We start from the raw sequence: 72089 nt of genomic DNA on the forward strand, positions 1-72089 counted from the left end.
CCTTTTATTTTTCTTCTTGGAATTACAAAATATGAATGTAGGCCGGGCGCGGTGGCTTATGCATATAATCCCAGCACTTTGGGAGGCTGAGGTGGGTGGATCACCTGAGGTCAGGAATTCGAGATCAGCCTGACCAACATAGAGAAACTCCATCTCTACTAAAAATACAAAATTAGCCAGGCGTAGTGGCTCATGCTTGTAATCCCAGCTATTTGGGGGGCTGAGGCAGGAGAATTGCTTGAACCTGGGAGGAGGAGGTTGCAGTGAACTGAGATTGTGCCATTGCACTCCAACCTGGGCAACAAGAGTGAAACTCTGCTCAAAAAAAAAAAAAAAAAAAAAAAAGAGTACAGAACAACTATTCTTCATTTGCATTTGTCTTTTATTTGTCTTTTTCAGAAAACAATGAAACAAATGATTTCTATGTGTGGAGATATTCATATCCAAAAAGAAAACAAATAAACAAGAAAAACTTTAATCAAAGGAATTAGTGGTGTAATTCACTTTCCTCATGAAAAAGAACAGAATGAACTTGGTTAAATTCAACAATCTTTTATTATTCATATCTCAGTTTATGATGAGCTGTAGTTAAATGGCATTGCTAGGACTTCTCAGAATCCTTTTGTGGATTTTTTGAGTGATCCCTACCAATCTCTTTTATTCTATACATCTTTAATACTCACCTCTTCTGATGAGATTTTAATGGTTCTAAATCAATATGTCTAACAAATATGTGTTTCACAGAGCATTATAGGGTCTATTTAACCCATTGCCACCTGCGCAACTTTCTAGACCCTGTGGCAGGTATTGATTCAGCATCCCTAGAGTCAAAGTCTATAATTCTATCTTTTTAATAGACTATCATCAGATTATTTGAGCAGCTAAATTTGAAGACCACTACCCCAATAGGAATATAATTAAAATACACATTTTAATGCTCAATTTAATGGTCATTTTATCTGAAATTTAATCACTCTTTAGAATTATTTTCTACATTTGAATTATCAAATATTGATATAACTATTTTGGTATTTTAAGAATTTTATTTCTAAGTGCATTTCTTTAAAAAGGTAGTAATGCATCTTTCAAAGTATTTCTATCAAATGATGTGTTATAAGTAATACAATTTAATCAAATTTTTAAAATTCCTTATAGATTTAACCAATTTCCTACTTCATCATTGCTACCTTTGTTCTTTGTAGTAAGAATCCCTTTATCTGGCCATTAATCAAATTAGTAAACGCCATAGCTTTTTTCTCCTCAATGAAAGATTGGTATTTTGACATTCAAAATAAAAGTGGAATTAATTGATCAGAATTTTACCTAAATCTACTGCATGTAGCTTCATAAACCATGTACGGATGAGGCAATATTGGATTTGAAATTATAAGATGATTCAAATCACACCATTATCAGCTGTTATAGGGAGAATATATAAACAACTGCAATCATTATCATTTAGGGTCCCACTCATAAATAATCTCCAGATTTTTCTCAGGATTTTGCTGTTTTTTTTTTTTTTTTTTTTTTTCTGCAGCAGAGGATGCTAATGCCCTCTCTGCTCCGTTCACACCCTGTTTTGTGTTTTCCCTTGGTCACTGTGACTGTCACAGAGTGCATCGCAATTGTACGCAACTGACCGCGTTAGGCCAAAGGCCTGGGCAACAGCATGGCCTTCCTTATAAAACTGTCATTTCTATAATATGACAAGCTGGCTAAAAAGTTTGTGAGTGTTCAAAGCAGATTAAGAAAAGAAAAAGACAACCACAACAATGCAAGACAATTCTGTGTATGTAAAAATAATTATTAAAATCATCATCATCATCATCATCATCATCATCATCATGATAAAAATAATGAGAAGGAGTAGGAAGCTTGGTTCCTCAACAAAATGGCTACAAAATGATAAAAAGAAACAAAATCAATACAATAATGATTAAATTATAAAGGAATCAGTGAAGAGGTAAAAGGATCCTCCAAAAAATTATGTAAGAGCCTAGATGGTACAGACAGAGAAAGCTATTAAACCAGACAATAATATCAACTTTGAACTCTTAACCTTGTTCACAATTTTGTGATGATTAAATGCCTTTCATTCATATAGTACATTGCAGTTTTACAAAGCATTTTAACTTTTTCTTTCATGTCACTTTCTCATTTATAAACTAAAAAAATATCTCTAGTGATTGTATTTTTGGCCTAGGTTTGCACAGCTAGTGACAGGGCTGGGCCCAGATCTCAGGATTTCTCTTAGCCCAATATCTGCTATAGTACACCTCATAATCATATAGCTAATTCTTTGCATCTGTCCCCACCCATGATGGGTAATCCTTCACTAGATTCATACTCTATAAAGGTAGCTGTTTGGAAAGAATCTGCATACTTGTAAAGCTATCTGGATGCACTCCCTCTCACTTATCCAGACGGTCATTTGTCTAGGAATTCTGATATTGAGCCATCAATGCTTGCTGGTCAGAATTGTTATAGAGTTTTTTATACTGAGTCAAAAAATCTATGCAAAATTAAGTATCTCAAATAATTTTTTGATTATTCATTTTTTTTTGCATCCAGTAGCTATTTTTCTATTTCTAACAGATTTTAGGTAAATATAAATTTATGTTGGAGTTCAGAAACAAACATATATTTATATATGTTAATTGTTTATCATTATAAAATGTGCCAATAAATTCAGCTAAACACAAAGCAAAATATTAAATCACTAAACTCTATAAAGATCTCCTTATGTATTCCTCACACATCTCTCTTTAATGAGTTAATGAAATTGTAAATGTCATTATAGCAATTTCTTATTCATCAAGGATAAAAATGAGCAGAACAATTTGTATACACCTGTCCCTGATTTTTATACTAAACTCATAAAACAATCTGGAAGTTAGCAAAACTTTTCCATTAATTATTTTTTATGGAATATTTTTATATTAAAATACTCATCTTTTTTCCTTAAAACATTTTAAACTAACTGTAGTTTCCAGTAAACCATATTTTTTTGCATGGAATTATGAACCTTATGCATCACTTAGGATCACCAAACTATAATTTGCTGACAGATGAATTCTGAAGGCAAAAAAATAGATTCAAATTAAGCATAGTATTGAGAGGGCTCTATAATTAGAGAAGGCAGAATACACTGATGGCAGACACCAAAGCTTTGTCCATAAGTATTGTAATGAAAGCATAGATAAAGTATAGGGACAAAAAGCTTATTAAGGAACAGATTATTGACACTTTATGAGTTTTAATAGATGTATGCATGTCTTGTAAACAAAATCATTTTATGAAAGAAATATCTTTAAAATTGACATTTCGTGTGTGATACTTTTCAACTATTTAATGTATACTGCATTAAGAGAATCAGGAAAGGCACAGTCGTATGTAATTTATCATTATAGAAGAGATAAATCAAAGTGGTTTTGTCTGGTAGCTTTATTACCTTTACAATCTCATATAAAGTGTTTACGAATGTCACAGGATTGGAGACTGCTGGTATGGAAGATAAAATATCATTATTAGACTTTAGAAGGAGTAACCTAATAGCGTATTAAAATGCTAATTTTTCAGAGTCTTAAAAAGATCTCTAAACTTTCAAAAGACATTTAAAAAATCATACCATAACTCATCCTTTGTATTTAAAAGACTAACTTTAAATAATATCTGTTATGACAGTAACTCTGAGATCTAGGTATGTGAGATACAAGAAGGCAAGCTCATCATGATATCTAAGATCTAATCCCATGAGATGTGTGTGAATTTTTTTTTAATGTCTTTATCAGCTGTCTATCTTGACTTCCAACTTTGAAAGACCCACTTCTCAGCAAAATACATCTCTAGTCATTCAATTGCTTATGGTTATATAAAAGTTTTTGCTTTAAGAAAGCTTTTTGACAGTAAATGAATATCTAGACATTTATGGATATGATCATTGTTTATGTATCCTGAATATCCAAGATAAATAACTAAAATTTTTAGATAAAAATAAAGTTTAGTAAAGGTAAGTGTGCAAAATAATTATGTGAAAAAAGAATAATCTTATATTACAAGGTACCAAACAGATAGAAAATGTAATGAAAAATTATACTAACAATGACCTAAGAAACAGCATACCTAAAAACAAACATTAAAATGTATGTAAAATTCTTCCATAAGAAATTACAAAATTTAACAAAAGACATATGAGAAAACTACATGAAATGTAAGTATGTAGAAATATATTTCTGGATGAAAAAAAAAAAACTCAACTGCTTAGATGTCAATTTGTAAGAATATAAAGAGCCTTTGAGGATGACAAGAAATTTCTTTCATTCAAACTAGTGTGTTTACGTTCCACTATGTATTTATTTACTTGCCAAGGTCACTGGGATGTATTTGTGAATATAGAATATCTTGCTTTGAAGGGTTTCAGAAAAGGGTTCTCCCCATTAGAGATTAATGTCTTTGGGGACTCATCTAAGGGGAAAGAGAACAAATTCCCTGGCCCAAACACCAAGACTCACTGCTACATGATAGTCTAACTATTGGTTAAATCACATCCGCTCAAAATTTTTTTGAGTATTCACAATTTCTTGTCATATAAATCTCCCCACTAGGAAGAAAATGGATAAATTTGCATATGATGACAATAAGCTCCAAAGGAGAAAATAGTTAAAGCCCTGGTACCTTCCCATTGGTGGTGCAATATAATTGAAACTCATCATGTTTAATAGGATAGCTCTAACTGAGTTCTATCGACAAAGAAAAGTCACCAAAGCCCTCTTATTATGAGATGACAGACTCTGATCTAGTGATCTAGACACAACAAGGTCTTGGGAATTTGTGGGAGGATGGGTTACCTCCAGTAATGTATCATATTGAAGGTGAAAATTGCCATGGGCCAAGCCACCTGACATGGTGTTGTGCTCTTGGGAAAGTGTATGGGCATTTATCTGTAAAGTAAAAGATCTAAAATGTTGGAAAATTGCTCAGAAGTTTATTACATTTGAAAGTCAATTTGGCACCAAACATTCTATCTTATTGGCATCCCCAGAACTACCTCTAATGAACTCTAACACGCCACCAATTGTATATTGAAATTTCTTTCTATGAAATAAATTAGTTGATATATTTATTTTAAGAATTTTTTCAGGCTATTATTTATGTAACTCAGTAGCTTTTCATCGTTTCCATGGTATCCCAGAATTGGTTCCAATAATAGCTCTACTTTTCCTAGACAATTAGTTAACTTTATCTTGTGGGGCCTTGCAGATTTCTTGAATGCCCTTTCTTCCACTTTGGCGCTTGGAAAACTTATTGCCAACTTTGTAGGCATCAAACCAGGTGTTTAGAATATTGTTATAGATATTCATACTTTTCACTTTTTCCTTTTCTTATCTTTAACATATGCTATTTGATAAAGTTGGCATGCCTTTTAAATTTGCCTTAAATTCCTTCTGTTCATCTGGTTAAATGTTAACCAGAGTCTGAGACCAGACACTGTCATGGATCTTCACTCCCTCCTAATATTCCATGAAAATGATGATAAAAGAAAATAAATGACAACCTGTCATCCTTGTAGGATTATTCTCTTCTACTGCCATCATTTTAATAAAATTTTAAAAGACAGAAAGATAAATGCATACACTCAGTTTGTCATGTTTATACAGAAATCAGCACAACCTTTTAAAATAATAAGCTATAATTTATTGATTGAGCCCTAATTATGATAAACAAATCGTCAGGTAGAATTGGAACTAGCAACTAAGCATAGTAATTTTAATAACTGTTTGATTGTTTCCTAGGTGCCAAGTATTCTGCTATGTATTTTAACATATATTGCATCCAATCCCCATAGCAATGCTGTATAGTGATAGTAATATTGTTTTACTTATTCATGTTTACTTATTACCAGATAAGTCATTTATGAAAGCATTGTCCATATGAAAACTTACATTGACATAAATATATAGAGCAATACTCAAAGGTCACCCTTCACCTTCTCCTATTCTGCTTTTCTCCCTGGAAATGCTGTCACAGTACAGAGTCATATTAAATAAATGACCTGATGTTAATTGCAATGGTCTATATATATATGTACTAAGAGTTTAGCTTCATACTATCCTGATAATCTCTACTTAAGTGCCCTTCACTGCAAAGAGTGTTCTTTTAAATTCAGGTTGGTTAGCTGAAACCAACGTTCTCCTAGTACACAGGAATAATCAATATAATTTAAATGGCCATACTGCCCAAAGCAATTTATAGATTCAATGCTATTCCTATCAAACTACCAATGACATTCTTCAACAGAACTAGAAAAAAATTACTTTAGAATTCATATGGAAACAAAAAAGGACACAAATAGCCAAGGAAATCCTAAGCAAAAATAGCAAAGCTGGAGGCATCATGGTACTTAATTTCAAACTATACCGTAGGGCTACGGTAACCAAAATAGCATGGCCCAGACACATAGACCAATGGAACAGAATAGAGAGCCCAGAAATAAAGCCAAACACCTACAATCACCTGACCTTTGACAAAGCTGACAAAGGCAAGCAATGGAGAAAGGACTCAATAACTGGTGCTAGGATAATTGGCTAGCCATACACAGAAGATTGAAACAGGAACCCTTCCTTACACCATATATAAAAATTAACTCAAGATAGATGAAAGACTTAAATGTGAAACTCAAAAATATGAAATCCATGGAATATAACCTAGGCAATACCATTCTGGACATAGGAATGGGCAAAAATTTCATGATGAAGACAGCAAAAATTAACAAATAAAATCTAATTAAAGAGCTTCTGCAAAGCAAAACAAACTATCAACTGAGTAAACAGACCACCCACAGAATGGCAGAAAATATTTGCAAAATTTCCGTCTGATAGAGTTCTAATATCCAGCATCTTCAAGGAACTTAAACAACTTTACAAGAAAAAAAAAAAAAAAAAAACAAACAACTCTATTAAAAAGTGGGCAAAGGACATGAAGAGATACTTTTCAAAAGAAGACATACATGCAACCAACGAAACATATAAAAGGAAGCTTGACATCTCTCATAATTAGAGAAATGAAAATCAAAACCACAATGAGATACCATCTTAAACCAGTCAAGATGGTTATTACTAAAAGTCAAAAAATAACAGGTACTTATGAACAGGTGCAGAGGAAAGGGAACATTGTTGGTGAGAGTGTAAATTTGTTCAACTATTGTGGAAAACAATACGGTGATGTCTCAAAGACCTAAAAACAGAACTACTGCTTGACCCAGCAGTCACATTACTTGGTATATACCCAAAGGAACATAAATTGTTCTATTATAAAAACACATATCTTTATTGCAGCACTGTTCACAATAGCAAAGACATGGAATCAACCTAAATGTTCATCAGTGATAGACTGGATAAAGAAAATATGGTACATTTATACCATAGAATACTATGCAGTCATAACAAAGAACGAGATCATGTCCTTTGCAGTAACATGGATAGAGCTGAAAGCCATTATCCACAGCAAACAAATGCAGGAACAGAAAACCAAATACTGAATGTTCTCACTTGCAAGCTGGAGCTAAAATATAAGAACACATGAATACACAGAGGGGAACAACAGACACTGAGGCCTACTGCAGAGTGGAGGCTGGGAGGAGGGAGAGAATTGCAAAAATAACTAATGGTTACTAGGCTTAATACCTGGTGACAAAATAATCTGTACAAAAATTCCTGTGACATGACTTTACCTATATAACACACCTGTTCATGTACCCCTGAACTTAAAATAAAAGTTAAAAAAAAAATGGTCAAGTAGAATGCTTTAACAAAATCTTAGGTGAAACCTTTACTATTAACTGCAGTTCCTTTGTTAGTTTTCAGCTTAAAATTTGCTGTTGCTATTTTCCTTTTTAACTGTACAAGAAAAACCCAGAAAATGCACATCACATTTCCTATAAACTAGACAAAGGACCATATTGAGAGAGAGAGAGAGAGAGACAGAAATTACCCCTATCAAATACTTACACATGATTAAGTATTGTATATTCAGATAGATGATTGCACATGAAAATTGGGGCTTGCCTGACCCGGAGGCTATTTTGGAGTGTAATTACCCATTTGGCACTCAGAGTCTTGTTTCTCACAACTCAGACGGTAAATGCATATTTTTCATCTCACAAACTTATTTAAAGGTCATGTTTTAGCACTTGCAGTTGAAATAATTTCTGCTGGTGTATGCTTTCATTGGGGATGACTTTTGTTTAATATTTAAAATTGCAAGGAATTATCTGAGTAATTTTTTTTTTATAAATCTGTACTAAAAATGCTAAAAAACCTCATTATTTCTCCACAACTATTGTGTCTTAAAATTTATGACTTGCATATTGGTAAATAAGAATGCACCTGACTTGTCTACATTCAATAAAAGCAGTATTTCAAAGGGGATGAAGCAGATTGCCCCACCTCCCTAATTTCATTCAGAATCTTTGCAGAAATTATATCTGCTCTGTCAGTATGCTCGGGTGCTCAGGAAAGCTATATGGATGGCTTTGCTATGATCACTCCATTTGAAATTGCATAGAAAATGTTCCACAGCAACAGTTAGAAAATAAAAACATATGTTAAGGGTTATGGATCAAACTGTGCCCACCCCAAATTCCTACGTTGAAATCCTAACCCCTACTACCTCAAAGTGTGACATTTGGAGTCAGAGTCTTTAACAGATAATTAAGGGAAAATAAAGTCATATGGATGGGCCCTAATACGACGTGACCGGTGTCTTTATAAGAAGAAGAGATTAATAGAAACAGAGGAAAACCACATGAAGACACAAGGTGAAGATGACAATCTAAAATCCTAGGAGAGAAACCTGCAGAAGAAACCAACCCTGGTTACAGTGTGGTCTTGGACTCTTAGCCTTCAGAACTATAAGAAAATCAATGTCTGTTGTTTCACCCGCCCGTCTTTAGCAGCTTGCTGTGGCAACTGTAGCAAACTAATATGCTTAAAGGCCTGTAAGGCCTTTAAAAAAGCATGAGTAATGAGTTTCCAGAGAGAAAGAAACTATACAAATAATGCAAAGGATGTTGGCCAATAACTAGATTTATGTTTATAAGTATATGAATTAATATATAGGAAATAAAAGGGTGACGAATTTCAGATACAGACTATGAAATTGACATGGATTTCTTCTATATATCTAAAATGTTAAACTGACAGAGATTTCGAGGTTACCAATTTATGAATGCACTTGTTTTGTTGAATTACTTGTAAGATGCACAACATAATCAGGGAGTTGTTGATAAGTAAACTCTTTTATATAATTATAGTGTTAGAGGAAACCTTGACTCAATTTGGAGCTTTTTCTTTTGATTGAAGCCAAGTGGAATATGCTTTCCCATCAATGCATATGGAAGTGACTGTCTTTGTGACTAGTCATGAGTGTGTCCGGCTGCCTTCAATGGTAAGCTTCCCCAATTTTCCTTCATTCTGCGATACCGATTTCTGTCAAACCTTGTCAAATTGGCAACTGTCATCTTCACACTGGCAACATCTATTAAGACTTACAGTTTTTTTCTTTGTTAAACATTCTAGTTAGTTCTCTGAGCTTGAAACCTAAAGTGGTGATAAAAGAAAATGAAAGGCAGTTCTCCCTCAAAAATAGATTCCTTTAAGAGTCAATATGTAGATACCAGATTAATCTATGGGTTTGTGCTATCTGATTCTAGTTAAGTTGTCCTTGGGAAATATGTTTAATGCATAAGCTATAATAGATTATTTTCCAAAATGTAAAATGTAGATGTTAATATTTATCTCATGAGTATTTTTGTGAAGATTTTATTAGATAATTCTTGCAACGTGCTTACTATAATATTATCATTAACAGTACTTCTTAGAAATAATACCTGTAAGTTTTGTTTTGAGGATTCAATAATGTAATATGTGTCCCCTCAGTACACTGTAGGAACTCAATATATATGAGTTTACTCTCCTTTCTTGAAAAAAACAGAAAAGAAAAACCCTAGAAAATCTGACTTTGTGATTTGACAGAGAGACAGAGGTGTAGTGGGGAGAAGGAAGTATTTTTTAATCTTCACGTAGATTCAAACCATCCTTCTTATGTAAGAGTAGCTATTTCACCTTTCTGTATCTGCATTTTTAATTGATTTCCCCTTCTGATTTTTGTGTATTTTTATCTCTTGCTGGTATGCAAAGTGGCTAAGCCATCTTTGCCTGATAATTTTTTTATTCCTATTCAAGAGAAGTTTGTTAAATATTTAAAGATCCGTTAAATATAAATTTATATATATATTTTAAATTTATTAGACTCATTTTTTGTCTCCATTCTAATTTAAATATCTGGAAATTCATGTGCATATACAAGCCACAAATACTAAACCATTTCACTGTATAGTTGCATTTACCTGTATATTGTACATGTGCCCTTTCAAATCTTTTTGCCCTGGGGAATATTTTCTGATCAAAGAGATTTTCTTCTTTGTTATCTCTTTGCAAAAAATCAGAAATTTCTCCTATCAAGACATGAAGATTTCTTTTATTATAAGACATGGCAGAGGTAGAACATATGTATTATTCCTGTGTTACAAGATATGACTTTGATTTACTAGATGAAAACACACAGCTCAACTCAGCCAGGAGTCAGTCAAAGTCAGTTGCTCTGATTTTGGGCTACTCTTATTACTAAAAGAGCTGAGGGTAATATTTTCCATGAATGCAGGATAGAGAGGGCCTGGGGAAAAAAAAATCCATAGTGGATCCAAAAATCCTACTGGTAAAGGGCAAATTTCATTGATTTCAAAGGTTACAATCCGTACCCATTGTCATCAACGAAGCAGCTTTTTCATTCTGAACTTTCAATCAACAGAGTAGCAAGCAGCAAGCAGCAAACTGGAGCACATTTCCCATCTAGATACTGCTGCTTTTTCTGCCTTATCATGCGCTCTACTTAAGCAGGTTGCTAATCAGGTAGTTTTTGTGACTGTAAGTTCAAAATGATTTGAGAAAATGACAGCTATTCATCGAATCCAAAACAGGATGTAAAAATAGCTTCCCCGGTTTTTAAAATGCAAAATAAAATTTGCTACTAAGAAGAGTGGCAATTTCTGGCTTTAAGATGTAAAAATAATTGAGACTTCTCTGTTTCCTCAAGAGGCAGCCTGTAGTTATGGAGTGCTGGTTGTGGTTGCAACTCTAATAGAAAGGAAAATAATGTAAACATATAATATAATGCAAAAAATGCCTTGGGAAAGTGCTTACCTGCATGTAGTCTAATCATTGTTAGGTTATACAATACACTTAAATGTAGAGTACAATATAAGGATGTAACAGATATCCCATTGGGAGTCCTGAGAATTACTAATGTTTACTTTAAAATATGTGTTTTTGTTTTGAAAGCAAAAAAGTTATTTGAGGAGCACTAAAATATTCTCTCTATAGCTTTTGTTATTGTGAAACATGAAATTGTTTGTTTTGCTTAAGTAAAGTTGAGTTCTGTTGATGGTTTTAAAAACAAACAAGAATCATCACAAACCAGTTAAAACACTATTTCTGGAAAACGTTAGCTGAAATAGCTATCCTATTAAATAATTTTTTGAATATGTTCTTTCATATGTGATTTCATCTATATAAGAAGATTAGTCTATGGTCACCTTCGAAGACAGAAAATGTGTTGCTTTTCTGAGTATTTATTTTGAGTAATGGATTCCCCCATGTACTGGAGTGCTGTGTGTTGAATGAATTCTTGATGTTGTAGAAGTTGCAATAACTTCACCCTCTTCCAGTATCTGCAGTAGCTCCCTTGGTTTTACTAAAGTCTTGAAGGCAAAACCGTCCTGTGGAAAACAATCTTCTGAGACCTAGATGAAGGGCAGCGTTTGTTCAAGAGTTTAAAGGTTTGAATTTTAGAAAAATAGGGAAAAAATAGATGAAAAAATAGATGATCTGCAGATCATGGACCAATGCCATTATACTGAAATTACTTGTTGTGACATCTACAAAATGAGTGACCAATTAATCTTATTCTTAATCATTTTAATACTTGGATTTTGATAAGCTGACCCATTTTACAACCTTGTTTAATATGATTTGAAATTTTTAAAAATCGAATAGAATAAGACTCAGAAAATAAAATAATAAATACTAGGTACTTAAAATTAAAACTCAATATTCAATATATGTATCTTACCCCAGGACATATATATATACATTTCTTTTTTTGAGACGGAGTCTTGCTCTGTTGCCCAGGCTGGAGTACAGTGGCATGATCTCAGCTCATTGCAACCTTTGCCTCCCAGGTTCAAGTTATTCTTGTGCTTCAGCCTCCCAAGTATCTGGGACCACAGGACATTCTGATGTATGCATCATACCATTACAGTTGAGTGTCACTGATTAAAAATGAAGAGAAAATCAATATCTGACCTATAACTATCTTGACTATTTTAAAAAATACAATCCATATAACAGATACATCATGTTTTATGAAACATACCATTTAATTAATGCTTTGATTTGTATTGTGTATATAGTTATACAAAATTTCAGAACAGAACCAATGAAGACATAAAACTACCCAATTCCACCTTTGAAATAGGTAGAATTGGTTTTAATTAACAAAAAGTGAGATCCAAGATTGTTAGAGTAAGAAATCTCTTTAAATATTAAGAGAAGTGAAAAGAAAAGAAATCCCATACTTGAAAGATAGGGACTTAATAAAGTGCATTAAAAAATAAGATCAGTAAGACAGTGAATGATGAAACAGTTGAATACGGTAATGAGTAAAGCATAGTCTACTGACTGTGGCCTACATCAGACCAAAGGCCCATCTGGCCTCATCCATACTAACTTCACATCTGAGAAAACCAACCATCTCTTCCCATTCATTCTTATATAAAGATTAAATGATGCATAAAAGATGACACTCTGTAAAACCACATTCCTACCGAGTCACATACAGTTTTACTGGCTATACAATATTATCTGTCATGTTTCAATTGTACAATAAAATACTCAGATAAATTTTGGATTATCAGGATACTTAGACCAAAATGAAGTAGGGCTTGAGAAACAGTTCTAAAGGTAATTATTAATGCTCTTTCCCTAAAGCTGAAGATTTTTGAGTAAATTTTAGAACCTATAGAATTGGAAAGCACATTAAAGGCTCTATTACTTAGAAATATTCATGTCCTTCCTGAATGAGACCACTCTTTAGCTCTACAAAATTTTATCAGCAATAAAGGATAGGAGATTGAGAGATTTTGACCACTTATCTCTATTGACTGGAAATGCCAGTATCCCTCTAACATCACCCTCTGATGCTCCTTTGCATTCCCTCCCTGAACAGAGTTTGGAAGGCATCATCAGGTCTTCTTTCGTATCACTTAACCAGTCTCTAACACAAGATTGAGCAGTAAGGGTCCCCTCTTACACCATCATCTCATTTTACAAATAAGTAGCTAAGAACCAAAGTTGTTTCTTCACATTCATCTAGCTAGGGCTAAGGCCAGGATTAAAGCCCAGTTCAGTTAATTTCATTTCCATGTCAAGTTGCCTCAAGCAAGTAAGTAATCAGGCAATGCATTATGCACAGAACTCATTAATAGCCATTTTGAGTATTGTCTGAATACCATCAAACTATTATGAGAATTTCTTCCCAACAGCCATTCTGGATTTTATAACATTAAGAAATTTACTCTGTAATTAAAGCCATAAAAAGCATGCATTTATGACTTTAACAGGTCTTCAAAATATACATAAGTACCACTCTTAGAAAATGCTGAGTCTTAGAGAGGTTTTTCTGGGAGTCATGTATTTTTCCAAAGCATATTTAAAATTTTGCACTTTGCCAATCTTTACTGCATACCTCACTGCACAGGCAGAAGGCAGTCTTTACACTGTCAGGTTCCTAACACAAATAAAAGTTATTTGCTTTATTTTTTTCATGGCATTTCCTTTTATCTGAAATTATCTTTTCTGTTTGTTCCACCTTGCAAGAATGGAAGCTTCATAAGGACAGAAATAGCGTTTGCTTTTTTCAAAGTGGTAACTGTTATAAATGAATGATCCAATAAATTAATGCATGACATATATGAGGAAAGGGGAACTTAGTCATACAATTTCCAATTATTATTATTATTTATTATTATTATTATTTTTTGAGATGGGGCCTCACTCTGTCGCCCAGGCTGGAGTGCAGTGGCTCGATCTTGGCTCACTGCAAGCTCCACCTCCTGGGTTCACGCCATTCACCTGCCTCAACTTCCCGAGTAGCTGGGACAACAGGTGCCTGCCACCATGCCTGGCCAATTTTGTTTTGTATTTCTAGTAGAGATGGGGTTTCACTGTGTTAGTCAGGATGGTCTCGATCTCCTGACCTCATGATCCACCCACCTTCGCCTCCCAGAGTGCTGAGTGTTATTACAGGCGTGAGCTACCGCGCCAGGCCAATTTCCGATTAAAATTTTTAAAATTTTTGCAAGATTTTGGATTGTCTTCATAGGCAAAATAGAGGGGTGTCTAGTAACTAGTGTCTGCTTACCCTTCTCTGCAAGGGAAACCCTCAGAAAATTACTCAGAACTTCTCCTTAGTATTTGAATTTGGGAAATCCACATACCTTAACTCTCCCTGAGCTTCAGACCTAAAAAACTTGGCATATTTTCTGAATCCACAACAGGATTATTACATAAATGTCTGTTTTCCTTGCATTCTGTTCTATTATTCCCGTTTTCCTCCCCTTAAGGTCACCAACCATAGCCAGTTTTGGACTTGGCCACCATTTTGCATCTGGCCAGTGCTGGCTGCTCAGGAAACAGAAAATGATTTCAAAAATATCTGAATAAAAAATGTTCTGTAACCTTCCAGCTTTCTCTCCTTCCAAATTATAAGGAATTTTTCTGGGATTAGCTTGTTCTTATTTGGACAAAGCTAGAAACCTCTTAAAAATCTACGAATGTACAAATTAGAATCTGAGGAGATTGTGTTTACAATGATTTGAAAGTCACCAAACCAGACAATTCTCCTAAAGAATTAAATGGAAATCTAGACATTTTGTGAAACTCCAGTGGTTTGTTTGTTTGCTTGTTTGTTTCCACTTCTGTCACCAAATCATCCTATATAAAAAATTTGAGAGCTTTGAGATAGTTCATTCCTACATTGTAGGTCAACTCAGGCACCAATCATTTCACCAGTCTCTTTATCATTGTTATTTTTGTTACCATATATGTTATTCTTCAGTGTTTATCATCCCACTGCACATCAGGCTTCAATTCTTTTTCATTTACTTACTCACTTAAAACATTAGTTTCTGTTATAATACGACTTATATACTTTGCTAAACCCTGGGGACTCTGTGATGAAGACAATTTGTTTGGAGCGATGCTCAAGGAGTTCACAGTCCAGTAGAAAATAGATGTAAGGAAACATAATTGTAATATTTTGTGAGGTGGTGCCATGATAGGTGAAACAAAGGGTGCATAGGAAGACATCTCCATCGCATATATCCCTTATGTGTTTAATTCCTTGACAGAATGTTTGTGCCAAACCTGACACTACTGACACTTGCCTCACATAGAGTTATGGCTTCTCTTTCACTCCCACACTCATTACTGTCTCTCCCTTTCCACTTTTATCATCAACTAGGGTAGCCAGGCTAACGTTTAACATGTTTCTCATTCCTCTGACTTTCCAATCATTTTCTACACATCCTTGTTGAGATTCAGGTCATTTTCTGGTAACTAAGGGTGACCATTATGTCCTGGTTTTCCTGGGGCAGTCTCGGTTTACATCTAATGTCCTGGACCCTATCAAATTTAACATTTATTCAGTGCACGTATCTCAGTTTGGATGATAAAATATAAGCTCATTTATCTATATTTCTCTCTGTTCTATCACACTTAAGACAATTTTTCCCTTGTAGCTTTGGCACCTAGTTCTCAATATTCTGCTTCAGATCAATCTCAGCCCTGGACGACTTGAGTTCAGGATAGACATTTTTAAAATCACAACCTGAAAGCTGTTTGTCTTTTTTAACTTAAATATGTTTACTGACTCTCTACATTCGTGGCCCAGACATATCCCTATGGTTAAATCCTGGAGCTCCTCATCTCTTCAAAATCTGTTGCCCTTTCGACATCATAAATGCTAATCACCTACTCTCTAATCACAATTCCTTACTATTTCCATTATCTTACGCTACTATGTCCTCATGCCTCTTTTCTCTACTAATTTATTATGAATTATCAATTTCTTTTCATCTTAATAGTTCCTACTTCTCAGAAGCATCCTGATTTTTCAGGTTTAAGCAATCTGTAACTATATTCTTATTGTGCAAACTTGTAAATGCTGATGCTGTCCCTGAGATCTGCATCCAGTCCTTTCTTCATTCCTAGCTTATAGGTGTGGGTCTTTTTGGAAAAAAATTGTGATAACTTATTTTAACTTTTCACCCTTACTCATAAAATAATCTTCTTTCACAGTCATCTATATTCTGTAGAAAAAGATGCTGAGATACCATACTTGATGCCCCCAAAATTCTTCAAACTGTCATTTTGATGCCCAACTACCTATATCCCAAAAATTTACTCCATCATTCTGCTTTTCAGGTAGGAAATCCCTCCTCTGCTGTAAATTTTTTCTCGGTTAAATAAAAAATACATGTCTCTCTGAACCATAAGGATAATAATAAACATATAATTTGTCCTTAGCCATGGAATATATAATAATGTATATAATATATATAATAAAGGGTATAATATATAATAATTATATAATAATGCATATATTATATATAATAATTATATATATGAAAGACTCTACCTAAACAGTCAGCTTTGGCTTTCCATTTTCAATATACTCAAAGGCCACGTTATGGTCTGAATGTTTGTGTCCCCTAAAAATTTATGTATCAAAATTCTAATCCCCAATGTGGCTTATCTATCATATTAAGAGACGGGGTCCTTGGTAGAGGATTAGATCCTGAGGGCAGAGAATGGGATTAATGTCCTTATTAAAGAGGTCCTGTATATAACTACCTCAATTTCAGAACTCGTTATTGGTCTGCTCAGGGATTCAATTTCTTCATTGTTCAGTCTTGGAAGGGTGTTCATCTGTCTTCTAGATTTTCTCTGTCTTCTAGATTATCTATCTTCTAGATTTTCTAGTTTATATGCATAGAAATGTTCATAATATTCTCTGACAGTTGCCTGTATTTTTGTAGGGTCAGTGGTAATATCCTCATTGTTGTTTCTGATTGTGTTTATTTGAATCTCCTCTCTTTTCTTTGTCTATTTACTTTTTTTCAAAAAAATATCTCCTGGATTAGTTGATTTTTGATTTTGTGTATGTGTCTCTGCCTCCTTCAGTTTAGTTTTAATTTTAGTTATTTCTTATCTTCTGATAGCTTTGGCATTTGCTTGCACTTGTTCCTCTGATTCTTTTAGTTGTGATGTTAGTTGTTAACTTGAGATCTCTCTAACTTTTTGATGTGTTTATTTAATGCTATAAATTTCCCTCTTAATACCACCTTAGCTGTGTCCCAGAGATTATGGTACATTGTATCTTTGTTTTCATTAGTTTCAAACAACACACACCTGGGCCTTTAGGAGGGTGGAGGTTGGGAGGAGGGACACGTTGAGGAAAAATAATTAATGAATACTACACTTAATACTTGCGTGATGAAATAATCTGTACAACAAATCCCCATAGCACAAGTTTACCTATGTAACAAATCTGCACTTGTATCCATGAACTTAAAAGTTGAAAAAAAGAGGGATCCTAGGAGGTTTGTTTGCTGATTCCATCATGTTAAGGTACAGTAAGAAGGCATCTCTATAAAAGACACAGGCCATCACTAGACGCTGAACCTGGTAGCACCTTGGACCTTGGACTTCCCAGCCTCCAGAACTATGAACAATGAATTTCTGTTGTTTACAGAGATAAGCTACCTAGTTTATGATCTTTGTTATAACAGCCAAATAGAATAAGACAAAATACTTTTCCTTCTTCATCTTGCTTGAACTCTTTTCAGTCACAAAAATGTTTCCTCCCCTTTCAATCTCTCTTTATGATCTTGAATTTATAATATTAGCAGTGCATAGTGATGGTTTATAGATCCAGTTCATACCTTCTTTGCTTTTCTTACTCAACCTTGAGAGGAAGAAGTATGTCCCCAATAGAGTTTGCATTCATTTTTATATTACATTGTTTTATCTCCAGGCGAATTGCTATTAATTTTAATTAAAATCACTCTGTTGGCATGTGAAATGCTTCAAGTTGCCTCTCATGTTTCCTTGGCATTTGAAGACTTTTCAATACACCTAAGAATTGGAGTATTCAATTAAGAAAGAGAAAGAGAAAAAGTTTCTCCAAATGAACATAAGTTACATTTGACTGTCTCCAGAATTAAATGTGAATATATCTATGTCTCTGAATAGATTATAATCACTTTGAGGCCAGGGACTGTTTTTCTTTATATATTCCAAATTTTAATATTAATGCTATTCATAAAAAGAATAAAAAATTACATTTTTAGTTAATTATTGAGACATTGGTTATTAATTCCTTAAGAGAGAATTCATAGACAATAAGACAATAAAATTCCCCTAACTGCAAAGTTTCTTACAATTATTTTCTGCTGTCAAGAAGAGAATATAAGAAAGAAGTACTTTTCAAAGGAAAAAATCTTATTTTGTTTAAACTTGAATTTCTAGTTTGGTCTGTTTCAGGTGCTCAGGAGATGAGTCCTGAATTTTTAAAAATCTTGAGTTTTTACATAAATCATAAGTCTTACTATATGTATTTTAGATTGGCATCCTTAGACCCTTTTAATACATGATCTTTTGAAAGAATTCCTGGAATATTTAAGATTATTTACAGTGTCACTCATCTCTAATAACAGATCATTTTTTTTAACCAAAAGTGAAATAAAAGGTGTGAAGTTTTATGTGTGTGTGTGTGTGTGTGTATATATATATTTATATGTAGATATTTATATATATATATGTGAGTGAACATATATATGTTCACTTCTAAGTGGGTACTATATGCATTTATCTTTTTGTAAGTCAGAATGCACACTGAAGTCAGAGGAAAAGAAAGCAAAAAATGTTTTGTTTTAAGAAACCTATTTTGAGAACATTTCTTTCTGTTTTAAAAAAATCAAGTTGATGAAATTCAGGGAGAAATTCAATTTTTAAATATTTTTAGATTTGAAACACCCACATAGAGCACCCTCAGACTCTTAAAATCAGAAGTAATGAAAGTGCCTTGTCATATCTGGAACTAAAATTAAAGCATTCTGTCACATCCATAGAAGTGGCAATAAAATGAATACTGTTAGTAATTTAGTTTAAATGGCTATTTTACTATTTTATCTTTACCTGGGATTATGATAAATCAATATTAATGTCATCATTAAAGTTTATTATATTATGTCTACAGCAACAGTAACCATTTCAGTAGAATACAACTTTTTAAATAGACAGAGCTTGTACAAATAGCAACACTAATAAAGTTACATTTCTGTATGTATTCCTAATTAAACACTGAAACAGACTCTTTGTTTTTCCCTCTGCCAATAACAATTAGGAGTATTAGATTCATCTTGTAGCATAATGAGTTAATGAATTTTAAAATGAATACAGCTTTTCAAATGTCAGAGTAATAGGGAAATAAAATAATATGTTTTTATGATTCTTCGAAAACTAAATTTTTAACACTTCAAAAACATATGGCATTTTGCCTTCATTTTTAGATTTTCCCTGTGTACACCTAAACATTTGCCTGATGTAATTTCTAGTCAGCTTATTTAAAAAATACATCTTAAAAATTACAAAATGTTTATTCTTTTGGTGGTTAAATGCTGTTTTTGTATATTCGTTCTCAGTCTATGCATGAAGAAAAGGAAAAATAAATTCCATATTTTAAAAACTCTTATTGAAAATTTAAATTACCACTTTATTATTTTGCTTTACAAATTTTATACAGTTTAATTCCTATTTTTACAGATTATAAAACTGATGCTTAGTTAGGTAACCTCATAATCAAATAGATTAGCTAGTTTTAACACAGGTCATTCTGATCACACAACTAAGCGAGAAAACTGGAAGGTTTAAGTTCAAAAAATGATTTTCCAAATTTTGATTTGTGGACCACCTCTGATGTTAAAACCAGACCTTTAAAGTGTGGTTAAATATAAAATCACGGACATGAAAGAAGATGGATGCAAAATTTTCACTATTTCTTTAGTTGTTTCTTTGAAACTATTCTCGTGTGTCCTATTAGACATAAGTAATAAGCATCATACGTCTATTATGAACAAAAGTAGATATGCTGTATTATTATCATTATATTAATATATTATTGACATATTTATTACTTTAACTATAATTTAGTAAAACCTGCAATGTTTAAGCACAGGGCTAAATGCTTTACCTGGTATGTATATTCCTAGCAACAAAACTAAGAGGTTGACATTGTTCATATCTCAATTGTCCCAAATGAGAAAATTAAGTTATAGAAAAGTCAGGCCAATTGTTCAAATTGCACGGCTAATGTACCCATACAGGAGGAATTCAGAGAAACACAAAAAGAAATTATGTTCCAGAGTTACAAGCCTTAAAAACAGTTAATAATTGACAGTTTAAAAATTAAATTGATACCTCTTATTAGCAACAGAGAAATAAAATTTTTGGTAAAGAAATAAATAGTTGTTAATTTATAAATAGGAAAGAAAATATTGACTTTTCTTAAACTTTGACTTAAAAAAATCAACTTCGTTAAACTAAAAAGTTTTGCTCTCCCTTTTCACCACAAAAAAGTAAACATGTGAAATGTAACATTTACATAACTAATAAAGTGTGTTAAAATAAAAGTGATTATTCTTGCTTATTGAATTGGCAAGTTGATAAAACTATTTGTTGGGGAAAAAAATCACTACCTTTAGGTAGAGCTATTTGATAATATGCATCAAAAATTTTTTTCTAAAGAAGCAAGCATACCTTTTACCTTTTAATTTACTAGTACAAGGGGAGCCTCATTCAAGTTAATTAATCCACAGTGGATGTTGATATGAGTAGAAAAATACCTATCTGCAAAGATTAGCATTATGGTATTGATAATAACACAAAATAAAAAACAAGCCAAATACTTTTTTATTGAATAGTAGCTTGTTAAAATAAATAATGTTGTGTCTATTTATATTTCAGCTTAGCCATTATATAGACATGTGTAATAATATATAACATTTGTTTAATTAATTATGTTAAACTTAATTCACATGGTTAAATTAAATTAAACTAATAGATCTAAATAAATTTATTAACTTTCAATATCTTTAAATATTAAATGTACATATTTAAAACACATGGTAAAATTTTAAAATAAACATGTATTATATATTTACATATGTATTACCAGGTGCGTAAATACATGTAGAATGTTCTGAACAAAGTTGTTCAAAGATTGATGATTTTGTCACATGATGGCATAATTAGAAAACTTTTGCATTCTTCTATTATATTTATATTTTATTAAATTTTCTTTAGCGAGTTTGTAGCACCTTTGCAAACAGAAAGTACAAATAAATGAAAGACAAAAATAAATTTTAAACACATTTTAATAATTTTATGTTTTTTTTTTCTTTCTAATTTTGACTTTGGTATTGTGAATCCACTAAAACATGAACTAACAAATTAATCAGAAATTTCTGCAGAACCATGATAAAAATATGTCTTCATACATTTTCAATACTAAAATGTATCATGAAACCTATTATTAGCAATAATAGTTTTTTAATTTATTGTAATTCAATTCATACCTGAAAGCCTGAAATGTCTTCAAATTTATAGATTGTTTTACATAATTATGTCTATAAGCACTCTGAATTTTTGGCCTTTTACTTAAGCAAATTTTAATCCATTAATTTATTGTATCTGATCATATAAGATTGCTTTAAAGAGAACTTAAAAAAATTATTCCTGTTCTTATGTGCTACATCGTCTTTAAGTTAGTAAATGAGATATGATTATTGTACCTTTATCTTGCACAAGGACATTATATTAGTCACAACATTTTCCAACCTCAGTAATTGTCTTACTGACTTCTTGCTGTTAAAAACTTTTTATTTTCACTATTTTTTTTAAATTATACTTTAAATTCTAGGGTACATGTGCACAACCTGCAGGTTTGTTACATATGTATACATGTGACATGCTGGTTTGCTGCACCCATTAACTCATGATTTATATTAGGTATTTTTCATAATGCTATCCCTCCCCCATCCCTCCACCCCACGACAGGCGCTGATGTGTGATGCTCTCCGCCCTGTGTCCAAGTGTTCTCATTGTTCAATTCCCACCTATGAGTGAGAACATGCGGTGTTTGGGAATGCAGCTCCTCACCAGCAATGGAACAAAGCTGGATGGAGAATGACTTTGACGAGTTGAAAGGAGAAGGATTCAGACAATCAAACTTCTCTGAGCTAAAGGAGGAAGTTTGAACCCATGGCAAAGAAGTTAAAAATCTTGAAAAAAGATTAGACAAATGGCTAACTAGAATAACCAATGCAGAGAAGTCCTTAAATGACCTGATGGAGCTGAAAACCATGGCATGAGAACTACATGACGAATGCACAGGCTTCAGTAGTTGATTCGATCAATTGGAAGAAAGAGTATCAGAGATGGAAGATCAAATGAATGAAATGAAGTGAGAAGAGAGGTGTAGAGAAAATAAAGTAAAAAGAAATGAACAAAGCCTCCAAGAAATATGGGACTATGTGAAAAGACCAAACCTACGTCTGATTAGTGTACCTGAAAGTGACGGGGAAAATGGAAACAAGCTGGAAAACACTTTTTAGGATATTATCCAGGAGAACTTCCCCAACCTAGCAAGGCAGGCCAACATTCAAATTCAGGAAATACGGAGAATGCCACAAAGATACTCCTTGAGAAGAGCAACTCCATGTCACATAATTTTCAGATTTGCCAAGGTTGAAATGAAGGAAAAAATGTTAAGGGCAGCCAGAGCGAAAGGTCAGGTTACCCACAAAGGGAAGCCCATCAGACTAACAGCTGATCTCTTGGCAGAAACTCTAGGAGCCAAAAGAGAGTGGGGGCCAATATTCAACATTCTTAAAGAAAAGAATTTTCACCTCAGAATTTCGTATCCAGCCAAACTAAACTTCATAAGAGAAGGAGTAATAAAATCCTTTACAGACAAGCAAATGCTGAGAGATTTTGTCACCACCAGGTCTGCCCTATGAGAGCCCCTGAAGGAAGCACTAAACATGGAAAGGAACAACCAGTACCAGCCACTGCAAAAACATGCCAAATTTTAAAGACCATTGATGCTAGGAAGAAACTGTATCAACAAACAAGCAAAATAACCAGCTAACATGAGAATGTCAAGATCAAATTCACACATAAAAATATTAACCTTAAATGTAAATTGACTAAATGCTCCAGTTAAAAGGCACAGACTGGTAAATTGGATAAAGAGTCAAGACCCATCAGTGTGCTGTATTCAGGAGACCCATCTCACATGCAGAGACACAGATAGGCTCAAAATAAAGGGATGGAGGAAGATCTACCAAGCAAATGGAAACAAAAAAGGGCAGGGGTTGCAATTCTAGTCTCTGATAAAACAGAATTTAAACCAGCAAAGACCAAAAGAGACAAAGAAGGCCTTTACATAATGGTAAAGGGATCAATTCAACAAGAAGAGCTAACAATCCTAAACATATGTGCACCCAATACAGGAGGACCCAGATTCATAAAGCAAGTCCTTAGAGACCTACAAAGAGACATAGACTCCCATACAATAATAATGGGAGACTTTAACACCCCACTGTCAACATTAGACAAATCAATGAGACAGAAAGTTAACAAGGATATTCAGGAATTGAACTCAGCTCTGCAGCAAGCAGACCTAATTGACATCTACAGAACTCTCCACCCCAATTCAAAGAATATACATCCTTCTCAGCACCATACCGCACTTGTTCTAAAATTGACCACATAGTTAGAAGCACTCCTCAGCAAATGTAAAAAAAACAGAAATTTTAATCAACTGTCTCTCAGACCACAGTGCAATCAAACTAGAACTCAGGATTAAGAAACTCACTCAAAACCACTCAACCACATGGAAACTGAACAACCTGCTCCTTAATGACTACTGGGTACATACCAAAATGAAGGCAGAAATAAAGATGTTCTTTGATACCAATGAGAACAAAGACACAACATACCAGAATCTCTGGGACACATTTAAAGCAGTATGTAAAGGGAAATTTATAGCACTAAATGCCCACAAGAGAAAGCAGGAAAGATCTAAAATTGACACCTTAACATCACAATTAAAAGAACTAGAGAAGCAAGAGCAAACACATTCAAAAGCTAGCAGAAAGCAAGAAATAACTAAGATCAGAGCAGAACTAAAGGAGACGGAGACATAAAAAACCCTTCAAAAAATCAATGAATCCAGGAGGCGGCTTTTTGAAAAGATTAACAAAATTGATAGACTGCTAGCAAGACTAATGAAGAAGAAAAGACAGAAGAATCAAATAGATGCAATAAAAAATGATAAAGGGAATATCACCACCGATCCTACAGAAATACAAACTGCCATCAGAGAATACTATAAACACCTCTTTGCAAATAAACTAGGAAATCTAGAAGAAATGAATAAATTCCTGGACACATACATCCTCCCAAGACTAATCCAGGAAGAAGCTGAATTTCTGAATAGACCAATAACAGGTTCTGAAATTGAGACAAAAATTAATAACTTACCAAACAAAAAAATTCCAGGATGTGACAGATTCACAGTCAAATTCTACCTGATGTACAAGGATAACCTGGTATCATTCCTTCTGAAACTATTCCAATCAATAGAAAAAGAGGGAATCCTCCCTAACTCATTTTATGAGGTCAACGTCATCCTGATACCAAAGCCTAGCAGAGACACACACACACAAAAAAGAGAATTTTAGACCAATATCCCTGATGAATATCACTGCAAAAATCCTCAATAAAATCCTGGCAAACCAAATCCAGCAACACATCAAAAAGCTTATCCACCTTGATCAAGTGGGCTTCATCCCTGGAATGCAAGGCTGATTCAACATACACAAATCAATAAATATAATCCAGCATATGGCCGGGCGCGGTGGCTCAAGCCTGTAATCCCAGCACTTTGGGAGGCCGAGACGGGCGGATCACGAGGTCAGGAGATCGAGACCATCCTGGCTAACATGGTGAAACCCCGTCTCTACTAAAAAAATACAAAAAACTAGCCGGGCGAGGTGGCGGGCGCCTGTAGTCCCAGCTACTCGGGAGGCTGAGGCAGGAGAATGGCGTGAACCCGGGAGGCGGAGCTTGCAGTGAGCTGAGATCTGGCCACTGCACTCCAGCCTGGGTGACAGAGCGAGACTCCGTCTCAAAAAAAAAAAAAAAAAAATCCAGCATATAAACAGAACCAACGACCAAAACCCCATGATTATCTCAATAGATGCATAAAAGATTCAAATGCATAAAATAGATACATTTGACAAAATTCAACAGCTCTTCATGCTATAAACTCTCAATAAATTGATGGGACATATCTCAAAATTATAAGAGCTATTTATGACAAATCCATAGCCAATACCACATTGAATGAGCAAAAACTGAAAACATTCCCTTTGAAAACTGTCACAAGACAGGGATGCCCTCTCTCAACACTCCTATTCAACATAGTGCTGGAAGTTCTGGCCAGGGCAATCGGGCAGGAGAAAGAAATAAAGAGTATTCAATTAGGAGAAGAGGAAGTCAAATTGTTCTTATTTGCAGATGACATGATTGTATATTTAGAAAACCCCATTGTCTCAGCCCATAATCTCATTAAGCTGATAAGCAACTTCAGCAAAGTCTCAGGATACAAAATCAATGTGCAAAAATCACAAGCATTCTTATACACCAATAACAGACCAAAAGAGAGCCAAATTATGAGTGAACTCCCATTCACAACAGCTTCAAAGATAATAAAATACCTAGGAATCCAACTTACAAGGAATGCGAAGAACCTCTTCAAGAAGAGCTACAAACCACTGTTTAACGAAATAAAAGAGGATACAAACAAATGGAAGAATATTCCATGCTCATGGATAGCAAAAATCAGTATCGTGAAAATGGCCATACTGCCCACAGAATTTACAGATTCAATGCCATCCCCATCAAGCTACCAATGACTTTCTTCACAGAATTGGAAAAAACTACTTTAAAGTTCATATGGAACCAAAAAAGAGCCTGCATTGCCAAGACAATCCTAAGCCAAAAGAACAAAGCTGGAAGCATCATGCTACCTGTCTTCAAACTATACTACATGGCTACAGTAACCAAAACAGCATGGTACTGGTACCAAAACAGAGATATATGCCAATGGAACAGAACAGAGCCCTCAGAAATAATACCACACATCTACAACCATCTGATCTTTGACAAACCTGACAAACACAAGAGATGGGGAAAGGATTCCCTATTTAATAAATGGTGCTGGGAAAACTGGCTAGCCATATGTAGAAAGCTGAAGCTGGATCTCTTCCTTACACCTTTTACAAAAATTAATTCAACATGGATTAAAGACTTAAATGTTAGACCTAAAACCATAAAAACCCTAGAAGAAAACCTAGGCAATACCATTCAGGATATAGGCATGGGCAAGGACTTCATGTCTAAAACACCAAAAGCAAAGGCAACAAAAGCCAAGAGCAAAAGAAATTACCATCAGAGTGAACAGACAACCTACAGAATGGGAGGAAATTCTCACAATCTTCTCATCTGATGAAGGGCTAATATCCAGAATCTATAACAAACTCAAACAAATTTACAAGAAAAAACCAACCCCATCAACAAGTGGGCAAAGGATATGAACAGACACTTCTCAAAAGAAGACATTTATGCAGCCAACAGACATATGAAAAAATGCTCATCATCACTGGTCATCAGAGAAATGCAAATATAAATCACAATGAAGTAGCATTTCACACCAGTTAGAATGGCAATCATTAAAAAGTCAGCAAACAACAGGTGCTGGAGAGGATGTGGAGAAATAGGAATACTTTTACACTGTTGGTGGGACTGTAAACTAGTTCAACCATTGTGGAATACAGTGTGGTGATTCCTCAAGGATCTACAACTAGAAATACCATTTGACCCATCCATCCCATTACTGGTTATGTACCCAAAAGAGTATAAATCATGCTGCTATAAAGATACATGCACACGTATGTTATTTGTGGCACTATTCACAATAGCAAAGATATGGAACTAACCCAAATGTCCAACAATGATAGACTGGATTAAGAAAATGTGGCACATATACACCACAGAATACTATGCAGCCGTAAGAAATGATGAGTTCATATCCTTTGTAGGGACATGGACGAACCTGGAAACCATCATTCTGAGCAAACTATCACAAGGACAGAAAATCTAACACTGCATGTTCTCACTCATAGGTGGGAATTGAACAATGAGAACACTTGGACACAGGAGGGGGGAACATCACACACTGGGGCCTGTTGTGGGGTGGGGGTAGGGGGGAGGGATAGCATTAGGAGATATACCTAATGTAAATGACTAGTTAATGGATGTAGCACACCCACATGGCACATGTATACATATGTAACAGACCTGCACATTGTGCACACGTACCCTAGAACTTAAAGTATAATAAAAAAAATTATATTACCCTGAAAATATGTACCTCTATTATGTATCAATAAAAAATGTAAAAAGTTAAAAAAAGTTTTATTTTCTTTTTATCAATTATCAATAGATAATTTATTTATTTATTATCTAATTATCAATAGATTGAATTCTTGTTTTACCAATTTGTAAAATAGAGAAAACATAAAGAAGGAAATAAAAATCATCTTTATTTATTTGTTTTTTAACTTTTCAGTTCAGGGGTACATGTGTAGGATATGCAGTTTTGTTACGTAGGTAGATGTGTGTCATAGAGGTTTGCTGTACAGATTATTTCATCTCCCAGATACTAAGTCTAGTATCCATTGGTTATTTTTCCTGATCCTCTCCCTCCTCCAAACCTCTGTCCTCAGTTAGGTCCCAGTGTGAGTTGTTCTCCTCTATGTGTCCATCTGTTCTCATCATAAAAATCATCTTTAAACCCTAAATTTAGAGATAATAGCCATTAAAATTTTAGTCCATTTACTTCCAATGTTTTTGAACATATATACACAAATATATGTACTTTGCACAGTTAAGATTATACTGTTTACGTATTTCTACATTGTGAAATGTTTTTATCTGCTTGTATTATTGATGTTTTTTACATCTTTACTTACTTTCTATGAACACCATTTATAAAGGCTGAATAAATATTTCACCGTAAGTGTTAAAAATAAATAAATAAATAAAATAAAATGTTGGAATGTTTAATGTTGAAGGCTTTGAACTTAGTTTTATTAATCTAGAGGGAATAACATTAAAATATAGAAATGGAACATTAACTGATGCTTGCTTTACATTAACATTTTGGAAAAATTGCATTTCATGTTAGTTACCACATATATTACTTGATCGCGATGGTATAATGAAAACAAGCCTGCATTTGACATTGATTTGATTCTCATTCCTTCAATAAAAGTACATAAAAATCTCATTAAAAGACTGACTAAAACTTGGCTTTTCCTTCCTATCATCGATAAAGTTTATGAAAGAATGTCCAGAAGCTTTTAAATTTTATTTAGTTTTACAATAAATATTAATCCTAGTTTGTACAGACTTTTTTGTGTAAATACTAAAGATCTCCCATTAGGCTATTAGGATTGAAATACTAGTTAGAAACTAACACAAAAATATTTTGCAATCCTGAATTCCTGAGAGCAACCACTATGAGCCTTCATTGTCAAAGGAGAGTGTAAATAGAGACTAAATCTCTAGAGACAATTGTGGACATGGTCTCTTCTTCACAAAGGGTCATTCATGATGTTTTTCACCCATGAAAACCCTATTCAAGTTGATTGAGGGTAATGATGACACATATGAGTCTTTTAAATTATTTTGTATGATGTAAAAGTTTATTTTTTTCCTAATATGATTCAATTGAAATTGTATTGTTTTGGGTTTTATTCCATATCGTGGGAACAGAAGCAGAAAAACTTAAGTTTCTCAAGGAAAGAAATCATTTTATGACCTTTAATAAAGAGCATCATATTGAATAAAATTAAAATTTATTAAGTTATTGATAAAATTATTGCTTTTTCCATAGATTAACTCACTTTCTTCCTTCCAACAATTATCAGATACGTATACAGATAAGGAAGCTAAGAGGTAGGAATTTGAATAATTTATCCAAATCACACAGCTTTTTAATGGCAAAGTCAGTATTTAAACCCAAGCTGTTTGACTAAAGGGCATTTGTGCTTCTCAAACCTTAACTGCCTTTACAACTCAAGTTTTTACTTCTACTATGAATTCATAATCTGCTTATCAAATTTAATGTTAACGGGACAATATTTTATTAGCAGAATCTCAGAGAAATTGAATTATTCAGAGAAATTGGATTATTCCTATTTTGTTGGGTGGCAGCAATTTTGAAGAGGAAGAAAAAGGATATATTACGAGGCTTTGAGAACTGCTAAAATGGATAATGAGCTTAATATTTTGTTAAAATCACAAATGCAGAGAGAACATATTTTTGTGCTAAGCTGGAATTAAGGTAATATTCAGAAAATGGGGATAAATTAGAAAATGTATTCCAATTTTTTCTTTAATCTTCAAAAATATATGTGTTGTTTTTAACAAAGAGATCTAGGAATTCTACTTTCTCTCTGTGTGTGTGTGTGTGTGTGTGTGTGTGTGTGTGTGTGTGTGTGGTGTGTGTGTTTGTGTGTGTATCTGGGTACATGCTTGCATTGGTCAGTATGTTTTCATGTGCAGTTTAATAATATCAGTAGAGAGTCAGGAGCTAGGAGACTGGATTCCTTTCATTGATTCTGCAAGCCACTTATGGATGATGCTACATTAAATAAGCTAGTCTGAAAAAAGCCAGCAAACAAACAAAAAACTTACTTGATACAATATCTTAATGTGGGACAATTTGTTTTACATTAGAGCCAGTTTCTATACCAGTGTAGTTGACTAATTATCAGATCCTCACATATTTTGGTGCTAAAACAAAGAGGAAGAAATTTTGGAAATTGTGGAGAGATATCTTGCTGTGAGAATAACAAAAGCCTATTATTGATCATCATCCTATCTCCCCTAAGCCTTATATAAGATCACTGTTTAGTTTTTTAAATTATGTTTTTGCAACCTTATGCTATTCTAAATTATGTTTTTCAAAGTGGAATGTGTAAAATAGTCCAGTCTGGTGCAAGAAGAAAAAGATCAAAACATCTATCTTTTTAATTATTTTAACTAAATAAGAAAAATCTGCAATTAATACATACAATGAAATCAACTGAATTCATGCATCAGATGATCACAAGTCCCAGCACATAAAGCTCAAAGGGATAAAAGAGAGTTTCCAATGGATGGGCAATAGTGCCTTTATTCTCTTTTATTCCTTCAATAAAAATATATCAAAATCTCATTAAAAGGCTGAGTAAAACTTGGCTTTTCCTCTATACCCTTGATAGAGTTTATCAAAGGATATCCTGAAGTTTTTTAAACTTTGATGTAGTTTAGTAATAATATTAATCCTAGTTACTACAGACTTTTTCATGTAAATATTAAAAATCTCCCACTAAGCTATTGAGCAATATATGGTTTAAAAATATTCTCTACAAGGAGACAGTAAATCTAAAATAGTATTAATAAAGCTAGCTCAAGAATCAAACAAGAAGGTGGTAAACTGATAACTTGGATTCCTACACTTCTATGAGGACTTCGTCAGCACATTACATTACATACAATACCAAAACATAAGAAATTGCATGTCTTGACATATGAATTTACATTCTCATTATGTTTTTCAGAGGGTATAATGCATTAGTAGAACAGTACACATATAATTTATAAAAACACTATTTAAATAAATAAATACATTTTTGTTTGCTAATTTGTCTTTGAGGTCCTTCCTTCCCCCTTGTCCAGAGAGTATTTATATAATCTTAATATTTGAAGACCTTTCTTCTGGATAACCTGTATGTCTCTTATTTCTATGCATGACATATTTTCAAATAACTCAATTATATACAACCATAAAATATAAAATATACATTATTTATTAAGCCCATAAATTCTTTTAAGAACTGTTTTAATTTTTAAACATATTTTGAAGATTTTGTTTTGTAAAATATTTTTGTTCCTTTTTTCTGCACATTCACATTATATTTAGTTTTTTGTGTCATAAAGGGTGATTACCATCCCTCCCCCTAGAGGCTCTCAGGGCCAAGCCATTGGCCAATGCCCTCACTAAATTCAACATGCATTTTTTCTCCCTTCCTCCTCCAAATATTCCAGTACCATTGAACACTTTTCATGCTCCTTCTTTCTTTACTTACATTATTTTTTCTTTCTTTTTTTTTTTTTTTTTGTATTTTTTAGTAGAGACGGGGTTTCACGGTGTTAGCCAGGATGGTCTCGATCTCCTGACCTCATGATCCACCCGTCTCGGCCTCCCAAAGTGCTGGGATTACAGGCTTGAGCCACCGCGCCCGGCCACATTATTTTTTCTTAATCATCAGGTGTAATGCTCTCTGGTTTTCTGGTACAAGGCTCTGCAGTTTTATTTCTGCTTCCCTGACTTCTCATTGCCATTTTTCTAAGATCATCCTTTTCTACTTTGACATTAAATTTTGAAATTCGTTTAAGTTTGGTACTGTATTTTCTGTGGTTCTCATACTATCAGCTCTACACCTTCTCCTTAGATAATCTAACTCAGATTTTAGAGTTCATTTGCTACCAAGAAAAATAAGAAAATTTTATCTCCAGCACTGACCACTTCTCTGAACTCACAATCTATATATCATATTGCCTTTCTGTCATATCCTGTTTAATGTCTCAAAGGCTCTTGAAATTTTATTTTTAAAAGCAAACCCATGACCTACATTGTGGTCGACCCTGAAAAACTCTCCAGCAAACCCTTTCCACAGCTACGAACTTGGGAATCAACCTGAACACATCCTAATTCCTCATTCCCAGGTGATTTCTTTCTACTTTGTATATCTTGATGTCTATCCAATGGCTTCTCTCTCTATCTCTATTTGAATTCAAGCCACTACCTATCCCTTACCTCGTCAACTGCAATTTCTTATAGGATCTGTATTGATGCAATCTGGACTTCTCCGTTCTAAATTCATCACCATAGTCAGAGGCATATTCTCAAATTACAAATCTAATATTTCAGTGCCTAGTAATGGCTTCCCGCTGTTCAAAGCTAAATTCTATGAGGTTCTAAATCAGCTTCATCCACACCTATATCTCAAGACACCTCCTTTTGTGTTTCGTGTCATCGTATTTACTCTGCCTTCACTGAATTTCTGTCAGTTGCTTGTACTTTTCACATTCCCTTCCTCAGAATCTATTATACCTCTGTTTACCTTTGTTTCACATATTCCTTGCTTTTTAACTTGTTTTCCTGCTTCTGATATCAAACTGGGATTCATCTACAGGGGAAGTCTTCTTAGACTTCTGCAACTAGGTCATTTTTACCATTGCAAGCATACATGACTCCTCTTCATGGGACTTAGCAGAATTGCAATTATACATTTGTTTGATTATTGTTAAACTCTTGTGTTTTTTACTACATATTTATAGCAGCCCTGTGACTATTGCTGTTTATATTCTTAAGAAAAATTTTCAGAAATGGAGTTGCTGAGGCAAGGGAACTTACACTGTATTACAGTTCTATATAGATGTGTTCCAATCACTCTTCAGAAAGAAATATCAAATTGGATTCCAGCAGTGGCATATGAATTCCTCAATGCAATAGGAATTTTAAATTCTTTCTTCTCATTACTACAATGATGATGATTGTAAATGCCAATGGAATAGTAGTTTGGAATAAATTATATACCAGCCACCACTGACGTCAAAATGTCACATTGGTGGGAAGGAGAGCTTTTACAATATTGATTAATAATGATTTTACTAATATCCCTTCCTCAGAAAAAAAAATTGTGTTTGTTTTGGTGGTGTACATGGATGAGTAACTGGTGTGACTTGAGATGGCAGTGGTTGAGAACTACCAGATTGAATAATAGTTTGGTTTAAAATGAATAATATAATCTAAATAAAAAATTTTAAAAAGAAACACTGCAGTTGAACTGATTTTATAAACATATTTAAATTACAAAGTATCTCATATACCAGTTACTTTCTGTAAATACAAATGTATAATTCTGAAACCACAATCCAAACTCCTTTATGGGGAATAATTTTAATAAAGCCACCATGTCATTTTATTATTTTTGCCACCTAGTATATGCATAAATTAATGAGAAAATAAAGGGCCAGCAACTTCCATCACTGCTAAAGAAAAAAAGTGGGATAAATTATCTATAACTTCTTAGCTCCAAGAGGAATGCCTTAAAAAGATTTACCCTGAAAGACAGGAAAGTTAGAAATATATTGATTTATGAAATTACATGTGTCAATTCAAGTAAGATTGGTTACTGAGTACAAAAGAAACATTTGAATCACTATCCCAGACTGTTTTTATTCTGCGATTTATATTTATATTTCAATAATATTTATATTCAAGAGGAAGAAGCTTATAAACTGTCACTCTTGTTTCTCAATAGGCTGATGATTTCAGTTAAATTAATTCCTAGCTAACTCACTCTAAAAGCATTGAGCATGCCTTTTTGCTGCTATTTGGCAAAATCAAATTTTATTTTCCTTATGCTGATTTTAAGAAAACCTAAATGTTAAGGACACAAGGCACTCACACGGTGTTTGGCATAATGGAATGTGTCAAACTGTCCCCAGTGATGATGAGAGATTTTGTACAATTTGAACCATAATGGGATGACAAGATATATATGTTTACTTGGGTATGAAAAGCCAGAGAAAAAAGTGCACCAAATGTGAAAAGCAATAAAAGAAATCACTTTTTTATGAAACAGTATATAAATTTTGTTACCAATGATACATTTATAGTGAACGAATTTGTGGAATAAGTGAAGTGTTGAGATTGAAATGTGTTTGAAATATTAAAACCTACCTTACATTACCCCTTGTGATTACTGATAATTCTAGGTGCTTACAGAGGATTAAAAATCCCTTCGATATGAAAGTACTATTGCTTTGAGGTTTCACTGTGTTCTGGAATCTTTATCCATGCATTTGACATTTTCATTTGGTATGCAGTAATAATTTTCGTAACGAAAAGGCTGCTTCGCTGAAACATACATTTTTCTCAGAACAAATTTCTTCTTAAAGGAAGTAAAATAACTAAACTTGCAGAGGTATATTCTAGAGTTTTATAAAGTGAGGGCTAAAGTTTTTTTAAAAAGACACCAAGGAAGAATCAATATGTTAGAATTAATAAAATGTGTCTCGGGGTTTTTTTTACTCAGCTATAGAGAAAATCATATCTTCAGGTCATTTTAAAGATATTTAGGAAATATTAGAAATTAGGCTCTGCTAAGAAGAAAGTTCTGATGAAGAAACCTGGCAGTGGAACTGCAAACCAGTGACATGGATGCCAGATCCCATCATGAGAGACCTGGTGAGGAAGTAACACAGACTCTTGCAAGGTCAAAACTCTTCTGAGACTTTTTTTTATATTTTTATTTTTTATTTTTGAGATGGAGTCTCACTCTGTCGCCCAGGCTGGAGTATAGTGGTGCGATCTCGGCTCACTGCAACTTCCACCTCCTGGGTTCAAGCAATTCTCTTGCCTCAGCCTCCAAAGTAACTAGAACTACAGGTATATACCACTATGTATGCCTAATTTTTTAACATTTAGTAGAAATGGGATTTCACCATGTTGGTTGGCCAGGATGGTCTCAATCCCTTGACCTCATGATCCTCCCACCTCGGCCTCCCAAAGTGTTGGGATTACAGGCATGAGCCACCATGCCAGGCAGAGACTTTATTTTATGTAGTTTCTCCTACATTGTGATTGTTTTCCCCACTTCTGGAGATCTGGGATTGTTTTTGTGGGGAACAGATTTTAGACTTTCTGACCTGTTTCACCTTTCCTTGAATTACACTCTAGCCTGTACTTCCAATAGGATAACTACTAGCCAATATGGTAGCCCACATAGCCACCGAGCACTTAAAATGTGGCTAGTCAGGTTTAGATGTGTCATGGTGTGAAATATACACAGAATTATACAGGCTCAGTGCAACACAAGAATGCACAATATCTCACAAATAATTTCTACATGTATTACAAATTGAATGCTTTGAGGACATTTAGTTAAATAAGATGTTATTGAAATTAATTTTTGTTGCTTTTTTTTTTAAATGTAGCCCCTAGAATATTTAAAATTACCTATAAGACTCACTTTCTGTTTCTACGGACAAATACTGTGGTTAACAGTGAGTACGGCAGGGTTCTCCTCTTCTGCCAACAAAAATCTCCCCAGCTGACAGTTGAAATTCCACTGGGTTTGGAATAGTAGGAGGGAAAGAAAAACACAGTTATAATATAGAAGGCTTGAAGTCCTAATGTCTAATTAAAGAAAATGTGGTAATGTGAATAATCATTTCAGAAGGAATATAAAGTCAATCACCCATTTAAAAGGATAATTGATGAGATTTTTTTGGTGTTTTCACTCAAAGAGGGCCAGCTGAAGTGAAAAAATAAGTAGGTTATGAAGATAAGAATGTTTGGGGTGGATTTTGAAAAATGAACTGCATTGCAGTGTGGGTTGGCAGAGGAAGACTGTAGGCCAAGAAGATTGCGGAGGCAGAAGACAATTTGTATTACTTTATAAATGTGGACATGGCATACCTCCAATTAGCCACAGCAACCGGTAGTTATGCAGGTAGGCATTCTTCCTATGGAGCTGCAGATGCATGGAGCTTCCATGACACTTTTTATTCTTCTGATTTAAAACTCTAATTCAAAAGTTTGTAGAATCTGTTCACAAGTGTCATAATGTTTATTAATGAAAATGTTTAGCTACCCAACTATATAAGCTTGATTATTTGACCTGGTAATATATTTATCTGACAGTGACATAGTTATCTTTCTAGTAACTTGACCAAATCCAGGCATGTCTTTCTATTTTTGCAATGAGAAGTTTGATGGGGTGTAATACAGGATGGTAGCAATAATTCATATTTCTTCATTGTATCTCTAATGGTATTGGTTAATATATAAATCAAGAAGTGAACTGTTCTGAAAATTTAATACATGCAAAGAACTGGACACTAGGAACCCATTATTCATGTGGAGGAGGTAAATGTACACGTAAAAAGTTTAACAGACACATCAACTCACCTAGAAGATACAAAAGTTGTAACCACTGGCAAGCAAAGAGGAGGTTTAGGCAAAGAGGAGTCTGTTTTCTGGAGAAACAGACAAGAAATGGGTGTTTTGGCATGAAGTGTTTCACAGATACTTGTGGTTAAATGAGGGCTCTAAACTGGGTTTTGAGAAAGGATAAAGCTTAAATTTATAGAAGATGTTTGCAGAATTGGGAGGAAAATAATTAACACTGTGAACATAAGGCATTAAAATGTATTTATATCAGTGGGAGCCCAGTTAAACTAGATTGGAAATTGTGTGCAAGTGAGGAGAGGAAATTAAGATTGAAATGGTACATAGGTGCCTGACTGTGGAGATTTTTGAATCCAACTATATACTCAGTTATTAATGGGCTCTTTAAGATTTTTTTTCTAGTAAGCTGGACAAAAGTATTATTTTGCAAAAAAATATTTCGGAAGCATTGTGAGAGTAAAATGGATAGACATTAAACTTGAGGTGTGAGGATCAGTATTATTCATTCAAGCTACAGTTGACAAGAGAGTGAATTAGAGTGATGGAAGTGGAAACTGAAAAGAGCAGATGTGGCTTTATTATTTTTTACTAGAAATGTTTCTCTTTATCATTTACCCCAACCTGTGAGAAGTTCATACAGGTATTAGGAATTATGACACCAACCACGGCTGAGATTTTCTAGAGTTATCATATCCAGACAGCACAATTTGCTCCAGCCCAGGTCTCTGGCCCCTGAGATTTCCATTGTATGTGCATCCATGTCCAATTAGTGCTCCTTCCTTTGTTAGAAAACAAGAAAATCACTTTTTAATGGGAATTTGGTCCACTCTTGAGTAATGGTTTTTGCATGAATGCTAACAATATGATATACTTTCTTTGTCGATGAGGGAAAGATAAAAGTTATTGTGCCACTGATTTCTACCAATGGTAAGCTCAGAATTTGTTTATTTATTCCTTGAATGCACCAGAGCAGCCTCTAAGCTCAGTTTCAGGGTAACTTTGTATTAGCCTTTGTTCTTTCATGCTACCGGTTTCTCCACATCTCAATCTTTTCAGTTCAAGAGCTGTGACACCCACGAGTCAGACTGGAAACTGGGGAATTAGATTGGGTCCTGTTACTCATCAAAATATTATTAAAATTTTGCTGCACAGAAAAAGGATAGGTAAGAAGGGAAGGAAAGGAAAGAATTGGCTGGGTGTGGTGGCTCACACCTGTAATCCCAGCACTTCAGGAGGCTGAGGCGGGATGGATGACCTGAGGTCAGGAGTTTGAGATCAGCCTGAGCAACATGGCAAAACCCCATCTCTACTAAAAATACAAAAATCAGCCGGGCGTGGTGGCACATGCCTATATTCACAGCTATTAGGGATGCTGAGGCAAGAGAATTGCAACACGTCCAAAACTTAAATGAGAAAAAAATTTAAAATTGTCAAGGGCAGCAGAGGTCCTCAGCTATTATTCTCTTTCCAAAGAATATTCGACATTTAAAATTGCACTAAATTATTAAAATAGGGATAATCTTATTTTAGAGAAAGAGGAATTAGTATGTTTGTAATTATTATTGGAGAGATATATTAATGGAGAGATAAATTGAATGGTTTTATATATTTTCTAATCCAAGATAATACATGCTGATTCTTTTAACAAAAATATTTATTAAACATAAAATGATAACAGACAACAATAAATAGATATTGTGGTTTGGGGAAGGAAAGGCCTATAATAACCAAAAATACATGAGAATGTAGACTGGAAAGGACCCATTGGCTTCCTTCTTAGGTACTCACAGGCAGACATCATCTTCTACATTTACAAGATGTGACAGAAGTCAGGGGTCTCTGCATTCCTTAAAGGTGGGTTCCTAGTAACTGAGCTTCTGAAGCTGATGAAAAACATCAGAATGACAATTTGTTAATTTATAACTTAGAGTCTCTCTGCAATAGGGATCGTGTATTGTCTCCCTGTAGACACATTAGCACAGAACATCAAATTTTATTCAGAATGTTATTTGATGGGTATGAGATTGAAATAGAATTTTATTATTTGATTCAAACATTTAATGCTATTAGACATGTATTCCAAAATAAAGCCACCTGTCAAATGTCTTAAATTATGAATTGCTTGGCAAGAACTTGCTTTCATATGTAGAATATTCAGATTTTCTATGCAAATGATCATTTTCGTAATTGTCTTTTTACCTGTTTTGTTGGATGAAATAAAGACTTTCTGAATGACACTTTTTTTTTAAAGGAATTTAATATTTTCACATTAGAGTCTATTGTGTGTTAGGTATATCTGTGTTTGAATATCTAGGGGAGAATTTATTTCCAATTTGCAAGAAAAAAATGTCAATGTGGTACCCATATTTTAGCAATAATATAAAAGGCAAGAAATTCATGTGGACAGTAGACAGGAGAATGAGAAAACAAATATAAAGCAAACACATTTTGATTCAAGAATTCCGTAATATTTGTGAATATTTATTTGTTAAATTTACAAACAACTATATTTTCTGCATGAATTATAATTTTTAAATATTAGAAAATATGAGAAAAAATCACAAAATAGGAAACATCTTAAATTTAAATATCAGCATCACTGCTCCTATTATTCTTAAGCTTCCCTAGCTTTCCTCCTTACCTATCTTTCTTCTAAATCCATGCCTCCAAACTGTATGTTGGATCAATTTCCCTCTCTATCTCTCTTTAGAATTTTTGTCTATATTCTTTTATTTCAAAACCACAAGGCCCGTCTCTCCCATCACTTCATCATACCATCACTCATTTCTAAAAATAAGTCTGTTTTGTTCAAATATATTAATGGCTAGTTTGCTATTTGTAATAGCACTCCCTCCCTTTTTATAACTTTATTAAAAGTATATAAATTTATAAATTTATAAAAACTTTTTCTCCCCTTGAATGAATAGAAGAATATATCAAAAAACATTATGTCTTAAATAAACAAATGTAGTGAAAAATGGAAATGAAACAGCTTCCAGACTAAACTCAAGCAAATGTTTCTACATGGACTTTTTTTCTAACAGGAACAGCTATTTTGTTAGGCTGTAACTCAGGAGTCTCACTCCTTCCTTCCCTCCTTGCTTCCTTCTTTCCTTTCTTCCTTCCCCGCCCTCTTTTTTTTTCTTTTTACTTTTCTTTCTCTTTCTTTGCTTTTCTTTCCTTCTTTCTCTTTCTTTCTTTTCTTCTTTCTTTCTTTCTCTTTTCTTTTCTTTCTCTTTCTCCCTCCCTCCCTCCTTTCCTCGCTCTCTTCCTTCCTTTCTTCCTCCTTTCCTTTCTTCTTTTCTTTATTTATTCTTTCCTATCTTCCTTCACTTCTTTCTACAATGGGCCACCAAATATATGTAAACATCACTGAATATTTTCCCATAGAAGTTTGTGGTTGTGTTAATATTATTCATAGTATAATTTTTCTTTCTTTCAAATTATGTAATTTTGAATAAATAATTGGCTTATTTCTAAGTTTATTGAATCTTTTCACCCTTATTTACATGTAATGTTAAGCGAAATCTGTGTGTGTGTGTGTGTGTGTGTGTGTGTTTATTCTGTTTTATTTTTAATCTCAGGAGACTTGTTATCATCAAAAATATTGCATTTTAGTTAGATCTAGCTATTATAGTTTCTTCTTTTTTATTTCTCTGGTTAGGTTTCTTACCTGTTCATTAGTTATAACATATTTTAAGTTCTTAAACATATTTAGAATAGCTGCTTTAAAGTCTTTGCCTGTTCATTTGAATGTAAGAGTCAACCCTTTGTTGGTTTATTTTGACCACATTTTCTCCTAATTACTAGTACCATTTTCCTACTTCTGTACATGCCATGCTTTATTTGATTATACACTAGACATTTTTAATACTGTGTACTTGAATGTCTAGATTTTTTTTTATACTGTGTTAACTTTTTTGTTCTGACAGGTGGTTAATTCACTAGATTCATTTGAGACTTGTTTTTATATTTTATTAGGGCCTATTTATATAACCCCTTATTTTAGGGGTATAATTCTTCTATTTCTTTTTCTTTTCTTTCTTTCTTTATTTTCTTGAGACAGAGTCTCACTTTGTCACCCAGGCTGGAGTACAGTGACATCATCTCGGCTCACTTCAACTTCTGTCTCCTGGGTTCAAGTGATTCTCTTGTCTCACTCAGCCTTCCGAGTAGCTGAGATTACAGGCACCCGCCACCATGCCTGGCTAATTTTTGTATTTTTTGTAGAGGCAGGGTTTCACCATGTTGACTAGGCTGGTCTCAAACTCCTGACCTCAAGTGATCTGCCCACCTCATCCTCCCAAACTGCTGGAATTACAGGCATGAGCCACAGTGCCCATTCTCCTATTTGTAAGACCTTATCTGTACAGGGCATTAACTGAGTATCTGGGATATTCTCTTCCCTTTACATATTTAGATGTCCTATGTCTCTCATCACTGTCAGACCTCTAGAATTTTCATTTATCTCATGACTTCTAGAAGCTGTTGCCTGCTAAGCCCTCCTGCATCTTGTTCTGCATAAGTCCAATTTAGTAACTGGCCAAAGACTAAAGCAATCTCATGCAGTTTCTGAAACTTCTTATCCATGTATCTGTCTTCTCTCTGGCAGTCTGTTTCACAAACTCCACTCACTTCAATAGCCCTGATGCTGATCTCTGTCAGCTCCACTTTCTTGTTATTACTACACACTACTTGTGCTTTACTTTCTCCATTGAGATCTTGACAGTGTCTCTAGGCAAAAATCCAGGAAAAATGCAGAGTTCATTTCATTGTTTTCCCATATATTTATTCTTACAATCCTCAACTATCTGTTGAACATTTGTATTGGTTTGCTGTTGCTAACAACTGGCCATAATCTTAACTGCTGAAACCAATGCTCATTTATTATCTCATTGTCCTAGAAGTCAGAACTTCTAGGAGTTTCTTCCTTTTTCATCTGGGTTCTATGCTTAGCAGCTCATTAGGCTAAAACAAATGTGTCAACTGGCTTAGGCTCTTTATTGGAAGCCTCTGGGTTAGAATCTCCTTCTGGACTCATTCACCTTATTGGCAGAATTCAGTTCCATGTACTTTTGGAGCTGAGATCTCCATTTCATTGATGACTCTTAGTCAGGGGTCATTCTCAGATCTAGACGTTGTCATAATCTTTAGCTTGCAACCCTCTTTCACCACATCCAAAGTCATCAAGGCAAGTTGAGTTCTTCTCATGATTCAATCTCTTTGACTTCCTGCTCTCCCTTATCTATCTTGTTGTGCATCCTTGACTACAAATAAATACAATATTTTTTCTTTTCAGTTTTCCTGTGGTTAAATTCAGACCACTCAAATAATACAGAATATTCTCTTTCTCATAAGGTCTATAACTATAATTATATCTACATTATTTTTTTTCTGGCATCTCAGCATTTTTCCAATCATATGCTTTTTCACTTTATTTTTGAAAATACTTATTTTTTTTTATTATACTTTAAGTTCTAGGGTACATGTGCATAACGTGCAGGTTTGTTACATATGTATACATGTGCCATGTTGGTGTGCTGCACCCATCAACTCGTCAGCTCCCATCAATTCATCATTTATATCAGGTATAACTCCCCAATGCAATCCCTCCCCCCTCCCCCCTCCCCATGATAGGCCCCATTGTGTGATGTTCCCCTTCCCGAGTCCAAGTGAGCTCATTGTTCAGTTCCCACCTATGAGTGAGAACATGCGGTGTTTGGTTTTCTCTTCTTGTGATAGTTTGCTAAGAATGATGGTTTCCAGCTGCATCCATGTCCCTACAAAGGACGCAAACTCATCCTTTTTTATGGCTGCATAGTATTCCATGGTGTATATGTGCCACATTTTCTTAATCCAGTCTGTCACTGATGGACATTTGGGTTGATTCCAAGTCTTTGCTATTGTGAATAGTGCCGCAATAAACATACGTGTGCATGTGTCTTTGTAGTAGCATAATTTATAATCCTTTGGGTATATACCCAGTAGTGGGATGGCTGGGTCATATGGTACATCTAGTTCTAGATCCTTGAGGAATCGCCATACTGTTTTCCATAATGGTTGAACTAGTTTACAATCCCACCAACAGTGTAAAAGTGTTCCTATTTCTCCACATCCTCTCCAACACCTATTGTTTCCTGATTTTTTAATGATTGCCATTCTAACTGGTGTGAGATGGTATCTCATTGTGGTTTTGATTTGCATTTCTCTGATGGCGAGTGATGATGAGCATTTTTTCATGTGTCTGTTGGCTGTATGAATGTCTTCTTTTGAGAAATGTCTGTTCATATCCTTTCCCCACTTTTGGATGGGGTTGTTTGTTTTTTTCTTGTATATTTGCTTGAGTTCTTTGTAGATTCTGGAAATGAGCCCTTTGTCAGATGAGTAGATTGCAAAAATTTTCTCCCATTCTGTAGGTTGCCTGTTCACTCTGATGGTAGTTTCTTTTGCTGTGCAGAAGCTCTTTAGTTTAATGAGATCCCATTTGTCAATTTTGGCTTTTGCTGCCGTTGCTTTTGGTGTTTTAGACATGAAGTCCTTGCCCATGCCTATGTCCTGAATGGTACTACCTAGATTTTCTTCTAGGGTTTTTATGGTATTAGGTCTAACATTTAAGTCTCTAATCCATCTTGAATTAATCTTCGTATAAGGAGTAAGGAAAGGATCCAGTTTCAGCTTTCTACTTATGGCTAGCCAATTTTCCCAGCACCATTTATTAAATAGGGAATCCTTTCCCCATTTCTTGTTTTTGTCAGGTTTGTCAAAGATCAGATGGTTGTAGATGTGTGGCATTATTTCTGAAGGCTCCGTTCTGTTCCATTGGTCTATATCTCTGTTTTGGTACCAGTACCATGCTATTTTGGTTACTGTAGCCTTGTAGTATAGTTTTAAGTCAGGTAGCGTGACGCCTCCGGCTTTGTCCTTTTGACTTAGGATTGTCTTGGCAATGCGGGCTCTTTTTTGGTTCCATATGAACTTTAAAGCAATTTTTTTCCAATTCTGTGAAGAAACTCATTGGTAGCTTGATGGGGATGGCATTGAATCTATAAATAACCTTGGGCAGTATAGCCATTTTCACAATATTGATTCTTCCTATCCGTGAGCATGGTATGTTCTTCCATTTGTTTGTGTCCTCTTTGATTTCACTGAGCAGTGGTTGGTAGTTCTCCTTGAAGAGGTCGTTTACATCCCTTGTAAGTTGGATTCCTAGGTATTTTATTCTCTTTGAAGCAATTGTGAATGGAAGTTCATTCCTGATTTGGCTCTCTGCTTGTCGAAAATACTTATTTTTGAGTAAAGTCAAATACTATTTATTTTATCCTATTTAGCATAACTTTGTATTAAAATGTGTTCTTAACATTCTGTATAGTTTTAACATTATAATTATTAATCAAAATAATAAAATAAAATTTACTTAAAACTCAGGGTAGTTTATTTATTTGAAATTAGGCACTCATTTTAGTGGCTGTTATTATTATTCATAAGATGTGAGAAAGAGTGATATTCTATTAATGTATGATTACAACATGGATGTACGTTTTTTAAAAAGATTTGTAAAGGAAGACTTTTATAAGTAAATAAAATGAGTCCCCCTGATTATAAGTCACTATTCAATAAAAGCTGAAGAAATTAATGTTTGGTTCATATCAAACAATGAAAAAAGTAGACTCTCTATAAATATCTCATTGTTATATTGATACATTAAAAACATTAGAGCAACTATTTGAGTAAATGGTGTTACAATATCTTAGTTTTGGAGTTCCTCCAGTAAATTAAATGTTTACTCAAAACAAAGTTAAGGTAAGTTATGCCTAAAATGGGTGACCAAAATACATCGAAAGTGTAAATATTTTGGTTTCTTAAGAAATGAAGTTGAACTAGCTTCATTACTTGCATTGTACATAAAATGTGGATACTCTTTTTTTAAGTGTGATTGTTACTGTGTGAGATTTAAGCTGAAATACAAATTCAATAAAGGGATTATTCGATGTAGCTCTACACTGGGATATGCATTTGTTCCAATTCTGCTGCTAAATCATTCATGCTTGCTATTAATAAAGAGTAGCTCAAGAGTAATCCCTAGAGGAAAATAGCATGAGGAAGACAAGTCCAATTAGTTTTAAAGCTATATTAGACATATATCTTATTTTTCTCCAAAATAAATGAAGTTTAAAATATTGGTGCAAAAGTAAATTTACTGAGCTTCCTATTATTTAGTATTATATATTAAAAATGTGTAGTGTTGAAAAACTATTCTCAGTAAATATTCAGGAATAAATGATGCAATACTAGAGCACTGTCTTTGGAATCAAACAGATGTTATATAGCTAAACAAAACCAACTGCCCTAAATGGGTCTTAGGAATGACTGAAATTTAAACTATCAGTGTCAAATTCCAACCAAAGCTAATACATACATTATAGAGGTTGTTGTAAGCTCCATGCTACATGATTATAGAGATTTTAAAGGCAGTCCCAGAGACTCAGGGTTGCAGCAAAGTGATCTCTACTCGATCTTAATTTCCCTGAGCAGCCAGCATAAGTCTTCAATGCAGAAAATGCTCTTAATGAAAGGGCAGCAGGTACTAGTGCGGATATTACCAGAATGAGAATTGAAAGTCTATAAGTTTTTGTCTCTGTAACCATGTTTCCTTGTCTGTGAAGGCAGTCGAGTTTCAGTGCTAAGAGTTCTGGGAATTATATGTAATTCCCCAAAAGTACTGACTTTTCCATCAACTGAGCACTTTCAAATGGAGTAATGTCTTAAAGACCCAAAATACCACAGAGTTTCTGCGGTAATAATCACAGGATTTAGGTGGCACCTAAATGTTAAACATTTCCAGCAGCAGGCAGATTCTTCCTGTGAATTCAAGTAGCTTTTGGGTTTGGTTTAATTATTTCTTATATAACTTCAAAATCTAGTGTGCTTTAGAGTAACTACGTACATGTCATTTCTTGACAAATGTATTACTTTTTTATCTCAACTCAAATAGTGCCTTGCTTAAAGTTGGTATTCAACAGAAGTTTGCTGAATGAGTGAATGAAAAACTAAGTGAATGAAAAGCAGACCTTAAAGTCTGGCAAGAAAGCAGACCTTTTGAAATAGAAAGATGATTTAAAGAGTTATATAGTCTTTTGATGAGCATGAGGCAACCCTAGATTATAATCACTCATTTTAATATTAAGAGAGCACATTTCATTATAGAGAAAACAGTCTTTTTTTAATTGAGTAAGCAAGAGAGTGAGTGAATGAGTGAATAAAATTAATTATTATGATTTATAGAAAGCTTAGACTTTGATATTTTTTACAATGTGAGCTGCAGTAATTAACTGCTGTTATCCCACAATCAGTTCGCAAATATTACTTTAATAAGCTGCATAACATTTGGCTCAGATGTTTGCCTTAATTAAAATTTAAATCCCATATTATTTCCCTAATTTAACAATGCAATATTGTACACATGTTATTCAAGAAACACATTTGGTTAAGATCAAATTCAGAGAATAGTAAAAGGAAGTTCAAAACATGTAATTTGGTCAAGGAAGGTGGGAAGTACACTTTTCACAGAATTATATAGACAAAAAATTATAGTAGAAATTTGAACACAAATGTTATACCCATTATTCAGTATCCGGAAGTGTCAATATTTACATGATGGAAACTGCAGGTTGCTAGCAAATCTTTAGGTTCCTAATATCCCATTAAGTCTACATTTAGTCAAATACTGAAATGGGAAATAAAAATGCTTTTAAAATATTTAATTATAAGTAATTAAAGCTATTTTACCTAAAACCTCAATATTTATATATCTGTATTAACTATGTTTTTTGCCAGAACAATTGCCATGGCCATTTAAAATAAAGCACAGGCTATGAAGCGCAAAAATATGTTTAAATTAGATTCACTGAGTAACTACTAAAGTAGTGCATTATATTGAATTGCTTTGAAAATGAATGATATTCAAATTATGTGTATATAATAAATCCTAAAAATCATAGGAAACTCGACTGCCCAAGTATGTAATTTACCAAATATGTTTGAACATTAAGTTGTCTTTTACCCAAGTAATCCTTTCATAGACCTACTATTCCCAATAGAAACTATCAAAAGAAGTGAGATTGAAAATAATATAAATATTTTAAAATCACTAAATTATAGGAAGTAAATTTTCAAAATATAACAGTGCCAGGTTGTGCTTTTATAGTTTTTAAACTAATGATAAAATCAACTTCTTAGTTTTGTCTTTGCAAATATTATAAATAAAACTAATTTCTTATCTTTACACCAGAGAAAGTAACTTTCCAGTATGGAATACATTGAATTTCTCAGGAGAAAGATGCTGTTTAATGCAGGCACTTTTGATTTTCAAGTTTAAATAACTGTACTCTAACCATACTAGCAACATTCAAATTAATAGCTGTAAAATTTGCTATGGAGTGTAAATATTAATAAGTACTTGATATTTCCAAATGCTGATTAAAACTGGAACTCACTAAAAACCATAACCATAGTTTAACATAAATGATTTGGCAATTTCTTAATTTGAGGGAAAAAGAAGTCTGTTTTTCTGACAGGAATATTCTACTGGGGTTTTTGAGAAAAACACACAGACCAATGGTTTTGTTTTTTGTTTCTTTGTTTTTTCTTCAGACGAAATCTCCCTCTGTCCCCCAGGCTGGAGTGTAATGGTACGATCTCGCCTCTCTGCAGCCTCTGCCTCCCGGGTTCAAGTGATTCTACTCCTCAGCCTCCTGAGTAGCTGGGATTACAGGCGCCCGCCACCACGCCTGGCTAATTTTTGTATTTTTAGTAGAGATGGGGTTCACCATCTTGGTCAGACTGCTTGAACTCCTGACCTCAGGTGATCCACTCACCTTGGCCTCCCAAAGTGCTGGGATTACAGGCATGAGCCACCAAACCCGGCCCAGACCAATGATTTTTCAAATGTGTTCCGCAGAGCAGCTGTATCAGCATTCTCTGTAAACTTAGAAATGCAAATTGTTGAGCCCTACCCTAGATATACCAAATCTTCCGGAAATAGAAGCCAGTATATATTTTATCAAGTTCTCTAACTGATTCTGATGTAGGCTAAAATCAGAAAGCCATTGGTATAATCAGACCCATGAAGCTGTTATTTTCTAGCCTCCTCCAATAGAAATAATTGATGGCTGTTTGGAAAGCAGGCTGTATCGTTGGGTCTCACAGAGCTCAGGGTTGTCCTGGCAGTGGAGGGGCAGTTACCAGTACAGGCAAGGTCATCATAGGTAGAGCCCATGGATGAAAATGGAAGCCATATTGTTGAAGGGGTTTGAGGTCAGAGCTGGAAAACAAAGTTTAAACAAAATGATCAATCAAGGTGTCATAGGTGTTTGAAACAGAGCAACTCCATCTTGTATAGGGGCTGGGTAAAATAAGGCTGAGGCCTACTGGCCTGCATTCCCAGGAGGTTAAGCATTCTCGCCATAGGATGAGATAGGAGGTCAGCACAAGATACAGGTTACAAAGACCTTGCTGATAAAACAGGTTGCAGTAAAGATGCAGGTGAAAAGCTGCCAAAACCCACCAAAACCAAGATGGTGGTGAAAGTGACATCTGGTCATCCTCATGGCTCATTATACATTAATTATAATGCATTAACATGTTAAAAGACACTCCCACCAGCACCATGACTGTTTGCAGATGCCATGACAACATCAGGAAATTACCCTATATGGGCTAAAAGAGGCAGGAAATCTCAGTTCTAGGGATTGCTCACCCCTATCTTGGAAAGCTCATGAATAATTCACCCATTTTTAGCATATAATCAAGAAATAAGTAAATGTAGTTAGCAGCCCCTGCTGCTGCTCTGCTTATGGAGTAGCCATTCTTTTACTCTTTTGCTTTCTTAACAAACTTGCTTTCACTTTGTGGATTCGCCTTCAATTATTCCTTGCCCAAGCTCCAAAGACCCTTTCTTGGCATCTGGATTAGGATCCTTTTCCAGTAACAAAGATAATCACAATAAGGGTAAAGAAACTGAAGCCTAGATTTAGGTGCAAGCAAATGAGATCAAGGAGCTATGGATTATTTAATTTAAAATTCTTCATCTTTGAAATGACAAATACAATACTACTTGTAGAATTATCATGAAACTTAACAGCAATAGTTAACGTAAAATTAACACCTAATATGTGCCAGGAATTTGTCCAGAGCATTATCTATTTTCCTCACAGATCTTATGAGATAATCATAAATATCATTCCCAGTTTATAAAGCAGGAAACTACAGCGTAGAGAGATTGAGTAACTTACTTAATTTCAAATGACTGGTGAATTATGGAGGTGACATATAAACAGAGGGGGAAAAACTGGGGTCTACGCTCACAGATAAAGTACTTAGTACATTTCCAAACACAGAGTAAATCTTCTAAAAAATGGGAAAGGACAATTAGAAAGATTATACAATGGAGTTGGAAGGAATACTGATCACTGAGTAAGACCAGAAATACCTTCTTACCCATCACAGTGGTTTCTGTTTCAATATTCACGTCTACAATGAAAGGCAAGGATGAAGTGAGGCATGAGTTATCTGGATACACTTTGATTTACTATTTTTAATATAGTATGATTTTGAAATTTCTTTCATTGTGTTTGGAATGTTTATCCTCATTTTAATTGAGAATCTGTTAAGACTCTGTGCCTTCCTATGTCATATAACTTGTTCCTGATAAGCAGAACATGATGCTAGCTAGCATGTCCAATTAATAAGGTTTATGATAAACTCCCATGTATTCGACTATTGTTAAAGTAAAATATGCCAAAAATATTTGGGATTTATTTACTGGATGAAAAAATAATTTTCAACAATCTTTGAGCTCCAAAATGAAAAGCAGTGTGGTGATGTATCTCATAGAGCCTGACACCAGCCAGAGCACTTTTTTTACTTTTTAAGTGCTATTTGCAGGAGAACCTGCAGTTTTCTTCACAGAGGGAGTCTGTTCTTGGGAATTCTGTATAGGAGAGGGCACTGGAGCTCTGTGACACAGCAGAAATGGCCTCGGGGCTTTTCAGAAGGTGCCAATAGAAATTGAACCAAAGGATAATGTTATAATTCTGTGGTATATTTGGCAGACACTTTTTACCATATCTATTGCTATTGTATTCAAGGAGCAAAATCAGAATTTTGATGACAAGCTGAAAATGATTTGCAGAAAAAAGCTCTGTATTTGCAATTTCCCCCCAACGCCCTAGCCCCTACCTCTTGCTTTTACTGAGGGAAAGTGCTGCTACAGGGAAACTTGCTCAAATTCACAAATTCTAATCTGGACCTCATGCTTTGGCAAGTTACTTAATCTCTTTCTGTCTTGCTTTACTCACTTGAAAAACAAGGATAATAACACTTTCTTCTTTCTTGGAGTATTGGTGAAAATTAATGCATTAATGCTTTTAAAGAACTTTGAAAGGAAAAAAAAATGAGCTATGTACAGAACAATATTGCTTTCCTTCTCTTTCAAAGTTAAACAAATACTTGATGACCAACAATGCCATGGAAAAAAAGTTGATCTAGACTCAGCTCTTCGAAGGTATAAATATGCTCAAATATTTGACTTTGTGCCCCACAGTCAACACTAAACAAGATTAGTGGAGATTTGCTGTTTTGGGCTACCAAGCAACAATTTTCTTAACTGCAGTGAAATTTGTTTTGGGAAACTAACTCTTTCTCATTCTTTTACTCTTGGTGGTACTATGATTCAATGCTCCCTGGGTTCCTTATCTTGAAAGGGTGAAGTAAGCTAATCCAATCTGGCACTCTTTTCCCAGGTATTTTGAATTCTATTCAAAGTTAATGCAAAAATAGCTAAAAACCCAAACTGGTAGAGCATACCTTCCGGTTACTTTCTAAATTTATTTTTCTAGTTTCCAGCTGATTCTATCACTGTAATCAAAGAGAGACTCTATCACTCAAGTCAAATATCACTTGAATCAAAGAGTCATTGAGTCAACTTGTTTTACTTAAAAACTAAATATCCATAAAAATAAGAAAATTCTAGCTATGATGAATAGTCAGGAGATTCCTGGGAACAAAAAGTATCTTATAGAATTCAAATTAAAAACTTGTAATGCAAATAAATAAATAAATATATAAATAGGAATCAACTGAGTTGCCACAGTAGTATAAAATTATATAGATTTATATATCTTTTCATCTTTGTATTTTTATCTTTATGTCTTTAAATTTAAACCATTCTCACTCTTGGGTCTGTCTACAACTCAGGCATAGCTAGAGAGGAGATTTTGAGTACTCCTAAGGAGGAGCACTTCTGTAACAACACAAGTGTGTATTATCAGTACTCTAATCTTAGATACACATGACTGTTCTTGTATGAGTGTCTGTCCCATGAAACGAGAAAACCAAGTCTTTTAAGAAATGGTGTGTTTGGATCTAGACCAACACAAATTCCAGGGTAGGTAGAGTGCCAGTGAGGTGTCCCTACCAATGTGGGAACTTACAAGGTCAACCAAACGATCAGTGAAATTTTAACCCTCATTCATATCTTGGAAAATCCTATAGGACTTGAAACCCTTCCTCGATTATTTTCTCAGTTACTGATTGTAGAGTCGAAATAGATAACTTCAGAAACTGAGAGGATTTCCCCAGTGAATTCCTGATTTGTGAAGTTGCCATTAAGGACATTTACTGAGCACCAGCCATTGCTATGACATAATTTTTAAACTTCTGAAAGCATCGGAATCACATGGAGAACTTCTTAAAGGAGAGACTGCTGAGGCCACTCCCAGAGTTTGTAACCTAGTAGGTGTGGGTTGGAACCCCAAAATGTACATTTTTAATAAGTTTCCACTTGATGCTGATGCTGCCAATCTAGGGAACACATTTTGTAAACCACGGTGCCATATCCACAATCTAGACATTCTAATTCACTTGTACATTTAATAAAATGTTATCTTTATTGAGTTTATAGTCTAATAAAAGAGACAGACAATAAAGTAAGAAACATAAATATACAAATATAATTTCAGGTAGTACTAAATATTATAAAGAAAAAAGAATAGGGCAAGGAATAAACAATCGGTACAGCTTTTGAAAGGGTGACCAAGGAAATCCTCTCTGAGGAAGTGGCATTTAAGCGGAATCCTGAATAACACAGAGGATTAAGCCATCTGAGAAAGGAGATTTCCCAGGGGAACAGCAAGGACAAATGCTCTCAAATAGGAAGCATATTATATGAAAGGACGAAGACTATAAAATAAGGCAATAATATTCTATTCAGTGACTTGAATGATGCAAAAAAACAAAAAGGAAGATAAAAACAAGAAGTGCAGTTATTGCTGCATTCTCATTTCAATCTCCATTTGACTGGGTGCATAACACAACAGGATCTGAGAATGACATTGGATTATTATAGATGCATTACAGTGGCAAATCTAAGAAAGTGTCTATGCATTACAGAAAATTGAATCATCATATAATAACAGGCATTCAGCTAATGACACATAAATTATTCTTCATTTTGATCTGAATATGTAAATAAATTTTGAATAAGAGGTTTGGCCAAAGGCAAAACTATAATGCAATAGATGATGAAGAAAGAAAATTATTTAAAAAACAGCTACAATATATTAACATGCGACAAATATAGGACTTACTGAGGACCTCTATTTCCTTTGTTGTTCTTTTGCTTACATTTATATATATTTTAATTTTATTTCTCGTCTTCTTTTCTTACACTATGGCATATAAGATGTGTTGATGGATTCAGGTATTAACCAATTACTCTGTAGAATGAAAGAAATTGGGTGCAAAGCAAAAGAGAAATGGACAGCTTTTAACATAGATTTTGTTTATAGCGGCACTAAGACTTCGACTTGTCTCACTTTGAAAAGGGCAAAGTGTCCCTAGGGTTGAGAAAGAGCTTTAGTATTGTAAATAGAGCATTTTGGAAACCATAAGTGTAGGAAGAAAGGAAAGGCACCATAAATATTGACTACTTTTGGCACTTGCCATCCACAGCATATTTTTTAAAGATCTTAATTTTCTTTTGGGTTATCTTTCTTCTATTGCATGCTTAGGAACCAGGTCACCCTGCTCTTCCACAGGAGAAACCAATGTTCCTAGGGAATCTACTTCTAAGTATATATGCTCACCGTTTTGTAGTCCAGAGGCTATTTCATGATCCTATTTTCTAAGATTGAACACTTTCAAGTGTATTGGCAAGAGAATGAAAGAAATTCATGGATAATTTTTTTTAGTGATATATTCAAGGTGAGTTTTAAAAAGATCTTCATAATATAAACACTCTGAAAATTCCTTATTCTTTGCTGCTCCAAAATTGATCATTCAAAGCTGTCATAAAACCCTGTAAACATCCCTTCATCTCATATCTTCTCAAGAATTTTCTTCAAGTTAGTGTGTGATATTTATTATAAAATAACTGATTTGGATTTGAACATAATTTCAAACATTTATCAGGAATTTATATTTATTTCCTTCATGTAACTTTTGCCTGTTTCCTAACATTCTATTTTAACTGATTCAGTCTAGCTCTTTACAAATACTTGGCACTAAAATTTATCTCTTTAATATATAACAAAAAACTTTTATGGTATTGTTTTACTTTAGAAATTTTAAGTTTATACTACCAGGGAAATACGTACATATATAATTTTATTCCTTTTACCCCTTTAGCAAGAAGCCAAAATAACATTTTAAAAAATATTTCTTCTAAAGATTTTCTTTTTTTTTCTTCTAATTTAGCACTTCACACAGAATTTGTGCATAATGTGAGGCAGGTGTTAAACTTTTGTTTAAATTGTTGGTGAATTTTCTCAGCACCATTTTTTGAATAGGTCATAATTTCTTAATTGACATGTGGTTCCACAGTTATGTCACATTTGCCTCTTTATTTCCACAATAGCACACTGTCATAATCTTAGTTGTTAACTTGTATACAAGTTGTCTTTTTAACTCACCGAATTCAAGCTTCTTAAGAGTGGTAACTCATCCGTCCTCTTCAATACTTCATTTTTGGAGCCTAGAATCACTTGCACATATTTGATTCCTCAAAACATTAATAGAATAAAGGCATAAATTTAAAATAATAAACAGGTGATTAAATTTTTCAGAGTAAAGCATAAATATATGTGTATATATGTATTTGTGTGTACACCTACATACATGTACACACATACACAGGTATTTGTGCTTATAGTGTTAATAAATCCACCAAAAAGATTTTTTTTTTAAAGAAAGAGACCATTCCAGTGAGCAGTTTGCAAAACAGAGATGCAGTCTTCAGTACAAAACAAAGGTGCACTGACATTAAGATTGATCACAGGTTGCAGTCTATTGGTTATGTCCAGTTGGTGAAATGGGACTTTCCAGCAGCCTTTGATCCAGGCTATGTAAATAACAGCAGACAGCTATGAAAGTTCCTATGCTACTTAAGCATGGTTTTTTTTTTCCAGGAACACAGAGTATATGGGTGACGTCTAGTCAGCAAATGGCCAATTAGCCCCATTTTGAATATAGGCCCATTGAGCCACTCAAGATCCATCTGGAAGGATCGGCTCTTTCAAGGTCATAGGAGATATGTGTGTTATTTAGGAACTTGGTAAATTTGAGTCTACTTGATTTATTGAGAAAAGTAAATTAAAATCTTGTAATCCTACTTGGGTTTTCTCAGTTTCCTAGTTAATATGTTATATTTTAAAGAATATCATGTTGTTAGTTGCTTAATAGATAATGACAATTATTTACCTTAAATAGTAACTATATAATTAAAATGCCTGCAGTTGTTATATATTTTTGCCTTAAATTTACTATTTTGTTATTTGTGTTTTTGTGTTTATTAGAGATGGTATTCTTGAATAGTACTGAAGCTAATGTCTGGTGTAGACCTGGTGTAGGCAGTATTGAATGAAAGAGTTACTATGCACAATTTATTCCAACCTGTGGATTTATTTAAAGTTAATTATGCTTCAGTTTGTTTGTTATGACAGTCCTCTATAATATTATCAATGAAAAACAACTTAAATAGGAAGAGCTATGTAACTTTTGTCAACACCACCCTTGGTACTAACCTGGGTAAAAGGTAGAAAGGTAGTCTACCTTTAGTGTGCCACATTGCTGTTAATAGATCCACCTACACTTGTTTCTCAGCCTGATATTCAACTATAAGAATTTTTACCTTCTCATTAGTGGAGGACAAACCTGACATGAATATTTGAGAGAACATGGGACAGAATAAAGGGCTGATATGTCAGAAGACGAAAAGTAATTCCATCCTAAAATAATATCATTTGTCAACTTAAAGAAGATCTGATACTTTGATCATGTTTGGTATTCCGTATGATATTTTCAGTCACATTTTTCAAAGGGCAGCTTAACCCAGTGAATTGTGCTTTGCCTGGGCATTGAGATCTCAATTCCAAATCACTTTTTTGGTGACCTTTCTTTGAATTATTAAATTTTCCTTGTTATTCAAATGGAAAGTACAAAAAATGTGAAACTTCAAATTATGTGATGATATAAAACTTGAAACTAGAAATAAGGTTTTAGGTGACAGAAAACTTTAGTTTATAATATTTCTGAAGAAAATATTCTTCTTTTTATCCTTACTTTTACAGCAGAATTTTTTTTTCTGGAAGCATTCTCTTTGTTATTATTTTTATGAGAAAAAAGGGGTCAAAAACATATTTGTTGAGAGGTGATTTCCATTAAAAACAGAAGCTAGATTCATTGTCATGGGGAATGAACAGTCTCATATGATATGGTGGGGGTTATTGTTTGCTTTTAGCAATTTAATTAAAAGTTCAAACAGGTAAAGCCCACAGGTGATTTCTACCAGAGAGTAATTTATTGCTAAATACTATTCTGAGTAGTACAGCACAGAAAGTAGAATGTCTGTTTATGAAGGGAATACATTTAGCAATTAGTAAATAGTATACCTTTCTTAGTGAAGGAGAAAACACTTCTGGCATTTAGCCAATCTATCAGTTTGTTTCGGACTAACTGTTTTATTATTTGTATATATTGGTACCATATCCAAAAAATATGTTTCATTGATTTCCCCTGATTTCAATATGCATATATATTCAGCGATTCTATATATGTAAATATATGTATATATATTTGTATATATAGTTATATATATAGTATATTACTATATATACATATATTCGTATATATAGTATACAGTATATTACTATATATACAGTATATTACTATATATACATATATGTATGTGCGTGTGTATATATATATAGGTGTATGTGTGTGCACTTTTATGTATACTTACACTCCCAAGACACACCCAAGAATGTATATATATTTCTTTAGTTTAGGTCATTATCTTATTTTTATAGGTTTATTTGTGAGAAAATGATTCTTCTGTCCTTCACCAGGAGTAGGAAACACCATGAGGAATCCCTTGGACTTATGTTAAATAGTAGAGTTATTAGAATGTCTAAGAACTTTGTTGTAACTAATATGGCTACAAAGTATATGCAAAAAAACTTACTTATAGCTATTTCACCACCACTATGCTTGCCTAAGATGCCTTATCTTCTGTCATATCTTTGGGTAGAGAAGGATATTGCTTTTATGACTCATAATACGGTACTTGATCAGGGTACTGCAATATGAGACAAAAAAGGAATAATGGGCCTAATCTATGAATTTATACTGCAGGTCCTCATGCCAACTGTATTAGTCAGAGTTCTCTAGAAGGACATACTAATAGGATATATATATAGGGGAAATTATTAAGGAGTATTAACTCACACTATCACAAAGTTCCACAATAGGACATCTGCAAGCTGAGTAGCAAGGAAGCTAGTCCGAGTCTCAAAGCTGAAGAATTTGGAGTCTATGTTCGACGGCAGAAAGCATCCAGCCTGGTAGAAAGGTGTAGGCTGGGAGGCTAAGCCAATCTGAGCTCTTCTCGTTCTTCTGCTTGCTTTTATCCCAGTCACAGTGGTGGCTGATTAGATTGTGCCCATCCAAATTAAGCGTGGGTCTGCCTTTCCCATCCCATTGACTCAAATGTTAATCTCCTTTGCAACACTCTCACAGACACACCCAGGATCAATACTCTGCATCCTTAAATCCAATCAAGTTGACACTCAGTATTAACCATCAAAAGTCCACCCCTTGTCAACTTGAACACATACACACCTCCTGAGATCATACATAATCTTTAAATAAAGACAATTATAAGGTCATAATTATGCCTAATATAATGCAACTATCCTTCATACAGCTGGAAAAGCACCAATCCCCAATCCAAATGTTATTACATAAAGTTAAAAAAACTTAAATGCTAACATGAAGTCAATAAATCTTATATCACATGATAAAGGAAAAAGGAAACAAAATGGAGATATTTTCTTCGTACAAGTGTATGCATGAATAAATAAGTTTTTAACAAAAGAAGGAGGAAATACTCATGACAATTGCAGTCCTCCTTTCTCAAATAGTCACTTGGTTGTGGCTGGCATTGATGACTACCTTCTTCTACAACCCATTCTGTATTCCCTTTGACTTCAGCAAGCACCTCAGCAGTTTGTGTTGTTTTTTTTTTTTCTGGTGGAGTGACCCAAACCTTCATTCCTGAAGGGTCTGTCTGGGCCATTTGTAGTCCTGCCTGGATTGGGATGTTGTAGCTTACTATTCACCTTAATCACAGGGCATGGTGATACTAAGACACACCAAAAGGGATCTTCTGTATTCCACGCATACTCTTTCTTACTTCCATTATGGAGTAGTAGACAGATTCCATCTTGATAGTCTGGGTCAGTCACCCCAGCCAACAATGTAACTCCCTTCTTAGCCTGTTGACTTAAAGGTAGGAAGAGTCCAAAGTGTCCAGGTAGCAATCTCAACTTCCAATTTAATGGAATCATTGTGTCTCCTGGTAGGAATGTTCCTCCCTCTGGAACTAAGACCTCTAGGCCAGCAGAATGTAATGTCATGGGAACAGGAAGCAAAAATTTTGCTAGTGAATCACTAGGGGTGATGGTGAGGGGTGCCACTTCCACTTCCACCTCTTAATTCCTGGACCCATGAATCCTGGCTATGGGAGAAACAGTATCATTTATTGGACGCTGATTCAGAGCATACATGGCCTTCCAGAGAACTTTGCCCTAGCCCTGCAAAGTATTGTCACCTAGTTGGCATTGTAATTGTGACTTCAAAAGGCCATACCACCATTCTATCAATCCAGCTGCTTCAAGATAATGTGGAACATGGTAAGACCAGTGAATTCCATGAGCGTGAGCCTACTGCCACACTTGTTTAGCTATAAAGTAAGTGCCTTGGTCAGAAGCAATGCTGTGTGGAATACCATGACGGTAGAAAAGGCATTCTGTGAGTCCATGGATAGTAGTCTTGGCAGAAGCATTGTGTATAGGATAGGCAAACTCATATCCAGAGTGTCTATTCCAGTGGGGACAAATCTCTGCGCTTTCCATGATGGAAGAGGTCCAATAAAATCAACCTGCCAATGAGTAGCTGGCTGGTTACCCCTAGGAATGGTGCCATATTGAAGGCTCAGTGTTGGTCTCTGCTATTGGCAAATTGGGCACTCAGCAGTGGCTGTAGCCAGGTCAGCTTTGGTGAGTGGAAGTCCATGTTGCTGAGCCCATGCATAACCTCCATCCCTGCCACCATGGCCACTTTGTTCATGGGCCCATTGGGCGATGACAGAGGTGGCTGGGGAAAGAGTCTGAGTGGTGTCCACAAAATGAGTCATCGTATCCACTTAATTATTAAAATCCTTATCTGCTGAGTTCCCCCTTTGGTGAGCACTCACATGGGATACAAATATCTTCACAGTTTTTGACCATTCAGAGAGGTCCATCCACATACCTCTTCTCCAGATTTCTTTGTTACCAATTTTCCAATCACGCTTCTTCCAAGTCCCCAATCATCTAGCCGAATCTTTGGCTACAACCTGTGAATCAGCATAAAATCTCACATCTGGTCATTTCTTCCTCCATGCAAAGTGCAATACCATGTGCAATGCTCAAAGTTCTGCCCATGGGAAAGATTCCCCTTCACTGCTGTCCTTCAGGGAAGTCCTAGAAAGGAACTGTCGTGCTGCAGCTATCCACTTTTGGGTGGTGCCTGCATATTGTGGAGAATCAACTGTGAACCAGGCCCTAGTCTTCTCATCCTCTGTCAACTGATCATAAGGAACTACTCATTAGGCCATTGGTGCAGGCAGGAGAGAGAAAGAAGGGTGGCAGGAGTGGAGACCATGGGCATTTGAGCCACTTCTCATGAAACTTAGTTATGCCCTCAGGATGTGCTCAAGCTCAATCACATATATACTACTTCCATTTGATGATGGAATGCTGCTGTGCATGACCCACTTTATGACTAGATCATGAAAAGCAGTTTAGGTCACATGTTGACTTGATGACCCATAGTCAAACATTCAGTTTCCATCAAAGCCCAGTAACAGATCAAGGGCTGTTTCTCAAAAAGAGAGTAGTTATCTGAAGAAGATGTCAGAGTTTTGCTCCAAAATCCTAGAGGCTCCGTCTGTGATTCACTTTGGGGGCCTCCCAAAGGCTCCAAACAGCATCCCTATCTGCCATTGATACCTCAAGCATCACTAGATCTGCTGGGTCATTTGGCCCAAGTGGCAGAGCAGCTTGTACAGCAGCCTGAACCCATTGCAGAGCCTTCTCCTGTTCTGGACACCACCCAAAACTGGCAGCCTTTCAGGTCACTCAATAAATGGCCCTGAGTAACACACCCACATCAGGAATGTATTGCCTCCAAAATCCAAGTAGGCGCACTAGGAGTTGTGCCTCTTTCTTGGTTGTAGGAGGGGCCAAATGCAGCAACTTATCCTTCACCTTAGAAGGAACCACATCAACAGGACCCACAACACTGGATCCCTAGAAATTTTACTGAGGTAAAGGGTCCCTGAATTTTAGTCAGATTTATTTCCCATCCTCTTGCACACAAATGTCTCAGCAATAAGTCCAGTGTGTCTGCTACTTCTTGTTCACTGGTTGTAATCAGCATAATATCATCAGTGTAATAGACCAGTGTGGTATCTTGCGGAAGCAAAAAAGCAATCAAGGTCTCTTCGAAGAAGATTATGACACAAAGCAGGAGAGTTAATACACCCCTGAAGTAGGAGAGTAAAGGTGTATTTCTGGCCTTGCCAGCTGAAGGCAAATTGCTTCTGGTGGGCCTTACGGACAGGAATGGAGAAAAGGGCATTTGCCAAATCAATGGCTGAGCACAAGATACCAGGAGATATTTTCATTCGCTTAAGCAATGAAACCACATCTGGTACAGCAACTGCAATTGAAGTCACCACTTGGTTAAGCTTATAATTAACCAAGATCCATCTGACTTCTGCACAGGCCAAATCTGAGAGTTGAACGGGGATGTGATGTGAATCATCACCCTTGTGTCTTTCAAGTCCTTGATGGTGGCGCTAATCTCCGCAATCTTTCCAGGGATGTGATATTGTTTTTGATTTACTATTTTTCTGGGTAGAGTAGCTGTAATGATTTGCATTTGGCCTTTCCACCATAATGGCCCTCACCCTACTAGTCAGGGAGCCAATGTGGGGGTTGTGCTTGGTGCTAAGTACGTCTATGCTAATTATGCATTCTGGCACTGGGGAAATGACCACAGGATGAGTCCAGGGACCCACTGGACCCACTATAAGTTGGACTGGAGCTAAAAATCCAGTAATTACCCAACCTCCATAAGCCTCTACTTTAACTGGAGGACAACAGTGATGTTTGGGGTGCCCTGGAATCAATGTCAGCTTAGAGTCAGTGTCTATAGTTCCTGAAATGTCTGATAATTTCCCTTTACCCAATGCACAGTTACCCTGGTAAAAGGCCAAGGTCTCCTTGGGGAAGGATGGAAGAAAGATTAACAGCACAAATTGTCAGTAGTGTATTGGGGTCCTTCCTCAAGGGGACCTAACCACCCCTTCATTCAAGGGGTTGTGGGTCTGTAAACTGGCACAAGTCTGGAAATTGATTGAGGGAATGTGGTTCTCTGTTTTTATGATTCAAATTAGTCTTGTCCACTCGACCTGGAAGTTTTCTGCTTACATAAATTAAGTAGGAATGCAGTAGGTTTCCTATCAATTTCACTTCTAGGCACACTATGATTAATTAGCCAATGCCAGAGCTCTATAGGAGTAAAATTGTCCCAATTGCTGCTTTGCTTCTGCCGTTCATTACAGTAGCTATGCCCACCTTGCCTTTGATGACTGAGTGCTGCCATTTGGTCCCTGCCACCTTGGGATCCAATTATTCCCATTGTATTTAAATTTTGTAGTTGAGTGACTGCTGTTCCCACTGTTAGCTCTGACATACAGAGAAGAACAATTACAGGGCTCTTTCAAAGATGCAGGTGCTGTGCTCACAAATCTATTTCACAAAGCATTGGTCAAGGGTATATCTTCTGGACCCTCCCAGCTGGGATGAGGAGATCTAAAGTGACTAATCCACTCCACCATCCCAATCTCCCTAAGCCTTTGACTCCCATCCTCTACATTCAACCAAGGGAGATCAGGCATTTCCATCTCGCTCACAGTGGGCCATCTTTTAATTCATATTTCAGCTAACAAGCAAATAAATTATTAGAACCACTTTTAACTCCCCAAGCTGCAACATTAAATGCAGAATCCCTACTTAGTGGGCCCAAATCAATAAATTCAGCCTGATCCATCCCTGTTCCTTCCACCATTATCCTGTACCCTTAATAGCCATTCCTATGTCTGTTCTCCAGATTTCTGCTTATATAAATTAGAAAACTCAAGCACTTCTTTTCAAGTGTGGGTCACATTCTGAACCTCACCTCTAGGGGCCTGCCAGGACTTTAGTCTAGCTATAAGTCTAGAAGCAAATAGGAGTGTTGGAGGTGGCTCCTGAAGAAAATCAACATTATCCTGCCTGGCAGCTGCCTCAGGGGAGGCTATCATTGTTGCCTTAGGAAGCACAGAGCTTATCTCCTCGGAAAAAAGTAGAAAGGCTGATGGCAGCATGGGTCAGGGAGGGGATGTTGCCACTACTGGGGGCGGGAAAGCTGTTTCTTCTGGCAAAAAAATGTTCATCAGAGTTCACAACTCAGTATCCCCAGCTTCATCAAGGTCCTCCCACACATCCCCATTTCAAGTTGCAAGGTCCCATTTTTTTCCAATCAATGCCCTCACTTTAACAGTAGATACCTGGTGAGGCTGTGCATGCATCTTTCATTGAAGGTCAGCTGCTCACATGATAAGAGCTTGTCTCTGATTTTCCACAATTTTACCTTTTTCTCTACAGGAGATAAGACTCTCACTCAGCAACCTTAGCAGATTTGAAGCTCAGTATCTGCTTCTGAAGCTGTGAATTAGAATCCCTGAGTTCATTATTTTCTTTCATCCCTTTTCCAGTTAACTTAGAAGCAACCAACCAACTTCATTATATTCCTTGGTTCTCCACTTACAGTCAAAGTTATTACGTATAGAGTCACTAAACTCCTTGCCTCTCACAAGCAGTGAATCAGGAGTGTCAAATGCATTTATTTTGCATAACTCTCTAAACAGTTCATGCCAAGGATTATCAGTATTCTCCATGCTAGTAGAAATAGAGTCCTTAGCATTTTTTAGTTTAGTCATATTAAGCAGCCAACTCCAGAAACCCTAAAAGCACAAAAAGAACTCCATCCTTAATACTCTGCTCCTCTAGAACCACTCCTGTATCAAAATTGGCTTTAGTCAGAGTTCTCTATTGCAACCCTCAATCCAATCAAGTTGACATTTAACCATCACACCAACCATGACCAGATAAGGGCAACTTAACATTGAAACTTTCTCAGTGTGAATACTACTGCACCGGTTTGCCAATGGTTAGATTGGCCACTATGATGAAACTTCCTGAAAGTCTTTCTGAAACTAAATTAAATGGTTTTGAAAACACAGTCATATACCTTGTATCAATGTTTTAGTCAAGGACAGACTGCATATATGAAGTTGTTCCATAAGATGATAATGGAGCTGAAAGTTTCTTATTGTCTAGTGACACTATAGCTGTTGTAATGTCATAGCATCTTACATTACCTTTTCTATGTTTATATGTGTTTGGATAAACAAGTATTTACCATTGTGTTATGATTGCCAACAGTGCTCAATACAGTACCATGCTTTACAGGCTTGTAGCCTGGAGACTATAATATATAGCATAGCTGTGTAGTAAGCTATACCCTCTAGGTAAGAACACTCTAAGATGTTCATACAACAATGAAATCCCCTAAGGATGCGTTTCTCAGAAATGCATATATCCCCATTGTTAAGTGATGCGTGGTTGTACTTACTTAATAGTATCATTTAGAGACATAAGTTAGTCAACACGTGCAATGTACTCAAAATTACATATATTGTGGTGTTCAATAACGACTGGAATATGGATAAGTGAAATTGTGTATGAATGTAGAAGCTATATTTTTATACTCTCTCACCATGTATTCCAGATAACTTTTCTATCTCGTTGAAATGCTTTGTAAAAATAATTCTAATGTTTGATCAATATTTCATAACATGGATTGAGCATAATTGTTTAACCATTCCTCTGTTGAAGATTTCATTTGGGTTCCAAATGTTTTACTATGCAAATACCGTACTAGCATAAATATTGTGACTGGGTTTTGGATTTTTTTCCCTAAAAATGAGTTATTCAACTGCAAGTATCAGTTCAAAAATGAACATTTAGAGGCCCTTGGCACATATTTCCAAATTGCTTCATGAAAAAATTGAATAAACTTCCATTAACAAATAGTAGATAATAGCCTCATTCATACTTGCCATCATCAAATATTATCATATTTTGTTTTGCTCGTTTCATAGTAAATATTTTGTTTATTGTCAGTGATATTGAACATATTTGTATTATTAGATTTTGTATTTTCTCTTTTTTGTCCTTTTTCAGATTTTTTTATTGGTATCTGCATGTGTGATCATTGTAAATTAGGAGTTTCCTATCCTTGGTTCACAGAGATGAATTATGAGAAAACAATCATGACTTACTTTATTAGCAACAAATTCATAGATACAGAAACAAATGGAGAGATATGGAAGAAAATAGTAAGATCTAAATGTGAATATTCTCTTTAGCTTCTAGGAATGTGGAAGCTCTTACTCCCCAGACCCTTCCCTGTCTTGGAATTACCATAGACTTTTCAGAGGGAAGTTTGATCCACAGTCTCCCAACAAAGTAGAGAGGAGACAAATTTGAATCTAATATTGGAAAGTAAAATTGAATTATTGGGTATGAACACAGAGGATACAGTCTTGACAGAAATTTCTCATAAAAATATTTATGATTTTGTGACACAATAGATTTCAAGCACTTTCATATTCATGGTATAATTCAATATTTATAAAAATCTTAGAGGACAGAAAAAGAAGTGAACAGGGATTATACACAACAGTGTGAATCCATGTAGCTTATGGAATTATGGAATATTTCATTTTTCATGTTGTGAGATGTGATGTTTCCAGAAAGATAGTGGCACACTATGGAGAGAAAAAGGAAAGACTGTATAGGTAAACATGAAAATGTTTACCTTTCACTGAACCCACTGCTGTACCCTTCTCCAAGGAGAAAAAGAAGATGTGGAGGGAAAATTCTTTTTTGCATTTCATAAGAATATTAGTATCCAGGATGAATAAGCAGGGATCTGGGCCTTGGAGATCTGTACCAGTGGAAACACCTCGTTCTGATTCAACGAATTACCTTGTAATGGCACTAGGACCAAGGGCTGCCATATCACTGCTTGTCTGATGCTGATATCAGTGATGATGGGATAACTTCAACTTAATCAGGATTAAAGTGTATCTGTGATGGAAGATTAACAGCAGAGAGCTGCTGAAGCAATGGCTCTTTGTTGCAGTTGGCACCTCTATGGAGCTATGGTAGCCAGTGGCCACATCGTTCTAGTTTGGCTAACTCCAAAAGAGCAGGGAAACCATAACTTTTTTCATGGACAGGGCTAAGACACTCCTGGAGGACTTCCTAAATCTCTTGGAAAGAGGAACTTTGTAAGGGCCAACGTTCCATCCAGCCAGAGGCATCAAGAGCTGTTATAATTTCAGCATTGTAGTAATCATTTCACAGAGTATATGCCCAGCTACAAATAATGCCCTTAATTTCTTCTCTCGCATACAATGGTTTGTTTCAATTATCTACATTTGTGCTAAGTAGCCCCTCTTCTTGGACATGGTTGATTGGAACAGAGAGGATGTCTGACACAAACCATGCAGGTCAATGGTAATGTAAGCCAGTAAACCATGTGCTTTCTACCTTTCATTCCCTGTGTAAACTAAATAGCAGAGAAGGCAGCTTTTCAGAGAGTGAAGAATGACACAGCCTTTTGGCTCTCTGGAATCCCTGACAACTATTTAGGCTCTGCTTCTGGCCTTTCATAGTTCAGCAGCACTCTGCTCTGAAATCTAAAATCTTTAGTTTTCTTAACAATCTAGGATCACAATAGCTCTAGCTGGCTAATTTTTGGGGAAACAATGTGGTTCCAACTAATTATATATTAGTGTTAATGACATCTATTATATTTTTGTTATATCTCCATGCACTTAGGAGGCACAAATACACATTGTGTTCATTGAATTCTTCTCTCATAAAATAGGAACCTCACCTGTAGAATTCTTAGAATTAAGCACATGTTTTGAACATGGAAACAGTTCTCATTTAAAACTGTTTTTAATTTTTAACTTGTATGGATATGTAGTAGATATATTGATGGAGTACATGAGTGTTTTCATACAGGCATGCAATGCATAATAATCACATAAGAGTAAATGGAGTATCCATCATCTCAAGCACTTATCCTTTCTTCATGCTATAAACAATCCAGTTATACCAGTTATACCTTTTTTTCTTTTTGAGATAGAGTCTTGCTCTGTCGCCCAGGCTGAAGTGCAGTGGCGCAAACTTGACTCACTGTAACCTCCGTCTCCTAGGTTCAAGCAATCATTCAGTCTCAGCCTCTCGAACAGCTGTGACTACAGGCATATAGTACCACAACCGGCTTTTTGTATTTTTAGTAGAGATGGGGTTTCACCATGTTGGCCAGCCTGGTCTCAGACTCTTTACCTCAAGTGATTCTCCAGCCTCAGCTCCCCAAAGTGCTGGATTACAGGAATGAGCCACAGTGCCCAGCTCAGTTACATATAGTCTTTTCATTATTTTGAAATGTACAGTAAATCATTATTGGCTGTAGTCACCTGTTGTGAGACCAAATACTAGATCTTATTCACTCTATCTAATTACATATTTGTACCCATCAACCTTTCCCATTCCCCCTGCTTCACTACCCTTCCCAGCCTCTGGTACCCATCATTCTACTCTATATCTCCAAGAGTTCAAGTGTTTTAATTTTTAGCTCCCACAAATAAATGAGAACATGTAAAGCTTGTCTTTCTGTGCCTGGCTTATTTTACTTAACATAATGGCCTCCAGATTTGTCCATGTTGTTGCAGATGACAACATCTCATTCTTCTTATGACTGAATAGTACTCCATTATGTATAAGTGACACATTTTCTTTATCCATTCACCTGTTGAAGAAAACTTAGGTTGCCTCCAAATCTTGACTATTGGGAATAGTGCTGCAATAAACACAGCAGTATGGATATCTCTTCAGTATACCAATTATCTTTCTTTTGTGTATATGCCTAGTGGTGGGATTGCTGGCTCATAAAAAAGTTCTATTTTTAGTTTTCTGCGGAACCTCCAAACTGTTCTCCATAGGAGTTGTACTAACTTATATTCCCACAAGCAATATTCAAGAGTTCCCTTTTCTCCACATCTCCTGAAGCATTTGTTATTGCCTGTTTTTTGGAAAAAAAAAAAAAGACATTTTAACTGGGATGAGATATCTCATTGTAGTTTTGACTTGCATTTCTCTGATGGTCAATGATGTTGAGCACTTTTGCATACAACTGTTTGCCATTTGTGTCTTCTTTTGAGAAATGTCTATTCAGATTTGTTGCCCAATTCTAATTGGATTATTAGATTTTTTTTTCTATAGAGTTGTTTAGGCTCCTTATATATTCACGTTATTAATCCCTTGTCGAATAGATAGTTGGCAAATATTTTCTGTGGGTTGTTTCTTCACTTTTGTGTGTGTGTGTGCAGAAGCTTTTTAACTTGATGTGATTTCATTTGTCTATTTTTGCCTTGGTTGCTTGTGCTTGCAGGGTGTTACTCAAGAAATCTTTCCTCAGTCCAATGTCATGGAAAGTTTCCCCAAAGTTTTCTTTTAGCAGTTTCATAATTTGAGGTCTTAGATTTAAGTCTAATCCGTTCTGATTTGATTTTTGTATATAAGTGAAAGAGTGGGTTTAGTTTCATTCATCTGCATATGGATATCCAGTTTTCCCCGCACTGTTTACTGCAGTCTGTCCTTTCCCCAATGTATGTTCTTGGTCCCTTTGTGAAAAACTAGTTTATGTAGGAATATGGATTCATTTCTGGGTTCTACATTGTGTTTCATTGGTCTATGTCTACTTTTATACCAGTATAATCCTGTTTTGGTTACAATAGCTCTAGTATTATTTGAAGTCAGTTAATGTAATTCCTTCAGTTTTGTTCTTTTTGCTCAGTTTAGCTTTGGCTATTGTGGGTCTTTTGTGAATCTATATAAATTTTAGCATTGTTTTCTATTTCTGTGGAGAATATCATTGGTATTTTAAAATAGATTACATTGGATATGTAGATTTCTCTAGGTAGTATAGACATTTTAACAATGTTGATACAATCCATGACCACGAAATATCCTGTGTGTGTGTGTGTGTGTGTGTGTGTGTGTGTGTCCTCTTCAATTTCTTTCATCAATGCTATATGGCTTTCATTGTAGAGGTCTTTCCTTCTTTGGTAAGTTAATTTCTAGTTATTTAATTATATTCGTAGCTATAGTTTTAAAGTTTGTGAATGGTGTTACTTTCTTAATTTGTCTTTTACACTGTTTGGCATTGGTGTATAGAAATGTTACTAATTTTTTAATGCTGATTTTTCTTATCCTGCAACATTACTGAATTTATTCATGAATTCTAATAGTTTTTTGGTGGTATCATTAGGTTTTTCCAAATTTAAGATTGTATAATCTGCAAATAAGGATAATTTGACTTCATCCTTTCTAATTTGGATGCTTTTCTTTCTTTCTCTTGTCTGATTGCTCTAACGAAGACTTTCAGTTCTTTGTTCAAAAACAGTGGTGAAAGTGGGCATCATTGTTGGGTTCCAGAGCTTAAAGGAAAGGCTTTCAGTTTTTGCCCATTCACTACGGTACTACTCGTCATATACAGCTTTTACTGTGTTGAGATATCTTCCTTCTATACACAGTGTTCGGAGGGTTTTTATTATGAAAAGATGTTGAACTTTATCAAATGGGTTTTCAGCACCAATTGAAATGATCATATGGTTTTTGTCCATTATTTTGTTGATATGATGTATCACAATGATTGATCTGTACATGTTGAACATCCTCACATCCCTGTGATAAATCCCACGTGGTCATGATGAACAATCTTTTTGATGTGCTGTTGAGCTCAGTTTGCCAGTGTTTTCTTGAGGATTTTTGCATCAGTTTTCATCAGGAATACTGTCTTGTCATTTTCTCTTTTGATGTGTCTTTGTCTAGTATTGGTAACAGGGAAATATTAGCCTTGTGGAAATAGTTTGGAACTATTGCCTCCTCATCTATTTTTGGAATAGTTTGAATAGAATTGGTACTAGTTCTTTAAATGTTTGGTAATTTAGGTCCCAAGCTTTTCTTTGCTATGAGTTTTTTTTTTTTTTTTTTTAATTACAGCTTCAATTTTGTTACTTGTTATTGGTATATTTGGGTGTTGGATTTTTTATGGTTCAATCTTGGTAGTTTATATGTTTCTAGGAATTTATCCATTTCTTCTTGGTTATCCAATATATTGGCATATACTTGCTCATAGTAGCCTCTAATGAGCCTTTGAATTTCTGCAGTATTGATTGTAGTGTTTCCCATTACATCTCCTACTTTATTTTTGGAGTCTTTTCTCCTGTTTTCTTAGTCTGGTTTACTTTAAAATTTTTACTTTAAAAAAACCCAACTTTTCATTTCATTGATTTTTATATTGTTTTATTTCTTTTAATTTCATTTATTTATTCACTAATCTTTAGTATTTCTTTATGCTTACTAATGCTGGGTTTGAATTGCTCTTGCTTTTCTAGTTATTTATGATGCATTCTTAGGTTATTTGAACTTTTTCTACTTTGTTGACATAGGCACTTACAGCTACAAACTTCTCTTTCAGCACTATTTTGCTGTATCCCATGCGTTTTGGTATGTTGTGTTTCCATTACCATTTGTTTCAAAGAAATTTTAATGTCTAATTTCTTCATTGACCCACTGATCATTCAGGAAATTAAAGTTGTTTAATTTACATGTGTGTACACTTTCCAAAATTCCTCTTGTTATTGATTTCTAGTTTTATTCCATTGTGGTCAGAGAAGATACTTAATATAATTTCAATTTTTTGAATGTTGTAAGACTTGTTTTGTGGCCTAACATATGATCTATCCTTGAGACTGATCCATGTGCTTAGGAAAAGAATGTGTATTCTGCAGCAATTGGATGAAATGTTCTATAAATATCTACTAGGTCCTTTTGGTCTATAGTGCATATTAAGTACAATGTTTCTTTTTTAAGTTTCTGTCTGGATGATGTGTCCAATGCTGAAAGTGTGATGTTGAACTCTCCGGCTATTATTGTATTGTGGTTGTGGATGTTAGTCAGTGTTTGGGCATTAAGGAGTTAGGTATTTATTGAAGTCTTTGAAGTCTGGGCTTATTTGCACCCATCCTTTTTGAGAAAATTTTCCAGGTAGTATTCAAAGGGACTTAGGTTTTACGATCTAAGTATCTGTTCACTGCAGTCATATCTGCGTTAGGGGATCACCCAAAGTCCAGTAATGCTATGGTTCTTATAGACTTGTAGAGGTACAACCTTGGTGGTCTTGTATAAAATCGGGAAGATTTCTCTAGATCATTAGACATACTCTTGTTCTCTTCCTCACTTTCTCCCAAACAAATGGATTCTCTCTATGCTGAGGTAACTGGAGCTGGGGAAGGGGTGACACAAGCACCCCTGTGGTCACTACAACTGGGACTGCACTGGGTCAGTCCTGAAGCCAGCATAGCACTGGATCTCACTCAGAGCTTGTGGTAACCACTGCCTATGTTTGCTCAAGGCCCTAGGGCTCTACAATCAACAGCTGGCAAAGCCAGCTTGGCTTGTGCCTTTTCCTTCAGGGCAGTGATTTTTCCCTGGTCCTAAATGAGTCCATAGCTGCCATCTGTGAGCAGGGCCTGGAATCAGGTACCTTAGGAGAGTCTACCTGGTGCTCTATTCCACTGCAGCTGAGCTGACACCCAAATCACAAGGCAAAGCCCTCCCACTCTTCCTTCCCATTTGCACAAGCAGAAGAGTCACTTCCCACAGACACCACCACCCCAGGCCTGCAGTGAGTACTGTCTGGCTACTACTGATGTTCATTCAAGGCTCAAGAGCTCTTCAGTCAGCTTGTGGTGAACGTTACCAGGCCTGAAACTCTCCTTGCAGGGCATCAGGCTCTTCTTTGGCTCAGAGCAGGTCCAAAAATGCTGTCCAAGAGCCAAGGCCTGGAATCAGGGACCCCAAGAGCACACATGGTACTCTACCCCACTGTGGTCAAGCTGGTAACTAAGCTGCAAGACAAAGACCCCTTTATTCTTTTGTATCTTTTTCCCAAACAAAGGAATCCTTCACTTTAGCCATCACAGCTAAGAATGTGCTGGGTCACACCCGAAAGCCAGCACAGCTCTGAGTCTCATTCAAGTCCCATGGCAAGTACTGCCTGGGTAATGCTGCTGATTATTCAGGGCCCAAGGACTCTTTAGCCAGCTTGTGATGAATCCTGTCAGGACTGGGTCCTTCCTGTCAAGGCAGCAGTTTCCTTTCCAGCTCAGGGTGTGTTTAGAAATGTAATCTGGAAGCTAGGGCCTGGAATGGAAACCCCTGCCTGGTGCTCTATCCTACTCTGGCTGAGCTAATGTCCAAGTTGCATGTCAAGGTCCTCTTTTCTCTTCGCTCTCCTTTTCTCAAGTGGAAGTAAGGAGTCTCTCCTGGAGCTGCAAGCTGTGCTGCCTGGGGTTGTGGGAGGGGTGACACAAGTACCCCTGGTGTCTCACTGGTTTGTGTGTCTCTCAGGTCACTGGCTCTGACCCTAGCACAACACAAGGACTTGCCCAAAAATTGCAGTCCTTGCAGCCTAGACTGACTTTCAAGTGTGGTTAGGACTTCCAGAGCACTTTGGCCCCATGGTGGCAAGACTTGTTGGAGCTCAGGTTCCGACTACTGTGATGGATAATTCCTCTCTGGCTAGGGTTCATCTAGTTGCTCCCTCTGTAAGCATTGGCTGAGTTTTGCCTGGTGTTGCTTTCTGCTATGATAGTGCACCACTGAGTCCCAATGCAGTGCCCCACAATCACTGCTCTCTCCCTCCCCCAAGTGCACAGATTCTGTCTGTATAATATGTGGCTGCTGCCAGGGAATTAAGGGAGTGATGGCATCAGCAATTCAATATTGTCTTTCTTCCTCTCCTCAGTGCCTCTTTTGGTAATATGAAGTTAAAACCAGATACTGTGAGCACTCCTCTGATTTTCTGGTTCTTATGAATATATATATATATATTCATACCAGTTATATATACATGCATATAACTGGCAACCTCCAGTTCTCATTTTTGAGAACCTAAATAGTAGAAAACTACTTCATCTGGAATCTTATAGAGGTAGTCAACCATTAGTTTGACTATATGAAATTTAAAATCTATATGTCCCCTTATGTTTTGCATCTAAATGAATTCCCATAAATTAATTATTTAGCACTGTATTGTATTTCACAAAATAGGTATTTATTATTAGCACCAATCTAATACAGGGGAATTTGAGGAAAATATAATACAAACTCCCTTTATTCAGTATTTAATATCAGCATTCTCTGTGTGTGGAAAACAAATGAAGAAGAGAACAATGTGACTTCAAGACAGGAGCAACTATAGACAGAATAACAGGCTTGAATGAACTGTGATCTATAGCAGAAGCCTCCTGCAGCTACTGACTTCACAGAGACAGGGAGGTAATGAGATTCCTGGAGAGGAACACTGCAAAGTAGGTAGATTCATTGAGCCCAACACAGTTGCTGTGCATTAATTTTCAGATAATGGAGCATAACTAAAATCAGTACAGGCTGAGGGCTGCAATCTAGACTTCAAGTTTAGAAGCTGTCAGTGGAACATGAAGAACAGTAGACGATGCTCAGTGCCAGAGAGTTAAAAAAACATCCTAGGCAGCAGTGATCAATATCGGATGTGTTGCTATAGTAAACTTATTAACTGTGTTTTAGAGTGATAAAATTGTATAATGAATTTAAAAATATTGATTCTAAATATAAACACTATTTTTGTGTAGTGTCTTACATTTTTCTAATGGAAATTTTATAGGATATTTGTTTATTTATTCAATGAATATAAATACATCTCAGTATTTGCTATGTGTCAAGAGCTAAGCATGGAGACGTAAACAAAACCACATCCCTTCCCTCTAGGAGCTCAGAGTCTACTTGGTGAAATAAAACACCAGT

The sequence above is a fragment of the Piliocolobus tephrosceles genome, chromosome 9, assembly GCF_002776525.5.
Source record: "Piliocolobus tephrosceles isolate RC106 chromosome 9, ASM277652v3, whole genome shotgun sequence".
Classification (NCBI taxonomy): domain Eukaryota; kingdom Metazoa; phylum Chordata; class Mammalia; order Primates; family Cercopithecidae; genus Piliocolobus; species Piliocolobus tephrosceles.